The sequence below is a fragment of the Haliotis rubra genome, unplaced genomic scaffold (genome assembly GCF_003918875.1).
Source record: "Haliotis rubra isolate DU_JTF1 unplaced genomic scaffold, ASM391887v1 Scf45, whole genome shotgun sequence".
Classification (NCBI taxonomy): Eukaryota; Metazoa; Mollusca; class Gastropoda; order Lepetellida; family Haliotidae; genus Haliotis; species Haliotis rubra.
Window position 1 is genome coordinate 2180363 of NW_025767135.1, and position 72089 is coordinate 2252451.

General features: G+C 39.8%; 1 protein-coding gene and 2 long non-coding RNA genes across 6 annotated transcripts; 1 reads left to right on the forward strand and 2 right to left on the reverse strand.

Annotated features, from left to right (window-relative positions):
- The first annotated feature begins 10252 nt into the window (after window positions 1-10252).
- Window positions 10253-37230, forward strand: LOC124289784 (CLK4-associating serine/arginine rich protein-like). Of its 2 annotated transcripts, XM_046726446.1 has the most exons (19): window positions 10253-10342; window positions 12210-12347; window positions 13135-13232; window positions 15493-15591; window positions 17390-17472; window positions 18436-18520; window positions 19378-19508; window positions 20423-20519; window positions 21494-21572; window positions 22571-22644; window positions 24179-24220; window positions 24708-24896; window positions 25492-25887; window positions 26359-26517; window positions 27129-27174; window positions 32887-32947; window positions 33602-33660; window positions 34076-34239; window positions 34426-37230. In XM_046726446.1, exons 2-19 carry the CDS (start codon window positions 12249-12251, stop codon window positions 34520-34522), a joined length of 2058 nt encoding a protein of 685 aa, XP_046582402.1. In that variant the 5' UTR covers window positions 10253-10342; window positions 12210-12248; the 3' UTR covers window positions 34523-37230. The 2 variants fall into 2 exon arrangements, with proteins under 2 accessions (XP_046582402.1, XP_046582403.1); XM_046726447.1 differs by lacking the exon at window positions 34426-37230 and having other exon boundaries at window positions 27129-27178; window positions 34076-34144.
- On the reverse strand, window positions 27928-30305 carry LOC124289786. Of its 2 annotated transcripts, none has more exons than XR_006901767.1 (4): window positions 30239-30305; window positions 29110-29142; window positions 28134-28217; window positions 27928-27965 (listed from the first exon to the last, which is right to left on the reverse strand). It is a non-coding gene; the product is annotated as an uncharacterized LOC124289786 (long non-coding RNA). The 2 variants fall into 2 exon arrangements; XR_006901766.1 differs by lacking the exon at window positions 27928-27965 and adding an exon at window positions 28027-28049.
- On the reverse strand, window positions 31547-32880 carry LOC124289785. Of its 2 annotated transcripts, none has more exons than XR_006901764.1 (5): window positions 32453-32880; window positions 32168-32218; window positions 31794-31946; window positions 31634-31684; window positions 31547-31572 (listed from the first exon to the last, which is right to left on the reverse strand). It is a non-coding gene; the product is annotated as an uncharacterized LOC124289785 (long non-coding RNA). The 2 variants fall into 2 exon arrangements; XR_006901765.1 differs by lacking the exon at window positions 32453-32880 and adding an exon at window positions 32387-32405.
- Window positions 37231-72089: the final 34859 nt, after the last annotated feature.

The following is a 72089-nucleotide window of genomic DNA, read 5'->3' on the forward strand; positions in this document are numbered from 1 at the left end:
ATCCCCCAATGCTGTTAACATTTTTTGAAATGTGTACGGCATAGGCGCATCCAGAGGGGGGTGCAGAGGTGCGCACCCCCACTTTTGTCCTGTAAGTTTATTAAATGACCATTGAAACTCGGGTGAAAATGATGTGTGCATACCCCCTTTTCTCAATAGTGTGCACGCCCCCAGCTGTATCCGCCCCTGTACGTTTTTTCAAGCATTATGAGTAGATATCAGCAGTTGTAGTTGCAAATGAATGATCTGGCTTAATTTTGTTCCTACAAATGAAAACCGATTGAGTTCAACCTCATCAATACATGGATCAATTCGTTAAAATAGCTTCGTTTCTGAAGTGACGTAACTATACGTACCTAACCTCTTAGACGTGAGTCCACGTTTAGGCGTTTACCACTTGAAACACAAGAACTGGCATGGTGCGCTCAAAAGATCATAATAAGGACGAATTTGGGATTCGAACCGAGGGCACATTCGATCTTCTCTCTTAACGGAATGTAGCGTTGCATTCACAACGGATTATGATACATATGATATGTCCCATGACATAAAACCCGTGAACATCCGGGTTAGAATTCATCTTCAGTAACCCATGCTTGTCGTAAGAGGCGATTACCGGGTTCGGGTGGTCAGGCTCACTGACTCATGTCATCGTACCCCAATTGCGTAGTTCAATGTTCATGCTGTTGATCACTGGATTGTCTGGTCCAGACTTCATTATTTACAGACCGCAGCCATTTAGCTGGAACATTGCTGAGAGCGGCGTAAAACTAAACTCACTTACTCACCCATGACATAAAAATAGACTTCACAACAAGCATGCGGGTATCATGCCATTATTCTGTTTCAGACTAAAATGCCGTTGATTTTGTTGGGGCTGTGGGGTAGCTTAATGGTTAAAGAGTCCGCTCGTCAGTCTCAAGACCGGGCCTGCTCGATTCTCAACATGGGTACAATGTGTGAAGCCCATTTCTGGTGTCCCCCGCCGTGATATTGCTGGAGTATTGCTAAAAGCAGCGCAAACCATACTTACTCACTCACTAATCATTTGCGTGATAACGAATGATATATTCATGGATCTCACCAACATTATATAGTGAATGACCATATGGTGTTCACAAATATACATTTTAATTACACTAAGGTGTCGATTATGACAGACAAATATGTTCAGGAATGTATCTATGACCAATTTAGAAAACAGTATGAAATGTAAGGGTCGTTGTCGATGCAGACGTCAAGAAATGTGTGTACAGATGTTTCATAAATCTCCGTGCAAGGCCGTAGTCAGCAACAAATTAGCTACATGATAGTTATTCAAAACAAGATTGAATTTCAATTAACCAAAAAATATTTGGCGCCATTTGTTCATCCGTGAAAGGTACATGTATATATTTTGTACCCCGGTGTAAGATTAAGAGTCTCCATGTCGACAAGCATCCTGCAGGGATATTTGGATACCTATCAGGAATATTGCTGCCTATAGGACTGAATAATTCATGGACAAATACTACCATATGTGACGGGAAGTGCCTATGGTCCAATATAACAATTTCAAAATGGCTGTCGCGGTGGCCATTTTGACTTCAGATCGTAAATTACCAGAGTTAATATCTGGCGTCCTAGTATATCATGTAACGAGGACGTTTTCCTAAGACACTAGAAGCGAAGATGTTCAGGTATATATGTGAATCTCGGTCAGTTCAGACAACCGCGGTTTTCAGGAAACGTCAGACGTTCAGGTTAATCCCTTTCCGCCATGTGAGATTTGCGCCATGGGAAGTAACAGCGTACCTCGATTTGCCGTGGTGATGGTTATGTTATAGAACATCTGGGTGAAATTCTCTACCGGGGTTTATGGAACATCACCACTACCACAGAGTACAACATACAGGTTCCTCGCCAGGGCGATTTAAATATTAATCGGATGGTCACAATGGTGGCCAAGCAATTAAATAGTACACATGGAGTTGCGCGCAGCTTTGACATATGACCTGGTTCTACAGTCCGAGGCCTGCACACTTTCCGCGTGAGTGAGCTGACGAGTTCCGTGGCTGCACAAGTGTTGTTGTTTTTTTGCTCCGGGGCCTTTTCAGGCTACACCACTGAGTCTACACTTATGCTTAGTCTCTGAATATGTATAATTTTGATAGTAACAAACAAACCCACATAAATTGAAAAGGAGCCCCAGGGAGACCAGAGATTCAGAAACTTGAGGAAATCTAGACTCGCTTCATTTAAGGCTTTAGCATTGCCGGGAGGGATTGGCAGTAGGGAAAATAATGTGGTTCAGGGACTGTGAGACAGACAGTCCAAAGACACCTAATACTTCCTAGCTCAACTAAACTTTTTGAAAGTGTGGTGTGAAGACGATTTTACTGAATAGGGGTTCTTGATTTATATATTACATGTTTACTACTCACTACTCAGCTGTCTGTACCTCCTCAAGTAAATTTTAATATAATAGTGACTGGCATATGATATTCAGTATCTGTGACCTTCATAACTGGTATCTACTATCCACACATATGCGGATATGTGTCTTCCCTTTCATCAGAGACCATATATAATATATGGTCTCTGCTTTCATTAACACCAGCCTGATGAAGTGCCATTAAAACTTATCTTGAAAGTTAAAATTGAAAATTTGTATGTCCAACAAGACAACAGAACCGACATCTCAGGACACATTCATCCTCAGTGGTTCAGTAAACAGTTACTTATACACATACACAGCAATTACTTTGTAAGTTATAATAAATATAAATACATTATAAAGATAAAAAAATTATATTTTAAATTTTAAAATTTTAAAAGAATATTACATGATCGTTACATTGTCTGAAACACATTCATCAAAACAACTTGTGATTGTCAACTATCAACCTGCAACATTTTAACAGTGAAATTTCAGAAAAGATTTGGCTGTTTCTATCCTCCAAATCTGAAAAGAAATTTAAACAAAGAAGCAAGTCTTACTCCAACACTGTAAATACTTTAATGGCAACAACTACTGGGTTTGTGCTCTTTACATTAAAGATTTCTCGACATCAACGATGACATGCCGAATCGTTGCTTTGTCGTCAATTGCTCCTAGGGTCGGGCGATGGTGTCCCCATGCACAGATTTCCACAGGACCCCGCAGTTCGTGCTAAATCGGTTATGTTTGTGAGTGCGAAGCGAGCGTTGTGGAAGCCTGAAACGATATCTTACTTGTGTTCAGATCGCTTCACTGAAGTTAAAGAATCAAAACTACTTACTAGTTGTTGTAAAATATGCATATGATTGATGACCATAAAGATTTTCTATGACACAACTTGTAACATAACGATTTCTTCCTCGGAAGTGAGGTTGTGGTCGAAGTAACAATAATATTGTAAGTAGTAGTATATGATGACACCCACCTCGCTGCCAGGAGAGAAATTGTTATGTTATACGCTATGTCATGCAAAATCCTATTGGCCATCAATAAAATACATATTTTACTACCAGTAGAAAGTAGTTTTGATTTTGTAACTCGGTGAAAACAAACCTAAATACCATTTATCCTCAGACTGGCGGATGTTCCCGACAGAGTCGCCGCCATTTTAAAAATAAAAAAAATCTGGTAGAATTAATGAGATTATAGTTTGTTTTCATCAAGTTAGATAATCAAGACTACTTTCTACTCGTAGTTAAATATGTATTGGAATCATAACCAAACGGATTTTGCATGACACAACTTATAACATAACGATTTCTTCCACGGAAGCGAGGTGGGGGTCGAAGTCACAATACTGCGCGATAAATTTCTTGCTACATTCCCATGGTTAATGTCCACTCACCAGTATGTAGATACTAGTCAATGTGCGTCTTTATATTTGGTCTTATAATCCTAATTAGTCTATTATCATACTTGTATGCATTTTGAAACTAAATAAAAAGCAGACGATCTGCTGATACTTATAGTGAATTTATAACAGAACTGTAATATCTAGACATTTTATAGTTTGCCAATGTGAATCTTAATTCGCACACACACCCTAGTGCATGTTGTCTGACTCATTACACTTCACGGCGAAAACAATGATTCTGTTGAATGCTACGACAAATGAATAAAATCAAAATGCAACTATTAAAATTAAAACAGATTAAAGTTATAGGAACAATATCAGGCCATTACCTGGTTCGAGGAATGTATCCATCAATATCCACAAAACTGTTCCAAATGATGTGTCTTTTAACAGTTTAATATACGAAAAAGTGATAAATCTTTTCAGGTATTGGTGTATAGTCTCATTGGTCACCCAAGATAGCACACCTGGCAACTAATTGCATAATGTCCGCCTTTCTTTAAAAACACTAATTTAGTTAGCCAATAATCGGCAATCAATCAATGTATTGCCGGTTAATCCTTTGAAAGAAGGACGTTGTTTTTACGCAGACACCGACACGGCAGAGTGTATTCAGTATAGATTAGTAAATCTACATACATAAACACTACCTTTTGACAATTCCGCTGTGTAAGATAAAAGTAATTAATCAATCAGCGTGTTATCGGTTAATCCTTTGATCGATGTTTATAATGTTGAATATTTACTCCAGACACAAGAAATGCCAAATGGGAACCTTTGTCGGGTAATCTAAGTGTGTTACCTCTAATTATACCTGTTATAAATTCATTAACTGACCATCAAGTGAATGATGACAAATAACATGTGTAGGTTTATACCACCTAACACGGGTTACAACAAGGGAGTATTAATTGCTGTATTGCATGTGAAAACTTATGGGCCGACACTGTTTTGAGAATACAAACAGATTTTTACATGACATGATTAAATATCGAGGTAAAAAAACACAGAAATGGGATCGATTTGGATCAGTCATTATACAAATAGGGCCTAACGACACTAATCGATTTTGACAGAATCGTCTATGAAAACAAGTTGTAACTCAGAAACTAGGCAAAGCAGGAGACAAAATTAAATGACAGTAGATTGTGAGAACATATAGCTTTTATTTTCCACAACAATTGTCACGATTTCAGGTTTATACAAGCCTGTAAAATTAACATGCACCCTACATTTGCTTATAACAATGACACAAACATAATTGTCAGTAATGTAGGAGTGGCATTAAGTCTTAAATATTATATCGTGTAACAAAACAAAGAAATATACCAACAAAAAACCCATGAACATAACATAAATAATTGTGTTTAATTAACATGAATTTGTATTGCAAAGATTGGCAGGAAATATCAAAGGTATCTCAAATCTGCAAAATGACAGACAATAAATACTGGTACTTTAACAATATCACCAATAAATATATATGATTGACAATAAATTATGTAACTGTTAAAATTTAACTTTGCATTAACAAACAGTCTCAGTCCATTTCAGTTATGCATTTTCTAAAGCTTGTATCATATGACACCAAAACAAATGCTTCCATACACACTTGATACGGAAACACAAAATTAGCCTTAACTTGGTTTCGATACTGTCACAATGCTGATTGAAATGCTGTTTAGGTACATGTTTATATTATGTTTTTCAGATTGATCTGAGAAAACATTTAAATACTATTGTTGACCTGTTTTTCAGTCTAAAGAGTGAGTGAGTGAGTATGGTTTTATGCTGCTTTCAGCAATATTCCAGGGAACACCAGAAATGGGCTTCATCAGTCTAAAGAACTGAGTGTACTCTTTTGTTCACACATACAGCAAACACTGTCAATTTGGCTTACAAAACGTATATAGAAGATTAGCAGAATCATGATGTAGTGATCACTCTTCAATAAATACTGGCACAAGATGGTCAGCTGGGACACAAGAGGCAAGTACCCTTTCACTGTTGTCTTCAGATTCCTCGAAATATGATTGATTCTCCTCCAAAGCTGGAACAACATGATCGTTATCCATCTCTTGTGTTCTGACTTGTTCTACACCTGCTACAGATTGTTCAACACCTAAATCCTGAAACACAAGAGCTGAGCTTGTTTCTGGATTTGATACCTCATGCCCTTGATGTTGAGCTATGTCTGCATCACTATCAATGCCAACTTGTGGTGAATTGAATCTGTGTTCACTCCAAATGCTCAACAAGCAGTTTATATAGGGATTTTCACTACTCTCTTGTCGAGTAATTGGATGAACTGGGGAATTTGGAGGAACATCCCTTGAAGTCCTGGTGTGGATTTCCTGTGTGGTTGTGTGTGTAGTTTCTGATTCTTTTGTCTTGGGTCTTGACAGTTCATCCCAGATATCTTCTAAAGACAAGTCTGATTCTGTACAGTAGAGGTTGATCTCAGTGTCAGAAACTTCAGGTGTTTTCTGCTCACACACTGATAAGAGATCAGTTGATGATATTTGGTGGAATCGGAAGTTTTGGTATCGTCCACATTTTCTTCTAGAACTAGGCCTAAGAGGTGTTTTGAACTGATGCTTTTCCATTTTTCCCTGTCATAATAAAAATTTGAAACTCATAAACTTCATAATCACATTACTGTGACATTAGATACATCAAGTAGATCTCATATAGGTCATATTTATATCCTGAAGATAAGATAACATCAGAATTTATTATTAAATTCATATGATGTTAAAATGTGAAAAAGATTAACCAACTTTAACCAACTTTAACCAACTTTAATAACAGATTATGTATCCAGTTGAATAATAAACAGTATTAAACACATAATCATTGAATAAGACTATTACATGCTGATTTGGATGATTTCTAGGCCCTTGTACGAGGATTGGTCCTTGATCAGTCAAGTATCAGCATTTTTTTAATTAACTCTGGAGTCAGTTTCATTGATTTTGACCTGTAAAATGCTAATAATTGTTAGGAATATCTGGGACTTCTGCTATTTTAAAAGTTCCAAAACAGTTTCATCATATTATTCTAGATTTAATTCAAGAATATACTCAATTTTCGCAAGTATTGACTCATCACAATGGAATCTTTATTTCAAAATAACACAAGCAACCACTGTGTAATGCTGTTTCCGTGAACCAGTTTACTGTGTAATAGGCCGATTTAGAGATATCTAGACCTACTGTTTACAAGAATCAATCCATACGTATGTATACGTACCCCATCATTCATTCACTCAATAAGCTGTCAACGCATTTACACTTACATTTACTTTCTATCGTCGTTATTCTGTGACTGGAATGGGGTCTGTTGAAGATTCATTCTTGCGGTAGCAGCCGACAAAAGGAGCTGGGCTCCTACTCCAAATAGGGTCAAATGATACCGCGCTAATCGTAGCGCAAAGTGGCCATATAACCAGACTGTCGTCAAAACTGAATATGGCGCGCTGCAGAGGATCATGGTCGTCGTAGTGCTAGTGAAATGTCGTGGCATAATGTAGCTCGAAATTAATTTCTTGCCTTGTAATTCTTATTCCTTTGTCCATTACACGTTTGACTTACTGTGGCCTATTTTTTACCAAATGATGTTTTTTTCTGCACTGGAAGAGACTGGCACCTGTCTATATTGAAATAAAAAGAAGGAAAAGCGTCCCCACCTTTCTATAAAAAACACCAGTTTTACGTGAAACGGTCGTGCTTCATTTTTAGGTTTTGAGACCTTGAACTTGAACCTCGAATGCGTTGTTTTGCCACTTCATTTTACATGAGGGAAAGACACGCCTATTGTTGCATTTTGGGGCCACCAAGTTATCCTTGGTATATAAGACGCACTGAAATTGTGAATACTTACATCTAGGTGTATTGTCCTATTAAAATTCTTAAAACATTTCACAATGTTAAACTAAATTAACCTCACCAGAGACCATATATCGGTATATGGTCTCTGACCTCACAGTGGTCATGGGCGGGTCCAAAGGTGTGTGTGTGGGGTGGGGTGGGTGTGTGTGGGGTTGTTTGTTCAGGGTTTGAACCCCCTTGAAAATGACAAAAGACCACATTGAAGTTTTTTTTGGTGCGTTGGCGGAGACAAGGGGGGAGTTGTTCCCTCTACCCCACCCCCCTCTCCAAATTCCTGGAACCGCCCGTGGTGGTGTTTTCGAAACGTATGTTAGGAGTAACATGATAGCAAAAATATCAATATTGTTTCATCAAATCAAGGTTGCAATGAATACGACGTTACACGTTCTCTACAGTGACAAACGATTTTCACTTCGCTGTAAGATAACTTTATTATAAATGCCCTTCTTGGCAATGCGGCCCTCAACAAAGTAATACAACATGTTAATTATATACAGCATATATAGCCAGTCGTTTGGGGCATGGTAACTGACGACTACAATTCACTTACAAAACAGCACACCTGGCAAGAATTAAAACAAACACGAGTTGTATCCAATAAACTTGTAACTACAGTTAGTGCTCATTGAAAAGTTCAAGTGTCAAATAAGAACCACAGAACGTTAAACTTATACTTGATATATATAAAAACTGCGAAATAAGTTTATTCACATTTTTATCAGTTGATATCGTGTGTTTCATGTTTCTTTTTTGGTAACGTTCACGACGTTATGTACTTATTTGTTTGTAGATTAACGACGATTTTAGCTACATGACGGCGACCTGTAAATAATCGAGTATGGAGTACACAATCCAGTGATTAACATCATTGTAGTGTATAGGTGATGCATATGGTAGTGTTTACATAGCAGCAGTCCCGCGCATTTCTGCGAGTTTCCAGATGTAAGACTCCGCGTGTGTCCCTTCCACTACACCCAGGCAGTGTGGAGGAGGGTCCAAGAAATAGGACTGACGGTATGTGTAACATTTTGTGTACTGTTATTTATAGCTGATGGTAAAGATTTGTAATTACCCCTTCTTTCAAAATTTGGGCGGTGGGGTAGCATAGTGGTTAAAGCGTTCGCTCGTCACGCCGAAGGCCCGGGTTCGATTTCCCCACATGGGTATAATATGTGAAGCCCCTTTCTGGTGTCCCCCGTCGTGATATTGCTGATTATTGCTAAAAGCGACGTAAAACCTTACTCACTCACTCCTTCTTTCAAAAGTGAGTAGCTGCCATGGACTATCCCGCCACCAGAGACCATATAATCTATTATATGGTCTCTGCCCGCCATAAAGAAGAAAATTAAAAATGAAAGAAAGACTTTTTCTGTGTGTCCAAGGTAAAATCTGGTAAGTCAGTCACTTCGGACTTACAGATTGTGTAACCCCTGGTTACCATTCTAAAAGGTGCTGATATGATTTTAATTAAATTGGGGTATTTTGAAAAAAAAAGAAAAAAAAAAAGGTTGCCTTTACTAACATTATTTTGAGGCTTTTCTTTTCTTTCGGTGACCGGAAGTGGGTCGTCCTTTTCGTTCCCGTCCACTGTTGAAGCATGGTGTTGCGGGGTGTTATGTACTTTTGAGCTAGGGGTCTTTTCAATATAGAAACGATTGTTGTACTACCTTTGATGATCAGTGTAATTGCTAGGTGTTATCTATTGCCTATACACACATTCGCTCTATTACCTCTGCTAGTCTTCAGGGAATCTGAATTGATTTGCGGTTTAGTTGCAACATTAATCGTATATGGCACCTATGGCAAAGCAAATTAAGGGTGGACAGTTTTCTTCTTAAAATATCAAACTAAACTTCATTAATGAGAAGCTCAAATAGTTATAAGGACGTGAGTACCATTACTGATCATGAATTAACTTAAAATACCTATATAAAACTCGGTTTATAAAAAAACGAGAAGTGCAATTTTCAACGTAAAGTTATTTTATTAAAAATACTGTTAGGACGGGTATATCCTTGATCGAAGGAGTGAGTGAGTGAGTAAGTATGGGTTAACGCCCCTTTTAGAAACATTCCAGCAATATCACGACAGGGGACACCAGAAATGGGTGGGGAATCGAACCCGGGTCTTCGGCGTGACGAGCGAACGCCCTTAACCACTAGGCTACCTCATCGCCCTTGGCCGGAGGAAAGTAAGTAAAATATGTATCAGGACTGATATAGTACCCAAACAGTTCATTACACAAAATGTAAATACTGGAAAAAAATGCATTGCAAACAACCGCAATTGCCTATTGGTAAAAAAAATTGAAATGAGAAACTCGAAATATCGCAGGTCAACTTACAGCCGCTCGAATTTATAACTGCGAAGAACAAGATATGAAATCAACTGACAAGAGCAGTGTTGATGAATATTTAACTTGCGGATACCGTCTGTCGAAACCAATAACAAACAGCCAATAATCAAAATCTCACTGAAGTTTGATGCCTACCACGTCATTATCTCCCTTAGTAGTTCGCTCCAATGCTTTTGGACGTATAGGAAAAGCAAACGTAACAGTGAAGTTTAATGGATGTGTAATGGCGGCAGAAAAGTGCTCGTGTAGGCCATAAGTAACAGGTATCGTGGGCGTAATCATGTGCTAATTAGCTCCTTCTAAAATCTGCAGCCATGCAAATTTCAATATGTGTGTTATGGTAACGAAGTGTTGGAACATGGTTGCGTACATGTGTCCAATATATTTGTGTGCGTATGAACTTCGACGGTAAAATCGGATCCATTACCGTGCAACCTAATTATGACGGAAGTGCCCCTGTCGTGGACAGTGCACACATATAAGAATATTTTGTAGGCATGTTTTTGTTGTTGTATTATCGGAACTAAGAGTTATTGACGCAGGTGTAGAATGAGTCTGCAGCAGAGTAATATCTCATGACTTTTGTAGCGGATTACCAAATATTGTCGTTGGGGACGTTTTATTTTTCAGACTCTTTGCACAATTATCATGAATATGTTTGTTGATCTTGAAAGATTTTTCTAGTTTAGGTTATGTTTAAATCATAATTGAGGAATGTCAACAGCCTGCTTGTTGTTTTATTCCGCTCAGAAATACTCTGGCAACGTGTACACATAATTAAGTCTCATCCAATTAAACAATGACTGGAGGAATTAAGAATGTCCCTTGTAATCAGTGACGTAATTAGTCGAATATGTCTCAAAACAAGTAGTAAAAAAACCATACTGTTTGTTCTTAATATTCACCACTAAATCTCATGGGCATTGAAATGTATATTTACCTGATAAATTTGGTTTTGACGATTTGCTTTGCAAAAATTCTAAAAGGGGATTTAGTCTAACCCAACTAACACTAAAAGAGCATAAAGAAATGGTAATGCTAAACAGAAGCATATTCCACAGGTGCATATAATGTTTGGCATTTAGATGTTTCTGTTTGTTACCTGAAACATACTTTAAATATTTTAAGATTAATGTGTAACTAACTAAATTAATTATTATATATTTATGAACTAAATTAACTTTGACAATGTCTCTGTTGTTTACATGAATGCCAGTTTCTGAATACTGTGAGCTCATATGACCCTTGGAAAATGCTTTTAAAAGATAATTTCAAATGTTTTTGGCAACTTGGAATATGAAGTAGACTTCTTGTTTGGGATCTAAATCTTAAGTTTTCAAAAAGAAATCCCTGCCTACCTACCCCAAGTTAATAATTGCATTCATTGGAGCCTCAGCTGACTTTATGTGTGGCCTTAGAGTTTGAATGACTTATTATTATCCCTGGCCATGAATTGGGAGGATGATATAGGTTTGAGCTCTGTCCGCGTGTCCAAGATAACAATATAACAAGATTGGTATGTGGTTTGGTAGGCCTTGATGAAGTTCGAAAACGGAAACCGTGTTACAATTTGTTACAGAGTTATGGCCCTTGTTATGCATTTCTTGATTTACTGCACGGTATCCCCACTGGGGACAGATATTCTCAGTAACCGTTATAGATAGGGAAATTAAATGTGGTATGTATTTTCAGTACACAAATGCCTTGATGGAGTTTGAAAATGTAAATCGTGTTACAATTCTTTACAGAGTTATGGCCCATGTCATTTGTATCTTGACTTATTGCACATTATCCCCAATGGGAACCTGATTTTCTCAAATTGCTTATTGAGTGGAGTTATTTAGATTCAAGATACATGTATTTAAAAAACTATAGCATCAGCTATGACTTGTATAAAAATGTTTTGTGAGCATTTGACAAAATTGTTGAGTCAAATAATCAAGAATTACATGTCATGTAAAACCAAGATTGGCAATAAAAGTGACTGACGCACTGGATTGGGTGCACAAATGCCCTCAAACTGTATCTTTGTTTTCTTGGCCTAACATATTGGGTTTTAGATGACACTGTCTGCACACAGGATACAACATGTCTGAGAAAATGTTAGATATTTTGTTTTTGTGACTGCAGATGCTGTTTGATGGTGCTTGGAGATAGTGAAGCAGCAACATGTGGCATGAAGCTCGCAGGCAGGAGAAGAAGATCCGAGGCCTTATGGTCGACTACAAGAAGAGGGCAGAGAGAAGAAGGGAATTCTATGAGAAAATTGTGAGTCGAAAGTAGTTTAAAAGTTATTGTATATTTGTAGAGCTTGGCATTGCTTAAGTAAGATTTTGATCGACCTTCAAAGTCAGGATCACGATACGGTCATTTGTAAGGACGGTCTGTGTTTGTTTGAGAAGTTCATTAGAGTAATGGTTGATGTTTTAGAAACAAATATTTTATACTGCACTTAGCAAAAATTGAGGGCCAGATCATTAAACTGGAATTGCTTATTAGATTCCTATTTAAATAGAGGAACAGAACTTTCAGTCTCAGAGTTGTTTTCATGTTTTCCATAACCTGAACTGATGTAATTAAACCAGAAAACATGGTAACTTTATTGAGGTACGGTGTAACGGTACTTGTTGGCAAAGTTTGGAAATTTTACTGGATTGAACATGTGTTTTCCCAGTCAGAATGTGATGTCATTAGACTGGATATGCTTATAAGTTTGTTACTACGTTGCTGGAGGCACATTTTGGGTGTATTCAGGACCAGGTTAGGGGTTAGAATGGGTCTGGATCTATTCACATGCAATGAAGACACTTCCTATCATAGTTTCCCCACAATGGTACAATGTGTGAAGCCCATTTCTGGTGACCCCTGCCGTGATATTGCTGGAATATTGCTAAAAGCGGCTTAAAACCAAACTCACTCACTCACTCACTCCTATCATAGTTACATGTGACAATCATAGACTACAAAGTCAAAGATATATTGTAGTGTGATAGTTGATAGGTTATTAATAAAAGTTTGCTTTGTGTTACATTTTGTTTGATGACTTGTATTTCAGAAACTAGATCCCACCCAGTTTTTGAGGGTCTATGGAAGGCCATACAAGATACACCTGGACCAGGCTGTTGCCATGGCAGCCGAGAGTCCACAGAGCATGTAAGGATGCCTTCAGTACATTATTTGTAAGGGGCACAGCATGTAAGGATGCCTTCAGTACATTGTAAGGGGCACAGGTGAACCTTTCATCTTAGACCCCACAGTTTGCTGACGGAGTTGCTTCCCTTAGACAATCCAGAAACCTATGGGGGCTGCTGGTTTTGAACTCAGTTTGCCCAATTATGTAATGATATATGTCGGCGCCATACATCATAGCCTGTTGCAGAGCTACAGATAACATTTTGGGTCATTGAGTTATGTACTCGCTTGTGTTCATCTCAATTGGATATCCTAATTTTCCTTTGAGTAACCAGATAAACTGTACCCACCCTCAATCAAATTTAGTTGGATATTTTGAAATTTTACATTAATTGTAAAATTATAATAATATTTAAATGCTGGTTTACGTGTTTGTTATTTATATTTGATCTGTTATATGAGAAACCATAAGAAAGACTGCAAGTTGCCAAGTTCATGTGCTGAAATAGAACCTCTCAATACACCTCAGTTATTTATCTATTCTGTGTGTACTCGTGTAAGATCAAATTCATTGAGTATTTACAAAAATTCAAACGTACTTGTACGCAATAGACTTAGTAGGAATTGAGTTTTCACATGAATATTTGCGTAATGTACGCAGATACGCAGCTTATCTATACTACTGCTGTTGCATAGTTTGATAAACATGAATTGAATTACATATACTTGTATGTTAAGGAAAGAGTATTACGAGATGCAAAGCATTAATTCATTTATGATTTACAATTAACCTCATGAATTCAGACCAATTTATGCTGTTTTGATAAATGCTTGTCTGTAAAACAAGTCGGGTCCCTGAAAAATAGTGTGTACCTGTAAATCTGAAATATCAGTCAGTGTGAAGGTTTTCTACATTTCACTGGGCCTTTCAAGTGTTATATGGCTGCTAGCATGTGGGTTAAAGTACTTTCAGAAATAGAAAAAACTGTTTTCTCACATTTATATCTACAATTTATGAAGTTAATATGTGAAAGTGTGAAATATCTGTTAAAACTAAGTTCGGCCTTACTATAGTCTCAGTGGTGGGGAGATAGGAAACATAAAAAAGGACTTTACTGAGGAGAGATTAGTGCAGAAATGAGCAATGCAGGTTTTTTTTCTAAGGCCAAAGCGACTTAATTAGAACAGACCATAGCTTTATGCAAATTAGTGTGCGATATTTTATTTCAAAGGACACTTTTTAAATGCCTATTTTGAAACTAGACTTTGCTTAATTATAAACGAAAGCAGACGTAAAAATACTAACTTTAATACTGAAACTATTAAGGATGTAGCTACCATGGAGCCTCACCATCACTATAAAAAGAAACAGGTCGTCTCAAAAGCAAAACCAGGATGAGTGTCACAGACTGTGGTGTGGGTTGTATTGGGGATGGAGATATCAGCTGAGATAAGATAATCCTTTTTAGGAAAGTAAACTGGGGAAGTAAACGGCATGTCTTAACAATTAACAAATAATATCCAGTCCTGTAGATCTTTAGGTGAGTCGACGGGTCCATTGTCATACCTAGCGACCTAATTGCCATCTATAGTCTGATCTTGGGGTGGTCTTGCCACCTATATATTTTCAGACATTTAATACGATAGTTGATTTCAGCTTTTCTATGGGTATCATATTGTTTTACATATCTCAACATAAACGTTATGAAAGATGCAGTAAGATGGTAATCAGTAGATGAGACATATTCAATATACATGAAAAAAGCATAAAATATCTTTGAGATGACCCCTTGTGCCAATAGGCAGCACATGCATTTCATGCTAGGTGAGTCGACGGTCCATCGTCATACCTGGCTGAGCGACCAAATTGCCATCTATAGTCTGATTTATTGTTTTCAGCAGCTATTTGTATTTTTTCTAAGTTTTCCCCGATTTTACGAGTAAACATGCATTTCTAGATATTCTATTACACATCCCACTGAACGCCCAGTTAGGCCGATACGGGTTATTTCAACATATGCTACTTGCAGTTGTGTAAATTTTAGGGATACAGAGTAACAGCTTAAAAAGCTTTTCCTATTTCCGACAGTACTTTAGTCTTATGCTCCAGCACTTGTAAAACAATCTAATGAAACTGAACATTTTGATTATGAACTGATTATAGTTGATGAGAGCACCAAGAGATAAGTTAACATGGTAAATCCAATCATATAACTTGGACAAGAAAACATTTTGCGCTTCAATGATTATTTGATATTAATTATCTTCATTTTGTTTCTAGGATGCCTTGGCAAGGTCACCGTGACAACATGATAGACAGGTTTGATGTTCGAGCTCATCTTGATACAATACCTGAGCCAAAGAAAACGGAACCAATTAAGTAAGTGCTCCTTGAGTTATAGAATAAGGAGATAGACCAACAGTGTAAGAAATTTCATGCAGATCAGATTCAACATGTTCATTTGCACTTTATCTGAGGTTTTAATCAATCAGTGTTTTCATGTTTATGTTATTGTGTGAAAGAGCAGGTTAATTTTGGTGGTTATATGCATACCACCAGGTAGGTAAATATTTAATGATACTTCTGAAATGTATTACACAGATGCACTTTGTATTTTACAACTGCAAGACATTATTGTACCACTTTTAGACTATGACTTTACACCTGCCAGACTTTACAGTACTGATTTTACACCTGCCAGGCTTTACAGTACTGATTTTACAACTGCCAGGCTTTACAGTACTGATTTTACAACTGCCAGGCTTTACAGTACTGATTTTACAACTGCCAGGCTTTACAGTACTGATTTTACACCTGCCAGACTTTACAGTACTGATTTTACAACTGCCAGGCTTTACAGTACTGATTTTACAACTGCCAGGCTTTACAGTACTGATTTTACAACTGCCAGGCTTTACAGTACTGATTTTACAACTGCCAGGCTTTACAGTACTGATTTTACAACTGCCAGGCTTTACAGTTGATTTTACAACTGCCAGACTTTACAGCTTTACAGTACTGATTTTACAACTGCCAGGTACTTTACAGTACTGATTTTTACAACTGCCAGGCTTTACAGTACTGATTTTACACCCACCAGACTTTTACTGATTTTACACCTGCCAGACTTTACCAGACTTTACAGTACTTTTTACACCTTTACAGTACTGATTTTGATTTTACACTACCAGACTTTACAGTACTGATTTTACACCCACCAGACTTTACAGTAGTACTGATTTTACACCTGCCAGACTTTACTGATTTTACACCCACCAGTACTTTTTATTTTACAACTGCCAGACTTTACTTTACCACCAGTACTGATTTTAGACTGTTTTACAGTACTGATTTTACATCTGCCTGCCAGACTTTACAGATTTTACACCTGCCAGACTTTACTGATACAGATACTCATTTTACAACTGCCAGGCTTTACAGTACTGATTTTACACCAGCCAGACTTTACAGTACTGATTTTACACCCACCTGTTTTACAGTACTGATTTTGTACTGATTTTTTTACAGTACTGACTTTACAGTACTGATTTTACACCTGCCAGACTTTTTACAGTACTGATTTTACACCTGCCAGACTTTACAGACTTTGCAGTACTGATTTTACAGTACTGATTTTACACCTGCCAGACTTTACAGTACTGATTTGCCCAGACTTTACAGTACTGTACTTTTTACACCCACCACCAGACAGTACTGATTTTACAACTGCCAGGCTTTACAGTACTGATTTTACACCCACCAGACCACTGATTTTACAACAGACTTTACAGTACTTTACAGTACTGATTTTACACCTGCCAGACTTTACAGTACTGATTTTACACCCACCAGACTTTACAGTACTGATTTTACACCTGCCAGACTTTACAGTACTGATTTTACACCTGCCAGACTTTACAGTACTGATTTTACACCTGCCAGACTTTGCCAGACTTTACAGTACTGATTTTACACCCACCAGTCTTTGCAGTACTGATTTTACACCTGCCAGACTTTACAGTACTGATTTTACACCTGCCAGACTTTACAATACTGATTTTACACCCGCCAGACTTTACAATACTGATTTTAGACCTGCCAGACTTTACAATACTGATTTTACAACTGCAAGCCTTCTGATGAGCTGGTGTTGTTTTGTTTCAGGCTGAGTCGTGGTGTTGAGTCGTGGTGAAGAGGATGAGGAACGAAAAGCCAACTATGAACGATACCGAACACTGGTGGAGAGTGAGTCGGCAGGATGTAAGTTCATCATGCTTAATGGTTGATTTCAATCACATGTGGGGATAATCTGGTTAGAGACGGCAGTGTAAGTTGATCATAGAGCCTGATCACTCAAACCCATCTGGCTACAATTTCAACCAGCAATTTGCTGGGGACCTGATCTAACTCAGAGTTTCCATAGGAAATCTTGCATAGCTAATGTAAAGGCATTGAATAATGTAAAGTTTGGCAAGGATGAAAGGCAGCTACTTGCCCTCTTGTTCACAAGAGGTGAGGTGAGGTGAGGTGAAATTGGGTTTTACATCGTGCTTGAGAATATTTCGCTCATATGACGACGTGCTGCTTGTACTAGTCCAGACTTAAGCTGGTTTTATAGTGCTAGCCCACTGAGATACCATGCCGCAGTGAAGCAGGAATACCCCACTCAGACACCATTATACTGACTCCGAGCCGACCAGTCCTTGTTGTACCCATTAATGCCGAGCGCCAGGCAGGGACCAACAAGTAGCATATTTTAACGTCTTTTGGTATGACGCGGTCGGGGATTGAACCCGCGACCTTCCGCTCTCCGGGCGGACGCTCTAACCACTACACCACGGAGGGGGTCTTGTTCACAAGATCATATTCAGGTTATCCGTCTTTACAACAGATTTTACCCCTTGAAGTAACCGGGTTTGAAGTAACCCATGTTTATCAGATGAGGACTTGGTTGATGTAGGTCTTTGTATCCCAATTGCTTAGATCAATCCAATCATTGGATTATCTGGTTCAGAACTGATTATTTACAAATTTTCATCATGTAGTTGGAATATTGCAGAGTGCTGACTGGGCAGTGTTTTGATGAATGATATTGAAAACAGTATTATGGTCAAGATGGGTCGATATTGTAGATAAGACATTACATTTAGTTGAAACAAACAACTAGCTAGGTTAACAATGATGGCACATTGCGGTAAGCTCCTGACTGACTGTTGTTTGCAGTGACTGAGGAACAGGCTCTACACCAGATCTACATCGACGAGCAGTTTGGACCTCCGGACAGAACAGTGGAGGAGGAGAAGAAAAAGTGAGGAGCTGTTTTATCTTAATACTGTCAACTTATACTTCTCATAAGAAGTTAGAGACTATAGGTAATCTGTCATGGTGGGACTCATACACTAGCGTTATGGGAAAAATATTGGGTGGTCCTTAACGTTTTTGCATTATAAAGGGGGATTACTTTCTGCATAATTTTAGAATTTATGGATAATTAGCTATTTGTATTTGTTTCTGATTCTTCCGAATTCTGAATAAAGGGATTAAGTAATAATGACCATGGTTACCAAGGCAACGCTATTTAACATTGACTGACCAGTTAGTGTTTTGATATCAGGATGACCGTTTTTTTTTTTGTATCTCCCTGAATTTGAACATGTTGTGAGACTACTTTAGAGGGACTTAATTCGAATCAGCGTGATGATGTATGTGTATAATTTACTTAGACATACAATAAAAACCTTTTAATCCTCAGACCTGATCCCAATTAAATCCTCTTTCCAATAGAATAATATCCTGGGTATTATACAAAGGTGACAAACAGTAGCTGACAGCAAGGTCTGAATAATCAGGATATGGACTGAAGGTGTTTCACTGTATTTTGGGGCGATGGGGTAGCCTTGTGGTTAAAGCATTCGCTTGTCATGCCGAAGACCCGGGTTTGATTCCCTACATGGGTACAATGTGTGAAGCCTGTTTCTGGTTTCCCCTGCTGTGATATTGCTGGAATATTGCTAAAAGCAGCATAAAACTAAACTCACTCACTGTATTTGGTATAAACTTTATACATGTGGATAGTGAAGTCTGCACACTAGTAGTCCAGTAGGTTGGCATTGTGGAGACATATATGATGTAGTTAGTGTAATGTACTTGTGGTATGTGGTACAGACTGGCAGACAAGAAGGCAGCCATTGGCTACACGTACGAGGACAGCTCAGCAGCTGGTGGTGAGAATGGAGAAGAGGATGGAGAGGAGAGTGATGAAAGCAGTGACACGGATGTGGAAACAGCAGATTTAGGTGAGTTTAGTTTTACCAGCATTTGTTTTACGAATGTGCACAGTGTCTAGAATGGTTATTGTATAATGGAGGAGGGTATGAACTATTATGATACTGAAAAATGTGTGAAACCTTTATCCTAGTCAGGTGTTGGCACATCATTCATCAGAGAAACCAACAGGTACCAAACATTAGTAAATCAATGATGTGATCTTGTTATTTTGTGAGCGCCATGGCATCTAAACAATGAAGGAATCTGTGTTTTCTGTGGGGTTATCAATTATGAAAATAATAGCGGTGGGGTAGCCTGGTGGTTAAAGCGTTCGCTCGTCACGTCGAAGACCCAGGTTCGATTCTTCACATGGGTACAATATGTGAAGCCCATTTCTGGTGTCCCCTGCCTCGATATTGCCTGAATATTGCTAAAAGCGGCGTAAAACCATACTCGCTCGCTCATTAGGCTTCTTTCATTTTGATTGGGTGATTAATGTTTTCTGATTATGTTTGGGTTCAGTTTACCTGACCAGTGAAGATCCGGGGTAGAATAGGTCTTCAGCAACCCATGCTTGCTGTAAAAGGCGACTATGCTTGTCGTAAGAGGCGACTAACGGGATCGGGTGGTCAGGCTCGCTGACTTGATTGACACATGTCATCGGTTCCCAACTGTGTAGATCGATGCTCATGCTGTTGATCACTGGATTGTCTGGTCAAGACTCGATTATTTACAGACCGCCGCCATATAGCTGGAATATTGCTGAGTGCGGCGTAAAAGTAAACTCACTCACTCACTCGCTCACTCAATTTACCTGACCTTCTGTGGAAGTGTCCTCAGACCTGCCTATGAAGAGGTCGGTGTTCAAGTAAGAGAAGTGATTGTGAAGTGGGATTCCTTTACTTATTGCTATACTTTATGACAAATAATGATGCTGTTTCAGACGTGACGCTGGATGTAGATGAGCTGACTGTGGAACAAATGGTGCTCATTAACCAGTGTGCCGAGGCATATGGCATGAAGCAGGATGACTTTATTAGGTAGGCTATGCTACAGTATCAAATGTATGGGGACACAGAGGATTTGATATGCAGAGTTGTGCCCCTTATGTGAGCCAGTATCCTATGGTTATTGGTTTGGGTCAGATTCGCCTGTCTTATTATTCTTTGTTTTTTAGCACCATAAAATCAAATAACTGCATAAAAATGATGCAAACATATACATGCACACATACATGTAACACATTCATACATATTACTATAGAAGTGCAATAATCATAAACACATCATTTAACCCATTTCACCTCACCTCACCTCACCTCACCTCACCTCACCATATCCTCAAGAAGCTGAAGATAGACCACATGTGTACAATGTAAAACCATTGTGTCCCCTCATCCTCGATAATCTCCAGGGTATACGTTACGATCACCCTTCACTATACCCTGGATGCATCCACGGCTTGGGGCGATGATTTTATTACCTCCCTTTGCTGGCTCCGCATTCTCACAGTAGCCAATCAGCTAAGCCGCCGTTACAACGAGCTTGCCAGTGTCAACAAAGATTGCGGTCGCAGTTGCAAAGGTTTGATCGCAGTGCCACTCAGATTTTTATGGAAATAATAAAGACAAATTCACAGATCTGAAACTTTAAGAAGAATATATGAAAGAACTCCTTCTACTTCTTTCAGAGTACCTCTGCATCAATTGTGTTGCCAAGTTTAAACGGTTAGATAATTTAAGATGCGAAAGTGAGTAGTGATTGGTATGCTCAACTTCCCAGCGTAGGCACCTGACTGGATAAAAAGTCAGCAAAGGGAGGTAATAAAATCATCGCCCCAAGCCGTGGATGCATCCAGGGTATAGTGGAGAGTGATCGTAACGTATACCCTGGAGATTATCGAGGATGTGTGTCCCCTATGCATACCTGGAATTTTGTAAAATCCCTGCTCTCTTGTTTATATGTGAGTCTTGAATATATATACCAGTGACTCTATTCTGCGATCATGTGTTTAGATTGCTGAGAAAAGACAAGGAAGAACTGGAGGCATTGAGACAGGCTAAGCTGCTGGAAGAGGAGAAGGCCCAGTTTGCTGTACGTACACCTACCAAGGGGGATGTATAGGTGATCTGTAGCTGATCAGGTGGCGTAGAATGTTTTGGGTCTTGTTGAGGGGGTTTATGGGGCACGGGCAATTAAATCATGCACCAAATTACGGCAGAGTTGTGTCTCTTAGGCATGATTGAAACCTCTGCTCGTGGGTTTGAATCCCTGTTTGTTTTATTTTGATTCTTGCTTTGCTTGCACCATACTCACGCTGATTGTTTCACCATAATGGTAAACATCTCATATCTGTATCACTTCATGCTGTCATTCCATTCTCTGTTGTTAGGCCATGATAGGGCTGAAATACTGTTCAAAGTGGCACTGAAACAACGTGTGCACTGTAATTCATAGGACAAGTGGTAGGTCACAGATTGTGTATGTTGTTTGTGCTCAAGCTATCTACCACTGGAGGGCAGTAGGGTAGCCAAGTGGTTAAAGTGTTCGCTTGTCTTGCTGAAAGACCCGGGTTTGATTCTCCACATGAGTGAAGCCCATTTCTGGTGTCCTCTGCCGTGATATTGCTGGAATATTGCTAAAATCGGCGTAAGACCAAACTCACTCACTCACTTCCACTGGATTTAACTGACTTGAAAATGTTGCTTCTTCAGTGATTATAGCTCAATTTCAAGAAAGAAAAGGCCCTCTAATTGTATTAAAAATCATGTCTTTACAGAGAGTATGATGCGAATACATAATATGCCTTCCCTGAGTATGATCTCATGAAGTTCAGGGTCTTCAGCATTTCATGATTGTTGTAAGAGCCAATTAAAGGGATTGGGTAGACTTAATGCCTTCCTTCATATACCAGTTACATAGATCAATGTTCATGATATCAATTACTGGATTGTCTGGTCCAGACTCAGTAGTTTACAGACTGACATCATATTGCATAAATATTCCTTAGCAGGGCATTAAACAGTAAACAAACCCCATTGCAAACAAACAAATTTAGCAGTTGTTTCACAGTCTCTGTTTCTCTACTTCAGGGTCGCAAATCTCGAAGAGAACGACGAGCGTTTAAAGACAAGCGTTTGCAGGGAAGGAGAGTAAGCCCACCCAGGTTGGATGTTATTTTTGCTTCCTTTGAAAGAAGGTTTTCATTGTACAATTAACAATAACCTGTGGGTATTCCAAACTAGCTCTCGTGTAACCTTTGCTGGTAGTATGAGATGACCAAATTGATTGGAGTAGGCTTGGTTAATTGGCTGTTTTCATTGTAGCCTGACAATATGGGTCATTCATTATTTCATACTGTATCAATCACTGGATTGTCTGGTCCAGATTTGATTAATTACACCCCCGTTGTCATGTAGCTGGAATGTTTGGGAGTTATCAAACAAACAACCACATGCAATAAGCAATTTAGCTTTTATTACTCTAGCTGTTAGAAATTTTTTCTGTACTATTGACAGAGATAAACAATAGAATGGTCACTGATATATTATGACCCTAATTTCTTTCCACAGGAGATTGTGTGTGCGTGAGAAACCTGCAATGAAATTTCTTGCTTTGATGTACATTGTAAAGTCATCAATTACCATGATACCACAATTAAATGAAATAAGTTTGCTAATCTCTCTTTTACAAGGCTGGTTAGCTGGTCTTTTTACCCTGAAGACACTTATTATTTCTGATTACTAGTGTTGCGAATTGGTTAAAATCTCATAATCGATGATTGGTTCATTACAACCAATCAGTCATCAAAAATAATTGGTTAGCGTCATTTATCAAATTTTCCTGGTTGTTTGTTAATGACTTCTTTGATTGGCATTCTAGAAGTTGGGTAGATGAAGATTGAGGACTATTTCTATGGATATACAACTTCTATGTTCTATATAGGCGACGTTTCGACATACAGTGGAAACCTGATAATTAGCGACGTTTCGACATATATTCTAATGTTGCGTTGTCAACATGTTTGTTAGTGCACATGTTTGTTAAAAATAAAAACAAAACACGCAGTTCTTTCAGGTTTTTGCACAAAATGCATTTGCAAATTTCACATCTTTAAAGGATGACTGATATGTTAGGAACATATTTCCTGGAGTCTTTAAGATAAATTCAATCATGACTTGGAACGAGCTTGTAGTGCTTTTGAAATGTAACAGACAGAACCAACCTTGTGAAAAATATTGTCAATGCAAACAAGTGTTCCAAAATTGTTTGTGTTCGATTATGAGAAAACATGATCGATTGCTTAGTCGTTTAGTCATTGCGACCAATCTTCGATTATTTCAATTAATCGCACCACCACTACTGATTACAAGCTGAAAAAAGTTGATAGATGAGATTATAAGTAGAATTTTACCCTCATGTCATTTTGATAGTGACTGGAAGTCAGTTTCAATCTCCTTGGCCAGATACTGAGATTGAAACTTTGAGTTATATTAGTGTGCTTCATTGTTACTTTTCTCTATTAGTTGGGCTCAGAAACTTCATCTCGCATTGGTCAACATGGTTTATGTGATATTATCCTTACGGAAACACCTTAAATAAAACATTTATGATGAGCCTAAACGTGATTTTTTAAAGCTTCATTGATATACAGGCATGACTTACTGACTTATTCACCTTTTTCTGTTTTCCTACTTTAGCTATGCTGCAAGAGACAGTCCAAAGTATGAACCATACAAGAGGTAGGTGTACTTACATCATAAGACTACTTGCCTTAGACATTAACATGTCCCTGTCAAATCTGGGTTAGAATTGTCGGACCGTAACCCGCATCATATAGCTGGAATATATGCTGATTGTGACGTTTAACAATACACAGAGATTAACTCGGATGATTCTTGGGCAGAGGAAGTCTCCACAGCTCCATGGGCTTCGGGGTAGCCTAGTGGTTAAGGTGTTCGCTCGTCACCCCGAAGACCCGGGTTCGATTCCCCACATGGGCACAATGTGTGAAGCCCATTTCTAGTGTACCCCGCCCTGATATTGCTAGAATATTAAAGTGGCGTAAAACTAAACTCACTCACTCACTCACTCTACAGCTCCATCCTTGTCATTAGAGTTGACTGATGGGAGTGTGTGGTTATAAAGTATCTGTAAAATCGTAAACTATTGGTTTTGCTCTGGTTTCCTTGTTTTCTTGATCATAAACATATTATCATACCATTTCAGATCCTCATCATCTTCAAAGTCAAGGTCAAGGTCACCGGAGAATGTTGGGAAGGTCATGTTTATCACATGTTTCGGGGACGACAGTGACCACGAGGGGAAGAACGTTGTCGTGGGACCATCATTGCCAACTAATCAACAACACCAAACTCGGACTCATAGTGACAAATCTGATTCAAAGAGACAATCATGGTCGGTTCATCACTTTATTGCTCAGACAGTGGGGGGTGCCGAACAGCAAAGCTTTACGGGCAGTCGTAGCCTCTGGTTTACACTTTGCCATTAAGACCGTACCACTATGGGTACAATGAAGACATTGTTAGTTGTCCCTCATAGTAGGTAATCGATTCCAATGACTTGAAGACCCAGGTCAGAGATTGGAGAAAGGTACCCAGAACTATTATGGAGCATTGTATCGAAAGAGATTTTTCTCTATCACAGCATGAAACTGATGTTTTCCTTTTGAATGAGGATTAGGGGAACTGGAATGCGGAGTGTAGACCGGCTGTGCTGATGGTATTATCTGTATGTGCCATGTTGCAGATTTTCGTGTTTCAGATGAAGGAGAATGACAATCATGGGAATTTTGAAACCTTTTTCTTCAGCTTGTGAAGAAGTGAACTTTCATTTGTGACCTTATTGGTTGTCATTTGTGATTTCAGAAGTAATGTAAGTTAAATTCAGTTTGTGATTCTGGTGTCAAAAGTTTTATGTAAGAACACATGGCATAGAGTACAGAGTTGTTTCTGTGCTGGTGTTAATGAAATTGTGTGATGCATGTTTGCAGCTCAAAGAAATCTTCCTCAAGAAAACATCGATCCCGTTCCCGATCAAGGTCTCGGTCAAGGTCAAGATCAAGGTCGTGGAATCGTAACAGAAGGCGGCGCTCTCCCTCAAGGTCACCTTCATACACAAGGTCACGGAGGTACTCGAGGGAAAGACGACCATTGTCAAGAGACCGTAAATCCTACTCTCGTTCATCACCAAGACGATACATGGATAGAAGGAGGTATGGAGACAGGTACAGACCGAGATCTAGGTCTAGGTCAAGGTCAAGGTCACCAAGAAGGCGATCTAGGTCAAGTTCGAGGTCTTCAGCAAGATCAAGAAGTTCTCGGTCAAGTTCTCTGTCAAGCACTAGCTCAAGATCTCGTTCCAGATCCAAATCAAAGAGCAGGTCAAGGTGGGTTTATTTCTTTGTATGTTCCAGGTTTGTCCCACATTGGATTTCTGAAGGGGAGGAGTATCCAGTTAGCCATACTTGAACTAAAAGTGGAGTAAAAATGGCCTGCAGAAATGGTTGCCATAAGACATTACTCATGATACAAAAAACTGCTGAAATCGTGCTGAAAGTTACATCTAGGTTAGAATCGGTTTTCATCGACTTGTGCTAGTTGTCTGAGCGATCAGGTGATCAGGTTCTGAGTTTTTGCTGGTTAAGCTTCTTTTATCCCAGCATATTGTCTGGTTGAAACTTGCTTTTTCATAGACGGACATCATGTACCGTAGCTGAAATATTGCTGAGTAGGGCATTATTGTATGATGTTTAAAATCTTGCTGTTTATAATGATTCAGTGTTATTATTTTATTTCATCTTAAATAAAAAGATTTTAGCATGAACAGAGATTGCATCGTGATAAATTGTTCATGTTAGGTCCAAGTCACGTTCAAGGTCAAGGTCACCTGCTCGAGTGGTTCCAGTGACACAACCAGTCAAGAAATACCGCCGCAAGAGTCTGTCTTCAAATGAGAGTAAATCCGACCATGAAGATGACAATGACAAGAGAAGCAGCACCAGCTATGGCCATAACAGGTACTGTGAGAAACATCAACTTGATTAATGAAAACAATCATTATGGTTTCTGGTCCTATGCCCATCTGATCACTATGTCACTAAACACAAGTATTTTTGTGTGGCTGATTAATGGATTTCATTTGATATGTAAAAAATCCGACTCTACAGATGTTTCAGCGTAGAATGTTACAGCATACATGATTTTCATAATAAACTGACATGCTCACTGGTTGAATATGCTGAGCATCAGGACTTTCTTTATTCATGGGTACACATAGTTACCAAGTCGTCGGAGGCTGTGCAGAGTTGTGTCCCTTGGGTACTTCAGAAAGCTTTGGGTTGTAGTCCTAGTTTGGGTGTTAATATGTCTAGGTAATCACTGTAACTATGCCTGTGGGTTTCATGAAAGTGGGAATTGTTTGAGACCATCATCACTTGTGGCTTTCCTTCCATATTTAGCTAGAGGACGATGGGGTAGCCTAGTGGTTAAAGCGTTGACTCGTCACACCGAAGACTCGGGTTCGATTCCCCACATGGGTACAATGTGTGAAGCCCACACATGGCTGGAAAATTGCTAAGCAGCGTAAAACCATATTCACTCACTCATAATAATTTCTGTTCCTTTGCAGACCGACCCAGCCGATCCTCTTCTCTAAGAGTGCTGTTTTGAACCAAGTCAGTAAGAACCATTTGACTTTCAACTGAGTCTTTGTGCCCCTTGCAAGCAGTTAGCTTCTTACCCTCCACTCACACAGTTGTCGTGACTCCAGTGCCCTACCTTGAGTTTCTATGTTAAGGCCTGCACTAGAACACAGTGCACTGTCGGCCCTGGGGGCCAGACCAGCATGCTGTATGTAGAGACCGCTGTGTCCTGGACGACATGCTAGTCAACAAACTCTTGATTCTTACACATGAATTAAGAATAGGCTGGTTTATGTCTTTTGGTTTTGTAGTTCTTGTTCTTGATAAAATATGTGTTTGTTTTAGATGATTTTGAATATTTTTATAATTTTTAAGTAAAATAGTGGTATATGATTAATATTGGTATGTATTAAATATTGATGTTTTTCTGTTTATGTAAAATGTGTCAGTTGATAATAGGTTGTTGTGGATGAGTAACCCATTCATGTTTTTATGAAAAAATATTTAATTGCTTTAAAAATATTGTATGATGTTTTATATTGATTCACCTCAGTACAGAGGTCTACCATATGAAGTTTAGAATAGAAACTAATGTTCTGTGCTGTGTTAATGCCAAACATGCCAATAGAGGTATTCCAGGAGCTTTTAATTCCTCAGGAGCATCATACCCAACCTGTGTGTAATCTTTCCCTGGATTTTGGCCCCACGTACCTAATATGTGGGATTGTTGTCAGCCCCACCTATGTAGTCTGTGGGAATGTTTTCAGCCCCACCAATGTAGTAAGCCCCACCCATGTAGTATGTGGGAATGTTTTCAGCCCCACCTTTGTAGTAAGCCCCACCCATGTAGTATGTGGGAATGTTTTCAGCCCCACCCATGTAGTCTGTGGGAATGTTTTCAGCCCCACCTTTGTAGTAAGCCCCACCCATGTATTTTGTGGGAATGTGTTCAGCCCCACAGCCCCACCCATGTAGTATGTGGGAAGCCCCACCCATGTAGTATGTGGGAATGTTTTCAGCCCCACCTTTGTAGTAAGCCCCACCTATGTAGTATGTGGGAATGTTTTCAGCCCCACCTTTGTAGTAAGCCCCACCCATGTAGTATGTGGGAATGTTTTCAGACCCACCAATGTAGTATGTGGGAATGTTTTCAGCCCCACCCATGTAGTATGTGGGAATGTTTTCAGCCCCACCTTTGTAGTAAGCCCCACCCATGTAGTATGTGGGAATGTTTTCAGCCCCACCAATGTAGTATGTGGGAATGTTTTCAGCCCCACCCATGTAGTCTGTGGGAATGTTTTCAGCCCCACCTATGTAGTATGTGGGAATGTTTTCAGCCCCACCCATGTAGTCTGTGGGAATGTTTTCAGCCCCACCTTTGTAGTAAGCCCCACCCATGTAGTATGTGGGAATGTTTTCAGCCCCACCATGTAGTATGTGGGAATATGTGGCCCCAATGTTTTCAGCCCCACCTTGTGTAGTATGTTTTCAGCCCCACCCATGTAGTATGTGGGAATGTTTCAGCCCACCTTTGTAGTAAAGCCCCACCCATGTAGTATGTGGGAATGTTTTTAGCCCCACCAATGTAGTAAGCCCCACCCATGTAGTATGTGGGAATGTTTTCAGCCCACCCCATGTAGTAAGCCCCACCCATGTAGTATGTGGGAATGTTTTCAGCCCACCAATGTATGTGGGAAGCCCCAGCCCCATGTTTGTAGTATGTGGGAATGTTTTCAGCCCCACCTTTGTAGTAAGCCCCACCCATGTAGTATGTGGGAATGTTTTCAGCCCCACCTTTTAAGCCCCACCCATGTAGTATGTGGAATGTTTTCAGCCCCCACCATGTAAGTGTAGTAAGCCCCACCATGTAGTATGTGGGAATGTTTTCAGCCCCACCCATGTAGTGTAGTAATGTGGGAATGTTTTCAGCCCCACCTATGTAGTATGTGGGAATGTTTTCAGCCCCACCTATGTAGTAAGTGGGAATGTTTTCAGCCCCACCTATGTTGTATGTGGGAATGTTTTCAGCCCCACCTTTGTAGTAAGCCCCACCCATGTAGTATGTGGGAATGTTTTCAGCCCACCTTTGTAGTAAGCCCCACCCATGTAGTATGTGGGAATGTTTTCAGCCCCACCTATGTAGTATGTGGGAATGTTTTCAGCCCCACCTTTGTAGTAAGCCCCACCCATGTAGTATGTGGGAATGTTTTCAGCCCCACCTATGTAGTATGTGGGAATGTTTTCAGCCCCACCTAAGTTGTATGTGGGAATGTTTTCAGCCCCACCTATGTAGTAGGTGGGAATGTTTTCAGCCCCACCTTGTGTATGTAAGCCCCACCCATGTAGTATGTGCCCCAATGTTTTCAGCCCCACCTATGTAGTAAAGTATGTGGGAATGTTTTCAGCCCCATGTAGTATGTGGGAATGTTTTCAGCCCCACCCATGTAGTATGTGGGAATGTTTTCAGCCCCACCCATGTAGTATGTGGGAATGTTTTCAGCCCCACCTATGTAGTATGTGGGAATGTTTTTCATGTGTGGGCCCAGCCCATGTAGTAGTATGTGGGAATGCCCCCACCCATGTAGTATGTGGGAATGTTTTCAGCCCCACCTATGTAGTATGTGGGAATGTTTTCAGCCCCACCTATGTTGTATGTGGGAATGTTTTCAGCCCCACCTTTGTAGTAAGCCCCACCCATGTAGTATGTGGGAATGTTTTCAGCCCCAACCTTTGTAGTAAGCCCCCACCCATGTAGTAAGCCCCACCCATGTAGTATGTGGGAATGTTTTCAGCCCCACCTATGTAGTAATGTTTTCAGCCCCACCCATTTTCAGCCCCACCCTGTGTAGTATGTGGGAATGTTTTCAGCCCCACCCATGTTGTAGTAAGCCCCACCCCATGTAGTATGTGGGAATGTTTTCAGCCCCACCTATGTAGTATGTGGGAATGTTTCAGCCCCACCAATGTGTATGTGGGAATGTTTTCAGCCCCACCTTGTATGTTTTAAGCCCCACCCATGTAGTATGTGGGAATGTTTTCAGCCCCACCTATGTAGTAAGTTTTCCCCACCCATGTGGGAATGAATTTTCAGCCCCACCTTTGTAGTAAGCCCCACCCATGTAGTATGTGGGAATGTTTTCAGCCCCACCTTTGTAGTAAGCCCCCCACCATGTAGTATGTGGGAATGTTTTCAGCCCCACCTATGTAGTATGTGGGAATGTTTTCAGCCCCACCTTTGTAGTAAGCCCCACCCATGTAGTATGTGGGAATGTTTTCAGCCCCACCTATGTAGTATGTGGGAATGTTTTCAGCCCCACCTATGTAGTATGTGGGAATGTTTTCAGCCCCACCTATGTAGTATGTGGGAATGTTTTCAGCCCCACCCATGTAGTATGTGGGAATGTTTTCAGCCCCACCTTTGTAGTATGTGGGAAGCCCCACCCATGTAGTATGTGGGAATCAGCCCACTATGTAGTTTTCAGCCCCACCTTTGTAGTAAGCCCCACCCATGTAGTATGTGGGAATGTTTTGTGTTTTCAGCCCCCACCTAAGCCCCACCCATGTAGTAGTGGGAATGTTTTCAGCCCCACCTATGTAGTATGTGGGAATGTTTTTCAGCCCCAGCCCTACCCATGTGTAGTGTGGGAATGTTTTTCAGCCCCCACCCATGTAGTATGTGGTATGTGGGAATGTTTTCAGCCCACACTTTGTAGTAAGCCCCACCATGTAGTATGTGGGAATGTTTTCAGCCCCACCCATGTAGTATGTGGGAATGTAGTAAGCCCCACCCATGTAGTATGTGGGAATGTTTTGCCCCACCCATGTAGTGTGGGAATGTTTTCAGCCCCACCTATGTAGTATGTGGGAATGTTTCAGCCCCACCTTTGTTTTCATGTGGGAATGTTTTCAGCCCCACCTTTGTAGTAAGCCCCACCCATGTAGTATGTGGGAATGTTTTCAGCCCCACCCACCTATGTAGTAAGCCCCACCCATGTAGTATGTGGTAAGCCCCACCTATGTAGTATGTGGGAATGTTTTCAGCCCCACCTTTGTATGTGTATGGAATGTTTTTCAGCCCCCACCTATGTAGTATGTGGGAATGTTTTCACCTATGTTGTATGTGGGAATGTTTTCAGCCCCACCTTGTGTAGTAAGCCCCACCTATGTAGTATGTGGGAATGTTTTCAGCCCCACCTATGTAGTATGTGGGAATGTTTTCAGTTTTCCCCACCTATGTAGTAAGTGTGGGAATGTTTTCAGCCCCACCCTATGTAGTATGTGGGAATGTTTTCAGCCCCACCTATGTAGTAAGCCCCACCCATGTAGTAAGCCCCCACCTATGTAGTATGTGGGAATGTTTTCAGCCCCACCCCCACCTTTGTAGTAAGCCCCACCCATGTAGTATGTATGTGGGAATGTTTTCAGCCCCACCTATGTAGTAAGCCCACCCATGTAGTATGTGGGAATGTTTTCTTTGTAGTGTAAGCCCCACCTTTGTAGTAAGCCCCACCCATGTAGTATGTGGGAATGTTTTCAGCCCCACCTTGTTGTAGTAAGTTTTCCCCACCTTTGTAGTAATGTATGTAGTATGTGGGAATGTTTTGGGAAGCAGCCCCACTTTGTAGTATGTGTGGGAATGTTTTCAGCCCCACCTTTGTAGTAAGCCCCACCAATGTAGTATGTGGGAATGTTTTCAGCCCCACCTTTGTAGTAAGCCCCACCCATGTAGTATGTGGGAATGTTTTCAGCCCCACCTTTGTAGTAAGCCCCACCAATGTAGTATGTGGGAATGTTTTCAGCCCCACCTATGTGGTATGTGGGAAGTTTTCCCCACCTTTGTATGCAGTATGTATGTATGGGAATGTTTTCAGCCCCACCCTTGTAGTGGGAATGTTTTCAGCCCCACTAATGTAGTATGTGGGAATGTTTTCAGCCCCACCTTTGTAGTAAGCCCCACTATGTATGTATGTAGTATGTGGGAATGTTTTCAGCCCCATGTAGTATGTGGGAATGTTTTCAGCCCCACCTTTGTAGTAAGCCCCACCTATGTAGTATGTGGGAATGTTTTCAGCCCCACCTTTGTAGTAAGCCCCACTAATGTAGTATGTGGGAATGTTTTCAGCCCCACCTTTGTGGTAAGCCCCATCTATGTAGTAAGTGGTAATGTTTTCAGCCCAACCTATGTAGTATGTGGGAATGTTTTCGGCCCCACCTATGTAGTATGTGGGAATGTTTTCAGCCCCACCTATGTAGTAAGTGGGAATGTTTTCGGCCCCACCTATGTAGTAAGTGGGAATGTTTTCGGCCCCACCTATGTAGTAAGTGGGAATGTTTTCAGCCCCACCTTTGTAGTAAGCCCCACCAATGTAGTAAGTGGGAATGTTTTCAGACCCATTCTGAGTGTGGGAATGTGTTTGGCCCGACCTATGTAGTAAGTGGGAATGTGCTTGGCCTGACCTATGCTGTAGGCGCCACCTTAGTAGTATGAGGAAAAGTTTTGATCTCACCTTTGAAATGGTGGGGATTGGAGTAACCCGCCCCCTTCAGCCCATGTATTATGTGGGAGTGAATGTCGTTGGAAATTGATCTGACCCCTAGGAGTGAATGCCGGCACCAGTGTATAATATTCTTCTGTTTGTGAACCCCACCCATGTGTACCCAAGGAGTGAATACCCCCCCACCTGTGTATTATGTGGGAGAAGATGTGAGCCCTGTCTATCTCTAATGTAAGAGTGGGTGTTTCAGGTGAAGATGACCCCCCAGGAGCGGCTCAAGCGCAAAATGCAAGCTCAGCTCAACAAGCAATGTAAGTGGCACTTATGTTGCAGCTCAACAGTGCGTGTGCGTGTACAGTGTAGTGTAGTTGGCCCCTTTATGGAAAAATACAAGCAGCATATGTAGCACTTCTAACATCACTCAGCAAGCAGCTTAGGTGGCAAATATACTGTAACTCAATGAACATTGCAGAGGGCATTTACAAAACAACAAGCGAACTCACACTTTTAATTTTATCATAGTACCACAAGCCGTCAACAGGATTCGTACAACAATGAAAAATGCTTGATTCTCATATTTTACCATTAAGTATTGGAAAAGTGCTGTAATATTTTTAACAGTTCCCGATAAGTGCTGGCATGTACATGGAAATAGTCAAGCTGTAACAAAATCTCTGTTGACAATTATTAACAATTGAGTAGTAATGTGTTGTTTACGTCTTATAGCTTAACAACATTAAAATGGCATGTAAGCCATAACTCAACAAGCAGTCAAGGTTTGGCTTAATAGTGATTAGATGGTTATATTGAAGCAGTTTTATACGCCTTGAGTCACATCAGGACATGAAGCTGACTAAAGATGCTGCCAACCATTGTCTATGGTGTAATTTTACTTGATGTTGTTGAGAAAATCTGTAATTTTTGTTAAGTTATGTTAATGTGCTGATGGTGACTGTTTCTTTCAGACAAGGCCGACAAAAAGGCTGAGACGATGCGGATATCCAAAGTGGAACAAGAGAGAATGGTGAGTTGGATGATTGTAATCATAGAAGACAAGGAGATGGTCCCATCTGACATTTAGATTTCCCAGCAACTTGTTATAATAGACAACTTCAAGGATTGGGTGCCCTGGCTTGGTGACTTTGTTTGTTTGCATTTTCCCGGGACTGGTCTAGACAGATTAGGTACAGACTGTTTCTGTCTGCTGTTTCAAATACAAACAAAGAAAACGATGGTTGATGCATTTCATTGTATCCTAGTTGTGTAGATTTATGCTCAGCATGTCGATCACTTGATGGTCCAGACTGGATTACTTGAAGACAGTATTTAGAATATTGCCAAATGTCTTGTTAAACAACAAACAAAAAAAAAACACATGCAGGTTCACACTCCGGAGAGACTTCGTGTGTTGTGTATCAACTTTGTATGTCTACTTTCAGGACAGAGAAGAAGACTTGCGTTCTCGTGCGATGGAGATGCGACGCCGGGAACGGGAAAAGAGACACAAAGAGATGGAGGAGAGGGAGCGGAACGCCAGGTACGACAGTGACAGCGACAGCAGTCGGAGTCCCAGCAGATCACCACGACGTTCACGGAGAGACAGGTAAACAAGCAATCAATTTGGAGTTAAGGTGCATGTTATGTTTGAAATTGTTGACATACTGTCCCAAGCAATTCAATAGAATTTTCCAATTTTCCACTTCTCATCATTAATCTAATTCTAATGTTATTTTGCCTGGATTATGGGAAAGGTATTTGTGTTTTTGGAATGAAACATTTCTTTTTCTAGGTCATTGACACGATCAAGATCACGCTCAATATCAAAGTCAAGGTCAAGGTCAAGGTCAAGGTCAATGTCCCCTGCCCGTGGATTGGTTTCTTACTAAAGAGAGCAGCATCTTGGCATGAGGTTGGAAAATAATGGATTAAGAATGAGTCGTGACAATAATCACAACTGCAGAGTGGGCTCTTTGTGATGTTTTAAGGCTTAAATCCAATCACAGCTGCCATATACATACAGCCCCACTTATTGCAGTTGTATTTACTGTTTGGGCAAGGAGAAGCACTATGTGTTGGGGGCACACACACCAGGTGAAACAGTGGTGTTGCCCTAATTACACTGGCTGTATGGCAAGGGGTATGTATTTATATTACCTGAACAATGCCAGTTGTTCTTCGTGGCTTTCCTGAGTGCATTAGATTGCTAAACTGAACAATCATTGACTTTGTTTGCAGAAAGAGCTTTGTTGTCAATATTTTAAGTTAAAGTCAAGAGAGCTGCATTTAACCTGCAATGGGAATGGGGATTTTGCTCTTTGTCTTTGCTGTGGGTGAAATGCAGATTTTATGATTAGATGTCTGAAAATAGATTGCATGGTATTATGTTATTTGAGGAGGTTGTTTTTTTACTTTAATAAGGAATGTAACATTTTGCATCCGAGATCAGTTTTGAGTGATTCGTTAATCAAATAAATATTTTTGGTTTAATATGGTTTTTTTTGATAATCTTAGGAAAAATACAATTGCAGGCACCAAATGAAAATTAGATATATTTTTGTGACAACTGTTTTGATTTCATGTCAGTTTTGCTGTAAATCAGGTATGTTTTTCAAGAAACTTACATTTGGGACCACAGTAAACTATATTTTTCTCATTTTGTGACAGTCAGCATTTACTTTTCACCTGAGAATGTGTATGAACTGACCAGTGTATGAGTACCACTGAGACTGGTCACAAACCTCGTGCTTCCTCATCGTGTTTGTCATTCTCTCTGAGAATCTGGATGTACACCAAGCCTAACAGAAAAATAAGGCAGTGTACCAAAAAACAGCATTCTGCTCAAAGTGTTCAGTGGATTTCACAGTGCCATTCGACTACACATGTAAATCTTAATCTGTTATTGTTTATAGAAGAGCAAGCATTTTATAAAATGTGTGAGTTATCTCCCTTAGAAGAATTCATGTTCATTGTTCATCAAACACAGATCTCTGGTTTCACAAAGTGTTTTCAGTTTTATGAGTCATTACTAGGTTCACATAGACTTAGGACAGTGTCAAGTGTTTGTCATGATACAAAACATTACTGATGGGTACCATGGCAACGCAAGCCACAGGCTCCTCACCTCACCTCATATAGGGCTGAAATTCAAAAATAAAAGTTGTGTTGGAGATTACAGCCCATGCATTTTGTTTTGTGATATACGTATATGCATAGATAGATAAATATGCACGTTTTGCATGTACACAGCATATGCAAAACAAATAACTGCTGGAGAAAAGAGACCATTATCATCTAAACCACTAGCAGCATATGTAAATGTATGCACATTTTGTGTTTGATGCAAGAATACTGTTCCTGTATGTGTTATATCTTCAAAGTTCAGACTGTACTGTTGGCATGACTGATAAATGCATACCTTCACCTTACGCTTTATTCCTCGCACAGCAGAAAGATGATGAAAACAGGGGAACAATTTTTGTAAACATTTGCAAATTATATATGCAGTGTTTCCATGAAATCCTTCTATCCTTCATTTATCAGCCATTATATTCTTAACTTATGACTGCTTATATGCTATTCAGGAGAAGTTAACAAACACCAACCTTTTCATTTGACCAGTTAATCTGTTATGTTGACAGGAGTCATATAGTACAATCAGGTGTCTAAAACATCTATTGTCTAATGTGAAAGGTTTACTATAGCAATATTTGCAGCAGATAAGTTGAGAATTTTAATATGCCATCATGTTATTATAAATCTCTGTTGAGTGCTTATGGTACAGCGGGCTAAATATATAGCGACTAATGTGTCTGACTGCATTCATGTTTCCTGATGGTTTGACATTTGAAATAAGTTGTCAACATCATGATACATTTTCACTTTTGTAAATGCAGTTCTGTTTTTGTGTTTTTGGTAGTTCACTTAAACCTTTCCATGTTTCCACAGCAGATAAATTCTGGTTTGCTGAGAATCCCGTCAGAGAACTGTTTAGAATTATGCAATACAATGACACTGGTGTTGAATATTATTGAATATTAAATTATATTTAATCATAGTCTTTAAGACACTTATCTGTGCTTTGCGATGCTTTGGTAACTTCTTGGTTGAAATGATCTCAACAGTCTAGTTAGTATCAGCATCTTGAACTGAAGAACACTTGGTATATATGACACAACATTTGCTAAGGACCAACAATCTTTAGTCAAAGATGTGTTCCTTAGGAAATATTGAGTTGTATACATTCAAAACAAATGCTAATCTTTGAGGTGATAATAATAAACAATGAAATGGCAATTCATATTTTATTTAGTGTGGTGTGGTGAGAATACTTAGACAGTAGCGTAAAACGTCATACGTCACCGCCAGCAGCAGCCAGTAGTGTCTGGTTTGGGCGGAGTGGTAGCATTCCATGACCTCTATGTTATCTGTACTACACTGAAGGATGGCTGACAATGTCTGATTGCAAGCTCCGAACACATACATCCTTGTCACACATCCTGCTGCAGAGTGTGTCTATGATTGAATATGATTGTGCTCCACTCTCACAACAACTGCTGTGGTGTTGTCTGATGATAATAAACTGTCTTGCTTAACATTCACTGAGTTTGTTTGTATTTTCACTCTTTCGAGGTTCTGTGATTGTGCAGAGTTATGTCCCTTCGGTATGCAAGCAAGTATGATCTGCTTCAAGAGCCCAATTTGTGCTTATTATGTATCTAGATTCTTCAGCACCACAGAAAAAACTGAGACATGAATCACTTTGTACACTAAACGCCAAGAGAAACGTTACCCTCCTACCTTTATGAATTACTTAAAAACTATCAAAGATATCTTAGAAGGTATTAGTTTATGAGAAAGCTTAACAACACAGCTTTATGTAAATCACGAAAACAAATTCTCAAATTCATTCATATTTAGGTGAAATGCATCTTTTTCAGATTTAAATTGTCCTATTTTCGACCATGCCGAAATACACCAATAACAGTGATTCAGATGTCGAAAAGAAAGGTGGAAATAAAAATCTGCTTTGAGACAAAGATAAACTATTTAAACTCACCATTTTTCAACTATTAAAAAAAGAAACAACTGTTCTAGAGTGTGTAGAATTGTAAAATAATCATTCCTATGATGTTAGTCTTTTAAAACATTTTCTGCTGATTTGCATTAGTGAAAAATAGTAAAACGTGTCTTTGATATTGTGAAAAAATGATTAGGAAAATCTAAAATTATCTTTGTTCACACTTTTGCTTGCAAAGTAACATTTTTCCATTTCCTGTTTACACATAGCAATATCAATCGCCAAAACGCAGCAATATTCAATCAGTATTTGCCTCCATTTCACATGTAAAATGATTCTATAGGGTATGAAGAGAGCCTAGAATACATGATAGTATACACAAGTACGAGAAATATGCCACGATTAACAGCTGAAGAGAGAGAAAGAGCCATTGGGATGGTGCAGGTGGGGTCGACATACAATGCTGTTGCCAACGCCCTCGGATGCCACCGTATCACGGTTATCAGACTTAATGAGGGCTTCAGACAGACTGGGGTCACCGTAGACGGACCAAGAAGTGGACGTCTACGCATCACAAAGCCAGCTGAAGATAGGTACCTCCGTCACCGAGGAAGGAGGGTAACGTTTCTTTTGGCGTTTAGTGTATTTTTCCCAACATGTTACTTAATTGTGGTCATCTAAGTTTAATCAATTTACACTTGTTCGAGGAGTACACAGAATATGATCTATTCTACCAGTTGTCCGACTTCCCTTTTTTGTGAAAGCCGCGCTGGCTAACTGGGTTAAATCGCTAGCTTTGTGTGCTAGTGATTAGCTTCCCTGTCTCTGAGAGAGGGGTTTGAATCCTGGATGAGACTTAACCCAACAAAATGTACATTGCTGAGAAAGTGTATTCCCAAATATAACATATGTTATATTTTCAGTTCAGTGTTGAACTCAAACTCACTCACTGGTTGTTTAATGTGTTCAGGGGTGAAGTTGATGCCTTCTGAATCCTTGATTATCTACGCACTTCTATGAGGATATTTACCTGGGAACTGTTCCCAATAATAGCATCGTGTTTGGATGAGTTCCACCATATCTTGTAACTAACTTAGCACAAAATTTCTCTAGCTCTTGAGCTTTTAAGAAATGAAAAAGATTCCTTTCGACAAGTGTTTGTCATTAGTTTGCATCAACAGGACCGCCTTGCACAAACAAGGACTTCAATTTTTCAAGTAAAAGGTTTCAGATCGAAACACTCTAGGGATGAATCTTAAAAATATTACCCCAGTGACATGACTTCACTGGTAAAGGGGCGGTGGGGTAGCCTAGTGGGTAAAGCGTTAGCTCGTCACGCCGAAGACCCTGGTTCGATTCCCTACTTGGGTACAATGTGTGAAGCCCATTTCTGGTGTCCCCCGCCGTGATGTTGCTTGAATATTGCTAAAAGCGGCGTAAAACCAAACTCACTCACTCACTGGTAAACATTAACATGTGCAAGACATTCTTCTAATAAAAATTGTTCTTGATATGTAACAAATATGGCTTTTAGCTCACCTGACTTTGCTGTAGCAGAATAGAGCGTGTTTTGTCAGATAAACTTCTCTTTCAGAACATAAGCTGGAGCAAAGACAAAAAGCAAACATTTCACGTTATGGTAGTAATGATCTACTAATTCTTGCATTTTGTGTTCAGGTAGTCTGTCTCACAGTCCCTGAACCACATTATTTTCCCTACTGCCAAGCCGTCTCTGCAGTGCTAAAGCCCTAAATGAGGCAAGTCTGGATTTCCTCAGGTTATCTGGACTCCCTGGGGCTCTGTTTCATTTAAAACGGGTTTGTTTGTTACTTTCAAAATTATGTATATTCAGAGATTAAGCTTTAGTCTAGTGTTCAGGGTTCTGAGATTTTGCTGTCATGGCAAGTGCTGACACAATAAGAGGTAGTAAAATGGCTCAAATCTTTAGTCTAAGTTGCGTTTTCTTGAGTATTATACGGCGCCTCAACCGGTACAAATGTTTACCCACTTCATTCTGGCCAAAAGTACGAACCGATCAATAAGTAAACAGTCCCGTCGTGTTTAAAGTTTTATTACTGCTGAAGAGTTTGAGCGGGCAAAAAAAAAAAATGTGTGATCTGCTGGATTGTGTACCTGACGACATTCAAACTTTTCGTCCCTTGTGGATTTTAAGAAGTTGCTTTTATAAAAATGTTATATGTAAAATCAAGTTTTACAAAGTAGAAAATCAAGTGTGCGTTTTTAAAACATTAGAATGATCAGCTCGGTCCACCTGTTCCAGTGGCAGTGAATGGCGTTTTGCTGAATGTTGATGTTTGACTGGGAACAATTTTGCATCTCGAATTAATGATGGAAGACGTTAATCTCCGGATATGAATAATGATATCCGAATGAAACTGGTAGCGGGGAATATTACTCAAGTTTAACGAAGCGGATGCATTTCTAACTGTGATACTCTTAAGTACTAGTATACGGACCTAAATATGCATAAGACTTAACAGAGGCTAACACGGGTATTTCACACCATAAATCCAATAAGATCGGTTTACAACAAATATATCTTACCTGCATCCATTCAGGTCAGTAATATATGCCAGCAGTTTTTCTGACCTAACGAATATTTCGCTTGATTTTCTGTCCTGAGTCAGGTTTTCAACGAAAAACAACATACCGGGCAGACGACACAAACGAACAGAGTTGCTTCCCTTTACCCACTCAGAAGGCTCCGGTTCGTTCCCAACAGGGGCACATGCACCTGGTGTGTTGCTCGTTGCAGCTTTCACCACGTGATATTGCTGCAATAAAGAAAAACGGCATAAAACCATACTCACTTACTAACTTGTTACGTGGAGTCACTGGAGAGGAGACCCGTGGAGATCCGGGGTAGAACAGGTCTTCAGCAACCCATGCTTGCCACAAAAGGCGACTATGCTTGTAAGAGGCGACTAACGGGATCGGGTGGTCAGGCTCGCTGACTTGGTTGACACATGTCATCGGTTCCCAATTGCGCAGATCGATGCTCATGCTGTTGATCACTGGATTGTCTGGTTCAGACTCGATTATTTACAGACCGCCGCCATATAGCGGGAATATTGCTGAGTGCGGCGTAAAACTCAACTCACTCACTCATTGGAGAGGATATTCTTACCGGGGTGAACCGCTATATGTTAAAAATAAAGTTCAATCAATCTATATAACACATTTCTGAAACCATGGAAGATAAACTCATTCTGGAAAGACACACATGGTTTACTTTTAATAACGTTTTGCGTTAACTAATCCCCACATCTCATTATCTGTATGCAACTAATCCTTTAACGACGTCATCATCAACTGCATAATCTTCGTAGCTATGAATACACAATGCCATTTAGAAAGTGATTAAATGCAACACGTGGTATATTTAGGATTACAATTTCTTAGTAAAGTACAGATTCTAGTCCTATCCAAAATTCGAACCCACACCCTCAGAGTAAGGCACCTAATCGCCAGCACACGAAGCCGGCCATCTATAAATGGCTAGATGGCCCTATACTATTTGCAACATGTGTAAAATATATTTTACAACTTCGGAAATCGCTCTAATCACTTTCCAATGGGCTTTGAGCAAGCTATAACCAAGAGATATATAACTGTTAAAACAGTCATCGTGGTGGAAACAGTCCGTTAATTTTAAAAAAAAAATTGGTCTAATATGCTACAGAATATTAGCAATCAATATATGTGTATCCCAAGCAAACAGTTTTCAAACCAGTGACCTTTCCGAATTTATCCTTGGAGGAAACACGTTTTTACAACAGTTCCCCTACTGCCAAAAACACGTTTGTTTCTCTTAAATCACGTCCTTATTAAACAATTAATTCGCAGCTTTCAATGAAATATATTTGTCCACCGTGTTAGCTGGTAGTGCGGTTTCGCACAAAGCAACGTTTGATCTAGGTTAAGTTCACACAAAACGATTTATTGATGATATTTCTTCAGAAAAATGACCACACTCCTGTGCCCTGAAAGAACAAACATCAATCCCGAGCTGCTGAGTGTCAGTGGATGCAGGCGAAACGCCCTTTGTGTCCCGGCGTTTCACACAAGTAGGTAATGTTTGCAGATTAGCTGTGTTCTTTACGCGCGTGTGTGAAGCGGGAGGTCAAGGGACATTATGTCCGGTTTTTATCATCAAAGATACCGTAAAGGGTCTGTAAAAAGGGCGAACGGGGGCCAGTCGTATGAGCCACAACAACGTGTTAAAAACATACGGCAGTGGGTTCGAATCCCAGATTCGCCCGAATCATGTTTTAGTGTTTTAGAGTGAGTGAGTTTTGTTTTACGCCGCACTCAGCAATAATCCAGCTATATGGCGGCGGTCTGTAAATAATCGAGTCTAGACCAGACAATCCAGTGATCAACAAGTGAGTGAGTGAATTTTAGATTGATTGATGGAGCGAGTGAGTTAGGTTTTACGTTGCTTTAAACAATATCCCAGCAATATCAGGACAGGGGGCCCAGAAATGGACTTTACACGTTGTACCCATGGCCGGAATCGAACCCCGAACTTCGACGTGACGAGCGAACAGTTAAACCACCAGGCTATTTAGATTTGTGAGGACTCCCACCCAGTCCTGCGCCATTGTGGAAGACAGTCACACACCGTTGTCTCGAAGTTGAAGGGACCCATGTGAATACTTCGAGTTATACAAGGTTCGACACAACCGCAAAATGTTTATTGGGTAAGGAATACGCAGGGCCCAAGCTTTAACTTCGAGACAAAGTAAGCTGGACAGAATGGTGTTTGACTGTATGGCGAGTGGGGTTCACACTTCATTTTCACGAGAATTTCAACGGTCATTTCATAAACTTTCAGGACAAAAGTGCGTGTGTGTTTGCTCACCCCTGAAAAAAAACCCAAAACCAAAAAAACAAACAAAAAAAACCCACTGGGTCTGCCTATGTTGATGCTTGGCACTGTCTGTTTCGGGCAGAAGTGATACAAGGCCACAATTGATAGGGGTATATTTATATATATATCTCTATCATATATGATGATCCCTATCAAAAGTTGAATAGCATACCAAGTGTTCCTGATATATCTTATCGTGCCTAGCAAATACTGAGTAGTATGTATTTATTAAGTACATATATACTGATGTACAAAAGAAAGTACACACCTGGTGTTTTGAGACCATTAAAACAACGTAAATATTTTGCTAGCAATGTATATATATATATAATGTTGTTTCATATAGCCTTGTTATTTTATGTTCTTATTGCTGCGTGAGAATTTAACCCTTTAACATAGCCAAACCCATAACGGAGATAACTGTCTTTTCCATAACAGAACTGTTGTACACAGCGATCTAAGCGCTAAGGTATCGTAAGCTCCATACCTATACTTACGACAGTCGTAGCGCTGAGGTTAATTTGTATTCTGGTCATTAACATAAGAGTTTAATTTGCATTTCAGCAAAATATCGAACCAGTGTCTAAAACTTTGATGTAATAATTGTAGGAGTGTGGATAAAATGCTTTACGTGTTGTTCGTGAGATCTGCTCAACGGCTTAAAAAATAATGCCACCAGCAATAGACATTTTTTAAAAATATTTAAATGACAGGGCATTGTTATTAAGCGATTTCCACTAAACCCGCGGCAAAGAAAAGGGAGACCCGAGCTTCCATTAAAGGATTTACGATGTAAAGGCTGTCCTTGTTTGACCCAATGGTGGTCAGCGTAGGCCGTGACCGCTGATATGGGTCAAGAGGCCGTTAACAATACTGGCCAGATGAGATGTAAACACAGTACCCTTGACCTAATGACCACCGACATACATCGCTGGACTTATGAGTGCCAACATTATACATCGACAACAATAACAGCCCATTCACCCATCCTTCCCCGCATCAGCAGCCCCGCCCACTTCCAGAGTGAGCGTGGGAACGCCCGTGGGGAACGGTCAACCCCCATCACTGGCGTCTTTTCGTATAATACAACTAAATTCCTTGTATCAAATGTCCGGACCCTGTAGAGCCTTCCCACCCTACCAGGACGGGGTGGACACAGTCCGGGTCAGCTGACACGGGGGTTGCTGCCGGACGGGGGCGCTTCTCCTTGGTCAAACATGACATCCTCCCGAGCGTCTTGCTGTGATAAATGATACATACTTCAACCTCGTGAATGTAAATGTCAGAATGATTTCATGGCAAGCTGTTGTGACTTAGACGGAAGTGGACGCCAAACAAAGCACTATACGCAACACCAGCAGCGGTTGACTTCCAGATTAAAATGTCTGAATTGTAAAAGGTTTTATAAAGGACTGTGAAATACAACGAAATATTTATGAACTTTTGATTTTTAAATATGTTTAAATTTTTATGAAGTTTGCATTAGATTACAATATTTGTCACTATATAAGTGTAATTTCTCAAATTGTCTCACAGAGTAGGAAATAACCAGGAAAATAGCATGCGCCAAAGTTCAGAACAAATATCATTTCACGAAAACCAGTCTTGTTTCAGTCACGACACGGCATATTGAGAATCCATTTGAAACTTATTGTGACGCAAGGTCGGAATGACTTCACACAATAGAAACGATGTCAAAGTTGAAATATTTTAAGGTGAGCAGAACGGATTAACACACACACACACACAAATTATAACTCGCCCGTGGAAGATAGTGCAGTGTAATATTTTTACGGCAATATTGCACTTGTGTAATACCACTAGACATATGACGCCATTATGGTTTACAATTATGACGTCACAATGCTAATACATGTACATCTGTCACAATGGTATTTAAGAAATACACTTCGCTCTACCACCATGTATAGTAATAAAACACACTTTTGCCCTGAACTATTATAGTTAAAGCACGAGGACGCTTGCGTCCCTCGTGCTTTAACGTTATAATAGTTCAGGGCGAAAGTGTGTTTTATTACACTATACATGGTGGTAGGGCGAAGTGTATTTTTTCTAAGATGCCAAATTTAATACTTTCTAAAGATAATTACGATTAATTTAAGGCAGAAAACAAACGACGGTGTCGGTGACCTAAATTAAGAATCCTCGCACAGGGCTAACTGGCGCGCTGTTCTATTGATGTGTCTGCCCCCTACGTTAAGACGAACGTTACCAGAGAAAAACAAATGATAACAGTTTGATGACGGTTTACGTTCGGATTAAATATCTTCTCTGAATTATTTTAATTACATCTGTCATTAACGTAAACCATATGGGGCAATATGAACGTTGCACAATTGCATTGTGGGAATGTAAACATTACGAACGTTACCGTGTCGCTGAAAACTTGTGAGTCGAAATGACATATTTTAACCGTCGTAAAACATAAACGTAATGTTTCCACCAGTGATGTTAGCTGCGTGAAGCAACAGCAAACCAAGAAACTGGATGCAACGGTGTAGTTTACTGTAGGAGGCCGTACGAGGCGATGACAACTGACATGCATCGTGACGTCGCTTACATTGTGACGTAATGTAAAATGGTTCGATTACGAGGGGGCACACTAGAATGGCGCAGTGACGGGAAAACGTCATTCAATTGTTACGTCATCAAAAAACTATACCTTTATTGTCTGATAATGTATTTTTTTCGATTGTTCTAACCGCTAGGCATCTTAGAATAGACCTTGATTGACTCGTGGAAAGCTGATAGTCATCACACTTCGCAGGCAGTTTCTATCAGTTCACGTTAGAGAGTAATAAACAGAATACTAAACTCGCTTCCGTGAAATACCATTTTTATTAAACTCGTGAAAGATTTAGCATCAAACTCGCTTTCGCTCGTTTGATACCAAATCATTAACTCGTTTAATAAGAATGGCATTACACAGAAGGTCGTTTAGTATCCTCTATATAATCGCTGTGTGCCGTCCTGATTTCACGAAACGATTTTAAGATATTTGGTACTTCATTAACGAGAGTACCATACGTGTGTGGGCGATGAGGTAACCTAGTGGTCATGCCGGAGTCCCGGGTTCGATTCCCAATATGGGCACAATTTGTGAAGCCCATTTCTGGTGTCCCCCGCCGTGATATTGCTGAAATATTTCTAAAAGTGGCGTAAATCGAAACTCACTCACTCATTCGTTTGCAATAATCTCTCTCCATATTTTAAAAAATCAGCAAATTTCTAGGCAGATAATTATGACATCATTGGTTTATCACGACGTCATAATTAAATGACATCACTAATGTGTCTCTGAAGTTGTTAGCCGTACTCTTTTTACTCAAGACAATGGTTATTACTGGTACAAACTGAAAAAGTTAAAGGAATGATTTTTGATGATAAATATCTTACTCGCATGTCATTTGATCTCAAATATGAATTTATCAACACTAGTCGATAAAAGTTTAAAATGTCTCGTCAGGGCTCGTCAACTTCCATCGACTCATTTTGATATATTTGATATCAAATAGCACGAGGGCGAGATTCTGTATGTATCTTTATGGCTTTGAAATAGGTACATCATATATATCACTGGGTGGTCTTGTGTCTCCATTGCAATATGAACCCCTGTCAACCAGACACCATGGCAATATGTATAGACAGCAGTACAACGGTTTGCTGCTTCGTTGGTGTTGCTTTCTTTACATGATGAGACACACGTTGCAATATAGTTTACAGGGCTGTGCAATATTACCGGTACAGTATCTCGCGATAAGATTATCGCGATATGGTTCACATTCTGCAATATATTGGATCATCCAGAGTTAGCTCCCTTTGAATTATCTGCCCTTTATTTCCAGAGCAAACAAAATTTGCTCTAAAAGTGGAAGTGACCTCAAATGCACCAATCTTTTGAGAGAAGCACGGGATATGAATGCCAACTTCTTGTTGTGAAGGAGCAAGCATACACTCCGAAACGTCGCGTTATTCACAATAAACAAGTCGACATCCATAAATCTTACTTTTCTTATGCATTCTATTTCTAAATGCCCTTCTAAGATTTGACCAATCTTTTATTTGGATTTATTAGTAGAGCCTCTTGCTTTGAGTGATCATTTCACATTATTTTCTTATTTTTGTTTGTTTAAAAAAAAAAAATCTGTTTTATAATGGGACATATGTTATAAATGCCAGAGTCTTATAAATTTTGTAGGACTGTATAATGACATTCTAGTCAAGGATCTTAGTTACTGGAGGTCACATGAGATTTTAAGCTCAAGTAGTTCACCTACATCATGTTTTTGTTTCATTTTGCAATAGTTCATGTTAACACATGTTAATACTGGAGTTGAATCTGAATGAATCACTGACTTATAGTAACAATAATTACATGCTGCATTGAAGTGCATTCTGTTGAAGCAAACAACACTGACCATGAAAATCATGTTATACTATTACCTTTTATGTTTGTAAAACTTTGTTGCAATACAGTACTTCAGTTGAACATTCTACATTAAGGCTCTAAGTCATTTTATTTATCTGTAAACCTTTGACATACAGCCAGACACAATGGAGACTTGGAGCCTCAAAGTATGGTGTAACAGCAACTAAGAAGATGATGTCGCACAGAGAGCTATTATGAATTTATGATGTACGCACATGGACAGAAACATTCCAGTCAATATATCACAATATGTATTGCAATATCTCTTAAATTATTGCAAATATATCGCGATATGAGAATCAGGGCAATATCCAGCCCTAATAGTTTAGTCCGGAAAATCTATTTTACGGACATTTTTGTTACAACCGAAGTGTGTTCTGAACCTCATGTACAAAGGATATTACATTGTAGATTGGTTCATTCCGACCAGTTCGGATTAACGGGGTTTCACTCACTGTTGAACATGGCGCTAGTCAATCAAGAGTTACTTTGACATTTGAGTTCAACCTGTGAAGACCCGTGTTAGAATGTTGGTCTTCAGCAACCTAATCTTGTCGTAAGAGGCGACTAAAGGGATCGGGTGTTCAGGCTCTCTGACTTAGTTGACGTAGGTCGATGCTCATGCTATTCATCACTGGATTGTTTGGTCCAGACTCGATTATTTATAGCTGGAATATTGCCGTGTGCGGCGTTGAGCAACAAGCAAACAAAAACTAAAAAAACCGCAAACTTTTGTATTCATAAACAGTTTGTCACTGATAAAAATCATCCTAACCTTTGACCCAAAATTATTCAAATAAATCAATCACTACGCCCCAATATTCCTACGTATACCTACGTAAGTGATAAATCGGCACCGTGTATAGGTGAGGTGAGGTGAAATTGGGTTTTACGTCGTGCTTGAGAATATTTCGCTCATATGACGACGTGCATGCGTGTGTATGTGTATGTGCGGCTGCTTGTACTAGCCCAGACTTAAGCTGGTTTTATAGTGCTAGCCCACTGAGACACCATGCCGCAGTGAAGCATGAATACCCCACTCAGACACATTATACTGACTCCGAGCCGACCAGTCCTTGTTGTACCCATTAATGCCGAGCGCCAGGCAGGGACCAACAAGTACCACATTTTAACGTCTTTTGGTATGACGCGGTCGGGGATCGAACCCGCGACCTTCCGCTCTCCGGGCGGATGCTCTAACCACTACACCACGGAGGCGGTCGGCACCGTGTATAGACCTCGGACACAAGGTTAACGCCTTACTGCCGGTGTATAGATAGTAGGTCAAACATAAGGTATTAGCCCTTTGTTCATTATGTCCTACATCTATCACCAACACAGTTATTCACCGAGATAATTATGTCTGCTGACGTAGCCAAGTGGTAGTACTTTGTAACATTATAGACGAAGGATCTGGGTTAGAGAGTTTGTTGCGCGGTGCTAGAACCATTACCTATGGTACACTTAGAATCATCGTTCGGAATGTTATCACTGTGTCTACTGGTAATAGATATATAATTATAATGTCATAACCATAACAGTGAAATTATTATAAGTATAATGACTGACTGAGTTTTGTTTTACGCCGCTTTTAGCAATATTCCAGCAACATCACGACGGGGAACACCAGAAATGGGCTTCACACATTGTACCCATGTGGGGATTCGAACCCGGGTCTTCGGCGTGACGAGCCAACTCTTTAACCACTAGGCTACCCCACCGCCCCATTATAAGTATAATGATGACATTAACAGTAAATATGAGTGATCGAATAGGTTTTACGTCTTTTTACAGATATTCAAGCAAAATAACGGTTTTCAAACATTCTACCCATTTTGGAATGTTGAACAGGTTTATTCTAAGGATAGAACACTCTGATAATACATTTTAAGCAATGATACTAATTATAATTTTAAAGGTAACGCATCATCAATTAATATTAAAAACACTATTTATCATAATCGTAATCAGTACATGCACCTTTTACCTGTGAAGATCCGGGTTAGAATTGGTCTTCAGTAACCGTGATTGTCGTAAGAGGCGACTAACGGGATCGGGTGACATGGTTGACATGTCATCGTTATCCAATTGCGTGAAACGATGCTCATGCTGTTGATCTCTGGACTGTCTGGTCCAGACTCGATTATTTACTTACCGCCGCCATATAGCTGGATTATTGCTGAGTGCGGCAACCAACCAACATACACTTTTAAAAATTAATTTCATTTTTTTTCATTTACGCCATGTGCCCGTAACGTGATACACTCTGTAATACCGAGTTCTATAATTATTGCATCTTATATCTATATTGGATCTATTCACAAATGGAATTATAGCCAATAAAAGTATCTGTTTATTACATGCCTGTGAGTACACCTAACAAAACTCGTTTAAGCTATTGGCAATGTCGCCACGTTCAGTGAGAGACATTCAACTACACGTGAAATTAAGTGCACCAACGCTCACGTTCACACACGTGCATATATATGTCGCAGCCGAATGTATGGAAGCCCCCCTGTGCCACGTTCCCCGCTGTCCCCTATTCCACAGCATGGTGAGGCCTGAACTACATTCGACATGGAGGTGCCATATAAGCCACGACCCGTGATGCTTGTTGATGAGGCTGTCGAACGTATTAAAAAGACACAATAAACTATTTCCCCGTGAACACTTGATATTTACAGCGGGTTTTATGCCCTACCAATATGTTAGTTCACCGTGCGTCTGTTTCAGCAGTTAACGCTTGTACCTCAGCTGTTGATAACCTCACCCAACTCACACAGTAACACGACTAGTTGTTACGGTAATATTATCTGTTCTCACTCGTGATCCGTCCAGTGACTGCATAGTATTATTACCAATGAGACCTGTTAACAATAGAATTATATTTTTATATATATATCATATACAAATGAAAGAACAAACAGATGCAGGTGTATATTAAGCGGAAAGAGGAATGCGCATGATATACAAAATTATACAAACGTCGTAACACCTGTATGCGCGGTAAAAATGTTCTTGTCACCGAACACCAGTGAATCAGGTTTTATTACATATAAAGTGTGGCCTGTCGAAATGCCCATTGCTGCGGATACCTATGCCTTTGTGTTACATGAACATGCACTATTTCTTAGTGTTAGGGACAACGTGAACATGCACTGTTTCTTAGTGTTAAGGACGTGAACATGCACTGTTTCCTAGTGTCAAGGACAACGAACATGCATCATTTCCTAGTGTTAAGGACAACGTGAACATGCAATGGGCTTAATCCTAGTGTCAAGGACAAGCTAACCTGAGTGTCAAGGACAACGTGAACATGCATCATTTCCTAGTGTTAAGGACAACGTGAACATGCACTGTTTCCTAGTGTCAAGGACAACGTGAACATGCATCATTTCCTAGTGTTAAGGACAACGTGAACATGCACTATTTCCTAGTGTCAAGGACAACGTGAACATGCATCATTTCCTAGTGTTAAGGACAACGTGAACATGCACTATTTCCTAGTGTCAAGGACAACGTGAACATGCATCATTTCCTAGTGTTAAGGACAACGTGAACATGCACTGTTTCCTAGTGTCAAGGACAACGTGAACATGCATTATTTCCTAGTGTCAAGGACAACGTGAACATACACTGTTCCTCATCACTAGCGACAACATCAACAACAAATGTTTATCCATATCAACGACATCAGAAATATATAAGATATGATAAGATAAGATAATTTCTTTATTATCCGCAAGGGATAAATATGGTCAACGTTACTTAGTATCGAAATCAACATGAACATAAAAATATAAGTTCCTATACGTTATGGTGAGCGCGGGTGTGCATGCATGCGCACGTGGGTGTGCGCGCGTGCGTGTATGCGCGCATGCACGAATGAAATTATAGCGATGGTGTCAAACGTTACAGGGGGTTACGGTTGGGAAATGTTTTCGGGCGTCGGTCAGTCAATCAAATATAATGCCCAGTGATTTCCCCGACAGCTGAAACACCAACGAAACATGATTAAATTCTACATCATATTACAATGAAACATGATACACCTCCGGGTTTAACTTATTTCCAATGACCTTGAGATAGTGACCGCAGCTAGTCAACAGCATCCTATTTCATGTAGATATCCGTGTGAAAATTTCACATATATAATTTATGACGATCCTCCCCATTCTCTCACCCTCTCAAACTCTCCTTCCCTCGCCCGCAGCGTCCTCAGCTGCCCTGCCCCTCCTCCCGCCCCACCCTCCCTCCCGCCTCGACCCTCCCAATGAGGGGCCTGACAATTCATAATACCGGACAGCAGTAAAAGCGCTTCTACTCCAGGACGTAGATCAAAGACTTCGTCAATAAAATGGGACATAACATCTGGTTTCGGTAGAACCCGTCATTGCCCAAATTGCCAGCATTCTATGTAATTGATGAGGTCCGTTAAAGGGCCATACACGTGCTAACTATCACTCCGCCCTGGCCGGGAGTGCTTCTGGACTAACAGTTGACCAGGATGCGATCATATTACGCGAGAAATAGTTCCCATCGATGTCCGAATGCCATCCGTCTTCATCTGTCAGCGGTTCCCGGGAGGTGTTTGGAAAGAAAATAGCCCAATCTGCGTAACCGGCTTTCTTGACCTTTATATATACAAATACACATTCATCGTGTAAACAACTTGAGCTGCCGATACATACGTGAAAACAACATGTATCATACAAAAACTATGTAGAACAGCACGCACAGGTTACTATAAATGTCTTTAATAGATTTCTCCAATACATTTTGATCTTTCCTAGATCAAGACATACAACATGTCGTGTACATATGTAAATATACATATTTGGCATTTACCATGATGCATATAAATTAATTCGTTAATAAAAAAACACATATTACACTGATGTAAATTTGAAAGAGAATTAAACGAACTTGTGTATCAATCAAATGTACAGACATAATGATAATTATTATATTTAGTGATGCTTATCGGTTAGTGTTGTAAACATGCTTTGGTGTTGTAATGTTCGTTTGTACAAATAACGTCCCACTGGCTTACGTAAAATTACTTGCCATACTTGCCAACGCCTGGCAAGTACAAGATCTCCCCGCGACCATCTTGCGGCTTTCCCATAGCTTCAGAGTAATTGAGCTATCACGCTTCGCTGGACGCCATCACCTCATTATAAGGTCATGGAGTGGTAAAAGCGATGGCCAGGATATCGGCCGAAATCGGGCCACTGCTGGCAGGTCAGCTGAGGTGAAGGTCATCGTGTCAGGTCATGTCGAGCTGTGACCCTGTCGGGACATATGTCTGGCTTTAGACTTGTGGGAGATTTAGGGGACTTCTCAAAAGTATCAGTTTTGTTTTTATGGCCTTTAAAACGAGATGTTATCCTGAGCACATTTCTCCGAGCGAAATACAAACAGCAGCTATCGTGAAGTTAGAAACACAGTGGGAAAACACTCATGTTTATACATTCCTTTAAATCATGACAGTTAAATCTAAACAAAGTTAAAAAAGTACATGGAGCGATTTTTTGGTGAAATAGTATATAGTATAAAATGATACGATATATTATTGCATAAATATTCCATTTAGAACAATTGCAGCATGATGATGAATTACAAACAAGGCAGTTGGGTAGCCAACACGTTGTAGCGTTGTCTCGTCACACCGAAGGTCCTGGTTCGAATCCCCTCATGGGTGCACTGTGAAGCCTTTTCTCTCCGCCGTCCTAATATTGCTGGGATGTTGCTAAAAGCCTATTTATTTATACACATACATACGACAGAAACAACGATCAACATTTGTAGTTAACACGACTTGTTTTTGACGGTCATTTAACGCCGGACACGAGAATATTCCAGGTATGGGTCTGGAGTCTGGACCAGAAGTTCCCGTGACAGACATCATGAGCATAAATCACCCCAATCTCAACAGGGAGACAAGCATGAGGTACCCGAAATCCCAACAGGAAGACAAGCATGAGGTACCCGAAATCTCATCAGGGAGACAAGCATGAGGTACCCGAAATCTCAACAGGAAGACAAGCATGAGGTACCCGAAATCCATCAGGGAGACAAGCATGAGGTACCCGAAATCTCATCAGGGAGACAAGCATGAGGTACCCGAAATCTCAACAGGGAGACAAGCATGAGGTAAATCTGAAATCTCAACAGGGAGACAAGCTGAAATCTCAACAGGAAGAGGTTGAGGAGACAAGCATGAGGTACCCGAAATCTCAACAGGAAGACAAGCATGAGGTACCCGAAATCTCAACAGGGAGACAAGCATGAGGTACCCGAAATCTCAACAGGGAGACAAGCATGAGGTACCCGAAATCTCATCAGGGAGACAAGCATGAGGTACCCGAAATCTCAACAGGGAGACAAGCATGAGGTACCCGAAATCTCATCAGGGAGACAAGCATGAGGTACCCGAAATCTCATCAGGGAGACAAGCATGAGGTACCCGAAATCTCAACAGGAAGACAAGCATGAGGTACATCTGAAATCTCATCAGGGGGAGACAAGCATGAAATGAAATCTCAACAGGGAGACAAGCATGAGGTACCATGAGGGAAATCTCAACAGGGAGACAAGCATGAGGTACCCGAAATCTCAACAGGGAGACAAGCATGAGGTACCCTGAAATCTCAATCAGGGAGACAAGCATGAGGTACCCGAACTCTCATCAGGAGACAAATCTCAACAGGGAGACAAGCATGAGGTAAATCTGAAACCTCATCAGGGAGACAAGCATGAGGTACCCGAAATCTCATCAGGGAGACAAGCATGAGGTACCCGAAATCTCAACAGGGAGACAAGCATGAGGTACCCGAAATCTCATCAGGGAGACAAGCATGAGGTACCCGAAATCTCAACAGGAAGACAAGCATGAGGTACCCGAAATCTCATCAGGGAGACAAGCATGGGGTAAACCTGAAAATCACAGGAAGGAGACAAGCATGAGGGAAATCTCAACAGGGAGACAAGCATGAGGTACCCGAAATCTCAACAGGGAGAGACAAGCATGAGACAAGCCCTGAAATCTCATCAGGGAGACAAGCATGAGGTACCCGAAATCTCAACAGGGAGACAAGCATGAGGTACCCGAAATCTCATCAGGGAGACAAGCATGAGGTACCCGAAATCTCAACAGGAGACAAGCATGAGGTACCCGAAATCTCAACAGGGAGACAAGCATGAGGTACCTGAAATCTCTCAGGGAAGACAAGCAGGGAGACAAGACATGAGGTACCCGAAATCTCAACAGGGAGACAAGCATGAGGTACCCAGAAATCTCATCAGGGAGACAAGCATGAGGTACCCGAAATCTCATCAGGGAGACAAGCATGAGGTACCAGAAATCATCAGACAAGCTGAGGTACCCGAAAGACAAGACAAGCATGAGGTACCCGAAATCTCAACAGGGAGACAAGCATGAGGTACCCGAAAGGAGACAAGCATGACAGGGGAGACAAGCATGAGGTACCCAGGGGAAATCTCATCAGGGAGACAAGCATGAGGTAATCTCATCAGGGAAATCTCAACAGGGAGACAAGCATGAGGTACCCGAAATCTCAACAGGAAGACAAGCATGAGGTACCCGAAATCTCATCAGGGAGACAAGCATGAGGTACCCGAAATCTCAACAGGGAGACAAGCATGAGGTACCCGAAATCTCATCAGGGGACAGACATGAGCAGAGGAGACAAGCATGAGGTACTCGAAATCTCAACAGGGAGACAAGCATGAGGTACCCGAAAGGGAGACAAGCTGAGGTACCCGAAATCTCAACAGGGAGACAAGCATGAGGTACCCGAAATCTCATCAGGGAGACAAGCATGAGGTACCCGAAATCTCATCAGGGAGACAAGCTGAGGTACCCGAAATGTCAACAGGGAGACAAGCATGAGGTACCCGAAATCTCATCAGGGAGACAAGCATGGGGTACCCGAAATCCCAACAGGAAGACAAGCATGAGGTACCCGAAATCTCATCAGGGAGACAAGCATGAGGTACCCGAAATATCAACAGAGAGACAAGCATGAGGTACCCGAAATCTCAACAGGGAGCTACCAGCAGTTGAGGGTCATTTTCTGACCCGTAATCCCATCATAGAGACGCGCACGAGGTACTGGTGACCCAATCTGACCCTAAATACCTACATGCGTCATGAAATATAGGCCACTTGAAAATGACTAACCTCTTCTATAGTGTGATCAAATGTGACACTTAGGATTTGTCGTTATTCACCCATCATATAATGGGAATAACAGAACAGGGGTAACTTGTGTAGGTTTCGTTCTGGACACAAGGAGCATCATCGGCACATAGGAGTAAATATGTACAGATTATATGTGTGATGCTTTTGTCAGTCCTCAAGTATTTGAAGCTGCAGTACGGGCGGTGGGGTAGCCCAGTGGTTAAAGCGTTCGCTCACCGCGAAGACCCGGCTTCGATGATTCCCCAAATGGGTACAATGTGTGAAGCCTATGTCTCGTCTCCCCTGCCGCGACATTGCTGGAATATTGCTAAAAGCGGCGTAGAAACAATACTCATGCAGTCAAGCTGCGGTAACAAGTATATTGAAAGAGAGGCGGTGTGAGTTCTTATCCTTGTCGTATACAACGCAAACATGCATTTGTCGTGTATGATTCTGGATGGATCATATACTATGATCCTGGGTTCGGATCTCGAAATAGGCCTGATTATTGGTATTGTCTGCAACATACCATGTGGTTTTCACAAAAGCTGCTATGTCATAATTTAATGTGAAATACTGTTAATAACGGCGACAACATTGCATCTATATAGAGGCGTCTGAGATGTCCCCTTGCCACGTGGACCTTTTGATGCAATATAGTCTGTCTCACAGTCCCTGAACCACATTATTTTCCCTTCCACCAAGCCCTCTCTGCAGATGTTCTTGGTCTCTGAATCTCTGGTCTCCCTGGGACTCCTTTTCAATTTAAATGGGCTTGTTTGTTACTATCAAAATTATATATATTCAGAGACTAAGCATTGGTCTAGATGCAATAGTATACATGTTGCTTGTTTTCGTCGTTGTTCTTTTAACGTCGCTGTCAGCAAAGGTCCATGTCAAGGCGATTTTGACGTAATCAAATCTGAGCCAGACATACCAATGGTTGATACTATGAGCACCGCCCAAAGCAGTTGGGGTCGATGACACCAAGTCACATGACCACCCGATACACGATCCACTCTTATGACAAGCATAATCTTCTGGAACACTTAATTTCTTTCTCAAAATCATCGCGACGTAACATCTCCTCTCAAGGATTTTCCATACCCTTGAAAGACGTGCGTCTCCATAGCAACGCACCATATTCAGAAGTGGCCAATTGTATTATATTTAAAGTTACACTCAGTTAGCTTATCAATAATATCCTTTATATTTGAGCCCATTAATTTTGTTTTAATTACAAACAATAAATTTGTATACCATTGTTAAACACTTGACAGACATGATTACTGTCATATTGTGCTAGTCTGCCATACGGACAATGAAACAAATATACCCGTTGCTGCCTAAGCAAGTCTAGAATGTGCGGCAAGTCTAGATTACCAGTTTCAGGAAATGAAGAAAATATCAAGGCTCCTTTTTATAGTGTTTTGATACCTTAATTTGGAAACATTTTTTTCTGTAAAATATTTTCATTTCAGAGACTAGATGTTAGTGTAACAATGTACATGATGGTAGTTTTAAGACCTCTTCTTCTTCGCCTGCACCCGTTGAAACTACTGCAGTCTTCGAGTACTGTGATCACGATGGTAGTATTTAATAGCTCATTGAGGCTATATACAAATACAAGCACGTGATACCTTCTCCGGAACAGTAAGGGGAATCTGTGGGATCTTTTGGGGTCATAAACGATGTAGAAACGCCATTTGTACCAGAAATTGTCGTATATTGACAGGAGGATACAAAAGTACAGTATTCCATCTAATACTACCCGGTTACGAGATTGGAGAATAAACTGTATATTGTTTTGTATATTTTGAGATGCCCCCTCGCCACGTGAAGCTGTTGATGCGAGACGACTCCCGAGGAAAGTGTTGTTATCGGGGCCAAGTTATCCTCTCATCACCTGTGGGGGATCAGAGATACTGGATACACCGGTGCCGACAAGCACGAGAGGTAAAACCACTGTGTTAGGAAGTATTACTCCCTTCCCTAAAAAATATATGAATAAAATTAAATGAAAAACACAAACCGTACATACAAACAATCCTAGCCCCACCCCTTTTCCAGCCTAAACAAATAGGCAGTAATGTTAACAATGATGAACACAAAAAAACCCAAAACAAAAAAACAAAACAACAACAACAAAAAACGATAACAAACAAACAATAGTAGCAAGATAGGATGAATCAATATTTAGCAGCTTGGCTAATCTGAAGAGTGAGTGAGTTGGGTTTTACGCCGCTTTTAGCAATGTTCCAGCAATATCACCTTAAATGGACGTCACACATTGTAGGTATGTGGGGAATCGAACCCGGGCCTTCGGCGTGACGAACGAACGCTTTAACCACTAGGCTACCCCACCGCCCCGCTAATCGGAAGATCCGTATCTATTTATATACATATATTTATATATATTTTAGAAACCAAATCAGCATACCAAATCCTTAAAATAATGGTGAACTAAAATTAAATTATATGTAAATTTCACATCGCAATTCTACCCATTTTGATTCGAACTCAAGCATTTGTAACAGAACGAGTGTCGTTTAACATTGTGATGAAGAGTTGTCTCCCATGGATAAGCCTCAGAAGATGTCGACAGCTTGCTCCGACAATATATGACCCAGCTGTCATATGGGTCAATAATAATACACGCATCTGCAAGTAACAATTAATCATATTGAATGGGGTAACCTACAATAGATGTGAAAACATGACATTCCCTACAGTATATCCAGTGTTTGCATGCTTTAACAAATATTTACCTATAATCCCAGCTTAAGGGAAGCTTCCCCCTGTGAAGAGTGATCGCCATACTGCGAAAAGTAGCGGTGGGTCAACACTCATTTTCGCTTGTCATTTTCTCGGTCAACGTACAATTCTCAAAGCAGCACGCACAATAGTGAAGACTTAAATGACAGACCGAAGTAGGTTTATAGGTACCCCTACAATTAAATAAATGTATTTCGCCATTGAATCCATTCTAAATGATACTCATAGAATGTCAAAGAACGATCATGCTTTTGTCAGGGTCAGGAATGTAACTTGTCCACGATCGTGCATATCACGTGATCATCTGACCACGTATGCGGTACAGTCTAACGAATATATATAGACTACGTACCGGCCGCTTGCTGTGATAGGACTATCAATCATTGTCGGCAATCGTCATTTAATCATTAAACTGTTGATCGCTGATATATGTCCCCAGGAAGTTTGCTTATCTCAGTAAAGCCATTGTTTTTATCAAATAGCTGCCACTCTGGAGCTTTGTGAATCTTTTCTATACAGTAAACCATTTTAATCTCTGCTAATTAAATCTAACAGACCTTGTGGAAACAAGCCAGCTGTCTCTCTACAAGAATACTTGTTGTTTTTAACCTTTAGAAATTGAGAGAAAAGAACGATAACAAATCTTTGTTAAGATTAGTTGATATACTGATGGAAATAATTTAAGGCACATGTGCACCAACTGTTGCGTTCAATCATGTTAATAAAACGAATATTTGGAAAAATGTGTAACGGGTGAATATTAATATTTGGTTTTCTACTTAAGGTGTTTTAGAGTACCAAATATACAAATGAATTTTTCATTCTGCTTTTACGACAAGCATCGTGGAGAGTTGAGCCTGATCAGATCCTGAGGCCCAATGAAAAAGAGAGAGAGAGAGAGAGAGAGAGATGTATAAGTTAACAAATCCTGTATTTCCTACACATGTCGCCATGGAAGTCAACACCCGCCACACACGTCAAATAAATGTTTGGCTAATAGTCTACTGTGACCTAATCCTTTGTTGTGGACGTGGTAATATTCACAGGATCTTAATAACTGCATAAATATGTTCCAGTGTGGTAATGACACGACGAAAGATCATAAATATTTATTGAATTCTCTCATGTATATTCGTATCCAAACCGCGGAAATTATCTTTGACACTTTTCACCGTTATTGTAATACTTACGCGGACATATATATAATAGGAACGTAGATTACATCGGCATTATATTACAGGAATGGTAGCAACGTGAAACAAATTGAAAGATAGTAATAGCGACAAATATAGATATTAAGATAAAAATAGTATATATAGATATATTAGTCACTTACATATACGACAGAATTCACACGAAGTGTATTGAATAAATACATATATATATATATATAAACATATCTCCTATTTCTCTAACCACTTCTCTTCCGGGTCAGAACTTATGTTATATGAAACAGTATTGAAAAAAGGTTTGCACTTTACAACATATATTTCCTTATTATAAATAATTATACAGAATTAAGTTTCGGGGTAGGGTATGTGTAAAATGTTAAGATAGGAAGTTTTTTTTATCCTACATTGATCTTTTAATATTGTCATTAAGAAGAGATCCAAACAGTTAACAATACACAAAAGATTCACAAAGCCATAAGTGGCATTCATTTGATAACGACAATGCCTTTACCGGTTCGAACACTTCACTAAAACAAATATCAGTGATTTTCTTTAAATTCCAATTCATAGTTACTCCGTTCTATTCTCATATATTGCACATAATGATTCTTTGTCACTGAATGAGTGAGTGAGAAACATCCTGTAAATTTTCAATTATTGAAAAGGCAAACAAGTTACTGAAATTGAGTGAGTGAGTTAGTTTAGTTTACGCCGCGCTCAGCAATATTTCAGCTATATGGCGGTAGTCTGGTCTGGACAATCCAGTGATCAACAGCATGAGCATCGATTTGCGCAATTGGGAACAGATAACATGTGTCAACCAAGCCAGCGAGCCTGACCACCCGATCCCGTTTGTCGCCTCTTGCGACAAACATGGGTTTCTGAAGGCTCATTCTAACCCGGACCTTCACGGGTCACATGTGTCTATACTTCTACATGTCTATCTGAGACATGATGATGACTGAGACATTTTATCTTTGTCAGCACAGTTGCAACAATGCAGGGGTGATGTGGTTGCAAATTCAATACTTACCAAGTCACATTTCAACCAATACATTTTCACTCAAACCCTGACATAGATTACTATTGAACAACTGTTCACAATAACAATAGGATATTCAAAAGATGCAATCAAATTTAATAAGTTTTTTTCTTGCGTAACAATATATACACGGTGTACTTTCTTTACACCCTCAGTATATGTCCAAAGACCCTGTCATCGGTAGAGGGTTACGCACAGTCGACTCCGTTACAGCACCTAAAATCACTTTAGTGGGCTCGGTGAGGGTGGGGTAGATGGGAGGGGTAGGATATAGTGGGGTGAGTGTGAATATTCCCCTCGGGGTCTTCAGGGTTTACATTTTCATGATATTCTGAAAAATTCATTTCTACGACAATGACTTAACATCAGTAACGGAATGTGTGCTACTGACCTTTCACCGAAACATGTCAAGAAGTTAAACGAGGTGTGATTAGAGAGGTTTAACAAAACGATAATTGACATATTCCGGATATCATGGTTAAAACTAGCAAATGTTCGATTTACAACGTAAATTCCGTGACGACTTAAGGCTTTCCTCACCCACGTGAGCACAGTCGTGGGTTTCTCATGAACCTGTCCAGAACCAGATTACAGCAGATATCCACGAGACTAAACATATTCATTAAAAAATCCTCGAGGTACTTGCAGGCCAAAATAAAGTAGTTGCGTGACCCAGCGGAGCCAGGAGACAAGACCACCTTGGAACAAGTCACTAGTAGATTAATGGAAAACACTTGAACAACAGAAAACACAGGCTTCAAAGCGGTGCTCACCAACAGCAGATCCGGTGGGGCTTTACAGTCATGATTTACCGTTACCCAACAACGCTGGGGAGGGGAGTGGGGGAGGTGCTTGCTGGGATGGGGGGTGTAGAGATAAGGGGGTCAGGCTTGGACAGTTGGTGAGGTTCGACGTATACAGGGCGCAGCTGTTGGCGCGGGGGTCTGAAAAATGACAGTGATGATATGCTTCGTGGGATGGAGAATGGGATCAAGTTTATGCGCTGAAGAAACGATAGATGATAAAAAATGGCTTTTAACACATTTTGAACGCCAGGCGGTGGAAACAGTGTAGTTGTTTTGACTGTTGGAACTGTTGGAACTTAGAGGTACAGAACGGCGCCGAAGTACCGTAGACAACCATGCCCTTTGTTTATAGTAACCGTCTTATACCATGGTGGCTGGTACCAACTCCTGTCACAGAAATATGGCCATTTTACGATATTCTGACATCCACGATACCCTAGGACAGCTCATTACGGGCTGGCATGGGTCCTCTCACAACGAGAAACACGCGGTGCTGCCTCCTACAAGTCTATGCGATATCCATCTGGCCAACCCCCTCGTGCACGCATCGCTGTCTGGGATAAAGCGGTGTCGGTCATGCTTATCTGAAGTAGTGACGGGGAGCTGTATTTTTAGGTGATGCAACTCACAACTCGAATGCTGGGATGGTGTGGTCTGAGACTGGTTCCCTGCCATGGCTGCACTTGCATTCCGCGTAGCATAAGCGAGCGTGCGTAACAAGGGTGGGGGACCAGTCTATGCCATTAGCTTGTCGAGTCATAGATGCACGTGGACGGAACAGAAGGCAGTACATTTCACAACTGGTAATTGAAGTGAAAATACCACCCTGGGGTAGTGTTCGTTCCACCAGGGACCACCTTCCGTTACGTTTTTACACAGTCTGCACTCGGATGCAATCGGCGTATTTCGTTACCAACATAATTCCACTGGACTAGTCGTGCCTGTGAAGATCCGGGTTAGAATTGATCTTCAGTAACCCATGCTTGTCTTAAGAGGCGAGTAACGGGATCGTGTGGTCAGGCTCGCTGCCTTGGTTGACACATGTCATCTGTTCCAAATTGCGTAGATCGATGCCCATGATGTTGATCACTGGATTGCCTGATCCAGACACGGTTATTTACAGACCGCCGCCATATAGCTGTAATATTGCTGAGTGCGGCGTTAAACAACAACTAACCAAACCAAGCAAGTCGTGCCAATTGTTTCACTACGAACAGGATCCTGTTGTTTGGAAGGGAGGTAATTGTTAGAAACTAAACAAAGGTGATCACAGTTCCAATAATCACACAGACATCTTTATCCATTCAAGTGCTTGTTATTAGGTCTAAACTGATACTGGGAGCACGGGCGGGCCATACGTCAAAGGCGCCGCAATTTGCTGTGCAGAGTTGCTTCCCTTGTGCATTCCAGGAACCTATGACTGAACGTACAAAACCCGGTCCGCCAACATGAGGCTGACACGCCGTGATATAACTGGGCTGTTGTTCAAATACGTGAAGCCCAACTCACGCACTATCTCCAGGACTACGTTCCCGAACATAAAGACTCGTCTTTCATGCATTTGCGAGTTCCGGATATATTCGCGTTAACTGTGTCATTGAAACATAGAGTCGCCAAACAGCTGAATTTTCATTGATTGTATTCCATTTTATTTACAGTCTCAAGAGTAAATGATCTGATTTTATTGAGATCGGTTTCTTATTTAGTACCTACATAAATACAACATGTAAATATCTACATTTATATAACTTGCATCTACATACATATAAGATTAATATCTACAGAAATATAAGCAATGAATACCTACATAATTTTACGATAGCAGAGAATATTCAGTATTATAGATATCATAACTGAAATTGATAATTTCAGATAAATGGTAATAAAAACACGAGGAAACGTTTATCCAAATATGTTTTATCCAGTTTATTTGTTTCCGAATTTATTAGAGGAAATTCGGTAACCATGTCCAGACACAAAGCTGCAATACACTCAGTTGATGTCTTAAACACGACGATTTAAAAGTACTCAGTAATTCATAATTGGACTACCAGCTACGAGCCTCTCTTCTTCGACCAATGTCAGCCTTCATGGCAACACTAATGTATTTTTAACTTATGCCTCAAATAAAATGTTTAGCCATACATGTATTTAAATGAAAACAATGTGAACTGCAATTGACTGGACATAATTCATGGTTTTTGTGCGAAATTTGTTATTTACATGAATAGTGGTAATGCTATGTACCAATTGCTATAGTGTCTGTGCGTGCGTGCGTGCGAGGATGTGTTTCTTACCATAAACAGTTGTGGGTTTTCACCGTAAAAAGATAATAAGATGTGTAATCGTCCCCACCAATGTTTGAGACAAATGGGGGTATCAAGGAATTATAATGAGTGAGTGAGTGAGTTTAGTTTTACGCCGAACTCAGCAATATTCCAACTATATGGCGGCGGTCTAAATAATCGAGTCTGGACCAGACAATCCAGTGATCAACAGCATGAGCATCGATCTGCGCAATTGGGAACCGATGACATGTGTCAACCAGGCCAGCGAGCCTGACCACCCGATCCCGTTAGTCGCCTCTCACGACAAGCATGGGTTACTGAAGGTTCATTCTAACCCAGATCTTCACGGGTTCAAGGAATTACAAGTTACAAAGCGGTCTGTCGCAAGCCTATGTTAAAGCATGGGAGTTATGGTCACCGTAGCGCTACGATAGCTTTGTGATCTATGTACAGGGAACAGGTATATAATCCGAGAATGATGTAGATACCATGTAGGATGTGTTATATATGGGATTACACTTTCTCAGTTACGTACAGATTCTAGTACCATTTGGGGCTGAGTCCCATCTGGAATTCGAACCCGCACTCTCACAGTGAGGCAACTAATCGCCAGAACTGTAATCAGCATTGTGTGTTCATGTAGATATCTTGTGTGTCTCCTATCCTGTGGTTTGGTCATGGTTATATATCTGTTCATTAGGGCTGCGCAATATAACCGGTTTACCGGTATTTGCCGGTTCAGACATATAAACGATACGTATTGCGATACGCTGATCGAAAACCGGTATTTTGACATGCATTCGGAAAACTTCGTAACACTCGGAAATCTTCGGATGTTTCCGTTTTTTAAATTGTTCCTTTCCTTGATTTTTTTGTGCCAAACATTATTTACATTTTTATTTTGTCATGATTAAAAGTTTTTATTAAAGCCTAATCAAGTATAGTGATTTTGTTGTGGTTTTGCTTTATAAATCAAGCATTAACTCGATTATAAGTAGTTTTTTTGTTAAAAAAACTTCTTGCAATATATTGCAATACACATCGCAATATATGCTTTCACATCGCAATATATCGCAATATGAAAATTCTCCACAATACCCACCCCTACTGTTCATGAAGATTGTGTGAACACACTTTTAATTTCGTTGTTGTGAGAATGGATCTCCATACATCTTTTGTTCTTGCATAGAGGGTGTTATCATTGACATCGATAAGAGTGAGTGAGTTTAGTTTTACACCGCTTGTAGCAATATTCCAACAATATCACGTCGGGGACACCAGAAATGGGCTTCACATATTGTCCTCATATGGGGAATCAAACCCGGGTCTTCGGCGTGACGAGCGAACGCTTTAACCACTAGGCTTCCCCATTGCCCCGACATCTATAAGAAACATCATTCCAAACTTTTCTTGTTTTCTTTTCTGACAGTTTTGACCTATCATTTTTAAACCTATCAGTTAGAGTTTCCATTTACATGTTTTTATCCGAAATAAAATTAATTTCTTTCTCTATTAAATTTGACTAATTTCAGCACAATGTATTTGTAGTATATTTCGAACAATAATTTCTCTTCCATTTGTTTGTGTTAATTAAAGAAAATATCTGTTACCTAACAATGTATTTGATAGTAATCATGATTGACACAAACGTGCAATTAAAGCAGCAGTTATAGCATCAATGGGCTGAAATGTGTTGACATGAACGACTGACGACGTCAATGAATATTACACCCACCTGCACACGGAAGCAGATACGGGCGAGAAAAGTCGACACAGGTCCTACATCTCGCATCACATCGTTACGTAAAGAACCCTCCTGACTAAGTTAGAAAAAAACTGCACCTGTTAGGGAGGAGTTTCAACAATACCGCTGCATTTTGGTGTATTTTTGTATTTTGTCCTCCCAAAATACACCTGGCTTTGCCTTCAGCCAGACACATCGGTGTGCGGAGCTATTGCGCAAGGCCCTGTTTGAAGTTCTGGCGCATGGACTGCAGTTTTTTGTGTGATCTGAAGGAAATTAACATTTGGGAGTATGTGCCATGAGGAAAATTTGGATGTTATCGGGTAGATAAATTGTGGATCTAACTAGCATACATCAAAGTCAGTTTAGGCGGCCATAAATAACTGATTATCATTTCTTGATTCTCATTTTTTAAAACCACTTTGCTCTCAGGGAATATTTTTTAAAATGGCACACACGTTTAAAGGGGAATGCATATATCGTTACACTTAAGTATGTTATTGTTTAACCAGCTTGTTAGGAATATTCATATAATTTCCATTTTAAAAACCACTTTGCTCACTGGGAATATTTTTAAGGGGGAAATGTAATTGTTACTCTTGTAAAATCACCGTTTATACTTCTTTTGATAAATTTATAATTTCTACATTATTATATTCTATGCATTAATATGGTAAAGTTCATACATACATTTTGTGGAATACTATATATTTCATTATAATTATTTTAAAAAATATATGTATAAAGCAAAATGAATGCCTGTACGTAAAGTTTTTATAGAAAAAAAACAGCGAGGCGTGGAAATGATTTAAAAAAATATACATGGTTGTCTCTTTAAGGAGTTACAGTGCAAGCATTAACACAATTAGAAGCATTTCCAGTGTTTTTCACAAGCACTCCAATAACCAGTGGGGAAAATGAAATTGTATACCCATGTTTGGCGATGGATGAAAAGTACACAAACAAGAGATTGGTATTTGCCGGTGGTGTATTTAATACGGATATTTTTAGCCACCGTATAAAAATGTGTACTTTTTTGACTGGCTTTGTAGTTGAGACGATTTCAACCCCAGTGTTGGACTAGTTGTGTTAAATAATTATATAGCTTGTGTTATACATGTATGTATGTATATATTGAACATTAAATGTGTGAATATTAAGTTCACCAATATGTGCATATGCCTATGTACCTAAGTATGCTATTGTTTAATCAGCTTGTTAGGAATATAATATGATTTCGTCATTGTTTGTTATCAAACTATTACCACCCCGATATGACGATGTTTATATCAGATAAACCATATTAATGACAGTCTTAACTGTAATCTTCTAAAACACAAAAACAACAAAACCCAAACCTCATGAAACCCCAAAATATATTCACATACATATGTGAACAGACTTGCACAAGTCTCTAAGTTAAAATTAATAGTTTAAATGATAATTTCGAAAAAATAATAAATAACAGACTTAGTCCGCTTATCTAGACTTGCCTCTTTGAAAGGTAGAAATACTATAAATGCATGGGCTCTGCATTCAGTACAGCCTTGGAGCAAGGCTAATACATGCAGGGCTCCAGATAATTTTTCAACATCAGGAGTACGTACTCCTTATTTGTTCAATATTGAGTACTGGAAAACATTAAGTGTACATTTAGAGTACTGAATGGAAGCTAATGAACTGTCAGTAATCTTGTGTTTTGTTTCATATATGCACCACAACATTGCTACTCTTGTGTAAACAGGTCAATAAACAATAAAACAATACTTTTTTCCAGATAAATACGTCTGTAAATGATTCTAAGACCGTACACCTTTGCTGTGGTGCGTATCTGCTACGTTTTCTAAATTATTTCCTACCGTATCGTGCATATTTTTTATCCGTACATACGCCGATACGGCCCTTATCTGGAGCCCTGTACATGTATATGAATACAATGTTGACTTCGTAAGTTGGAGAAAGTCCTCAATCCTTCGACTTGTCTCCTACACTTAATGATCATGCACTTTAAGAAGTCACTTGTTTGTATACTAGTATATGATGTAAGTAGAACTACTGTTTTCTTCTCTGCTATGAATATATACAGGCAAATGATTTGCATAATATAAATAAACATTTCTGTACGGTTTATCAGTGTGTTTAAGCATTATTTAATATCGAATCAGGTGGTTTGGTATCAAAGTTATGTCTATTCACGTCGTTCTCGGCGAAGACAACTCGGCTGTACGGGCTGAAGAACAACATGGCATGAATTTCATTAACCCAGACAAGTGACGGGGATGATAAATGGCATCAATAGCGTGACACTTTCGCCTGGCGAGTCAGATTTTTTTATTGTCTAACAGGAAATATGTCACAAAACATCTGAAACATGTCAAAATGTCTTCTTAATGTCATTAGTATTTGTCAAACTATTTATAGCCAACACATACTACACACACAAGTACGCACACACTCACACATATAGCTAGACTAACAACTAGTCTCTGAAATGAACATATTTTATTGAAAAAACATATGTGAAATCTAGGCACACACGATATATTTGAGGGTCTGTACGACAGTCTAACATACATACTATCTATATTATCACACACAGTCCCCTTAAAGAATGATAATAATTCTAAACATATGAGATAAAAAATGATAATAATATAAAACTGAAAATAACACCAGGCAAATGAAGAAAAAAACAACAACAACCAGAAAAAACTCAAATTAACTCCTGTCATCATCAACCAAATCAGTGAAACGAAATAATAATAATGATGAGTATTTATGAAGCGATGTATCAATCCACAAGGTGCATGCTTAAAGTGCATAAAAAGAAAGACAACGGTAAACGTAATGAAATAACAGTAGGAAATAAAACCTATGAATAATAGTCTGAAATTTTCAAAGCCTATGAGATACAGTATCACAATTGAGTTCGGTCATTATTAGGGAATTCTACAAAACTGTTTTCTATTTTGTTTATTTGAGGTGATTTAACGCGTCTAAATCACCGTTTATATTTACACGCTCCCCACGTGGGTTGCAACAGAATCTCGTCACATTGTAACAATGTAATTGATGACAGCGGGACTTATTTTCCTCAGTCGCTATCGGTAGCGTGTTTTGAGAAGCTGCATGCTGTTTGTTAACAGCGACCGGCTTTTGTGGAAAGGTTAAAAACCTCGAAGCACTTTTTTGCACGTACTGCGGTTGAGGCTAAGTGTTTCATTATAACAACTGCCAAGTTTAAAAACATAATTCATTCATAATCATTTCATAACTGTGTTCATTCATCAACACTCGAGTAGGTATCCTAATCGCGGTAATGAGAATGTGAATGACGAAGCAGCTCGCGAGAAAACTAGAAGAAATTAGGCTCTCGGCGTGAATTGCTTAGATGGTTTATTTCCCGAAGTCTCGGAAACTCCACCCAACAACTACTCGGCGGTCGGCTTTGATGCACAACAGCAGACAGACGCTAATGCCAGTACCTACACACTCAAGTGGACTCGTCCGCCAATTGCCTGACCTAAGGGCCAGAATTTGCGCAACCTCTCGCAGACCGCTAATGAATGACCCCAAAAGGACACAGTTGCATCGGGTGCATTTGATTGGCTGGGTAAAGCTCGTGCGCGCAATGCAGAAAGCATGTTCTCCACTATCAGCTGGGCAAGGAGTAGAGCACAGGCAGGCACCCGCTTGCAGTCTGGAGAAACACATAGTATCTAATTAGTCTCCGAGCTAAAACTAAATGTGTTAGGGAAGAGGGGAACATATGTGGCAGCTACCTCTCCTAGTCCTGTGTGCGCTCCGTGGCAAAACACGTGCAAACTCCCGCCCAAACATTAGGTCACGTGATAGCTCTTCCCAGACACTCTAATGTGTTGCTTGTATACAAAAATAAATAAGCTTTGCCGTGCACTTTGCGAGTCGTGTGTTATAAAAGTGACATAAAAAATGTCTGCAGTGCTTGGTAACTGTGAAAGATACGATCAGGGAATCTTACAAAGGGAGTGCAGTTTTGTGAGTTAGGCTGGGCGATGGGGAAAAGGCTATTATATCAGAGCTTTTAGATATGGGCTGTTGAAATTATCAAATTTGTCAGAGATATTTCTATTTCAACGCCTCCTCGCAATAACACGGTTCGCTGGGTTCTCTGTCTGTCTGAACAGATACTTTAAAATTTCACTCTCGTGGTTGAAAAAAAGTTTAAGCGAAGCCTAGGGAAATCGCTATTTTCCTCTTTTCCCCCTCGTCTTGAAGTTTATAATAAATTACTATATCGCTCTCGCAAACTCATCAGAGATGACGAAAAAGCCGAGGCTTAGATCAGGGTTACCTTAAGCGGATTAAGAAAATACCCAGCTTATTTTGTATCGTATTATAAAAAAAATGTAACAAATTCTTACGAATCTATTAATATTCTATTTAGGCCATTGAAGTAACATTTCATTAACTTTAATCTTTATAAATGTATCACGTGATATTATAAAGATATTTCCAGGGTCACACATGCTATCATCGTACTATGCTGGTACAGACTGGTTGTCTTTGGAAGCGGTAATCACAAGAGATTACCACCAATGAATCAGGTTTCTAGAGCCACATAAAACTCCATGACCTGTCGTAATGCCCCCGGTTGCTGATAACATTTGAAACATTGAATCACATGTTTGCTTGCGGCTTTGGAACGAATATGTAAGTAATAATGATATGCGTTCATCATTCTGTCAAAGATTAAAGTGCACTGTACAAAAGGACGCTAAATTGTGAGTCAGGATTTATAAATATGTGATGCGTCGGATTTTATTTAAACTGAAATTTTGATGAGGTTCAGTAAGAAAAGGAGTTGATAATGTAATACGATGTGATTAAGTGAGTGTCTTCAGCTCCTCCAAACTCATAAATAAATAAATAAATAAATAAATAAATCGACAGATAGATAGATAATAATAAATAATTATACATTACTAAATAAGTAAATAAATAAAAATAAATAAATAAATAAATAAATAAATAAATAAATAAATAAATAAATAAATAAAATAAATAAATAAGAAAAAAAATAAATAGACAGATAGATAGATAATAATAAATAATTATACATTACTAAAAATAATAAATAAATAAATAATTAAATAAGTAAATAAATAAATAATAAATAAATATATAAATAAATAACGATGTGATTAAGTGAGTGTCTTCAGCTCCTCCAAACTCATAAATAAATAAATAAATAAATCGACAGATAGATAGATAATAATAAATAATTATACATTACTAAAAATAAATAAATAAATAAATAAATAAATAAATAAATAAATAAATAGATAGATAATAATAAATAATAATACATTACTAAAAATAATAAATAAATAAATAAGTAAATAAGTAACTAAATAAATAAATAAATAAATAAATAAATAAATAAATAAATAAATAAATAAATAAATGGCCTCATAGAGGAAGCTCACGCATCAATGCAGACTCATATGGCCAGTAATTTGGGACTGGCCACAGCACTCAATCAAACTATTTCATCCAGTTCAAATACGATACATATATTTATCTCGTATCCCACTATAGGTTGGTGCTTGAACCGGGCGTGGTCAACGCTGACCTAAACAAGCCATTATTTCTAAATGACCACAAATATGTACTCTGTCAAACGCTAACGCCCTCGAGTCCCCACATGGTAAACCAACTACTATAGAGACATTCACGATATTTGTTATATATAGATATAACATATTATATTGATAAGTAAGTCTTCGAGACTGGCACGTGACCTCCATTAACATCCACTTTACACACAATAACTGTGGTTAATGTTCAGTTGTATTACACCCAGCAAAACCAAACTTATAACAATACATACATGTTTGTTTAGCTAGCTCATAAGTATGATCATAAAGATTATATTATATTCAGTTCACCATGTCAATGTGTGACACAATATGTCATGACTATTGTTATTCTAATTCACCTCTGACACTTTGTTTTCAGAAGTTTTAAGAAAATCCGATGAGAGAATATTATTATTGTTATTATATGGGTATTTATATACATTTTGAATGGTATGGGTCTGTAATTGTTTTTAATAATGAAACGAAATTTCAACGGCTCTAAATATATCTCGTGCACATATATCTTATGGATAGAAGCGAAATCTGTCATGCAGATGTATATCCCTATATGTTTTGTGAATTACACACTGATCACAGACAGAGATAACCCCAACCCCCACCCCACCCCAATTAAAGAAACCAACAAAAAAACCCAACAAAAATCCATAAACAACAAAACAACCCGCAAAAAACAACACACTCACCCCCACCAACCACCCCAGAGACAGAGAGGGGGGGGGGGAGAGTCGGGGGGGAGATCGAGATACAAACACACGCGCACACGCACACATATATAACTTATTATATTACATTATCTTGTTTTTCTTGTTTAATTTCTTGCATATATGACATCACATGTCACTAGTTATTATTCTTTTCACATCAATCTGCAAGTGTATCTGTATGATTGACACAAAGTTTAACACTAAGTGACCGCTTGAAGAGGATGTCTTGTTGGGGGGTACGTTCAAGAGCCACTTAGTGCGTTTGCCGGACCCATACATAAACGTACGTCATACGTAAGTAATCTCATGTCCATCAACGGCTATTTCGGATACGTGGGGTCAGTAGATCGCTTGAAAAACTCGGCCAATGTAATAAATATCTCCGCTCTGGGAAAACGATCGAAAGGAAATTATCAGAATCAGTGAAGCGTTTTAGTGTGTTTTGCTGGGAGGCAAAAGCCTCCACACAGGTATGCCATAATGAATGCTCCCGATAAACAAAAGTAGATAAGGCATAAAAAGTAGCAGTTCGTGAATAGTGGAGAAAAGACGGTCTTTCAAGGAAATAACTCGTCACAGTTCAGGGGGTGCTGATGAATCTGATATGGGTTTACGGCAGAAGGGGGAGGGAGGATGAAAGAGGAGGGGGTGAGGTTTGGGGGGAGCGGTGTAGCGTTACACGGTCTCAGAGGCTGCAGCTTACACGACGGCGT

What these genes read in the sequence shown, in the direction of transcription:
- LOC124289784 (XM_046726446.1), top strand. Translation starts at nt 12,249, where the DNA reads ATGTGGCATGAAGCTCGCAGGCAGGAGAAGAAGATCCGAGGCCTTATG. An exon ending in AGGAGAAGGCCCAGTTTGCT is followed by an intron (nt 21,573 to 22,570) that starts GTACGTACACCT and finishes TCTCTACTTCAG; the next exon opens with GGTCGCAAATCTCGAAGAGA. An exon ending in CGACGTTCACGGAGAGACAG is followed by an intron (nt 34,240 to 34,425) that starts GTAAACAAGCAA and finishes TTCTTTTTCTAG; the next exon opens with GTCATTGACACGATCAAGAT.